This window comes from Tuber melanosporum (assembly GCF_000151645.1).
Source record: "Tuber melanosporum whole genome shotgun sequence assembly, scaffold_50, strain Mel28".
Classification (NCBI taxonomy): Eukaryota; Fungi; Ascomycota; class Pezizomycetes; order Pezizales; family Tuberaceae; genus Tuber; species Tuber melanosporum.
In genome coordinates this window covers 335356-386446 of record NW_003299096.1, presented here as the reverse complement: position 1 = coordinate 386446, position 51091 = coordinate 335356, and the positions used below count along the sequence as shown (strand labels likewise).

At 46.5% G+C, this 51091-nt stretch overlaps 8 protein-coding genes; 5 read left to right on the top strand and 3 right to left on the bottom strand.

Moving 5' to 3' along the window:
* Positions 1–18105: 18105 nt before the first annotated feature.
* GSTUM_00008961001 (uncharacterized protein) lies at positions 18106–18856 on the top strand (the record flags this gene model as incomplete). XM_002840401.2 has 3 exons in its annotated part: positions 18106–18590; positions 18658–18789; positions 18819–18856. The coding sequence occupies exons 1-3, from the start codon at positions 18536–18538 to the stop codon at positions 18854–18856; spliced, it is 225 nt and encodes a 74-aa protein (XP_002840447.1). The 5' UTR covers positions 18106–18535.
* A 31-nt stretch (positions 18857–18887) lies between these two features.
* Positions 18888–21205, top strand: GSTUM_00008960001 (uncharacterized protein; the record flags this gene model as incomplete). XM_002840400.2 is given in 2 exon segments in its annotated part: positions 18888–19925; positions 19944–21205. 2 exon segments carry the CDS (start codon positions 18888–18890, stop codon positions 20538–20540), a joined length of 1635 nt encoding a protein of 544 aa, XP_002840446.1. The 3' UTR covers positions 20541–21205.
* A 946-nt stretch (positions 21206–22151) lies between these two features.
* GSTUM_00008959001 (uncharacterized protein) lies at positions 22152–23809 on the bottom strand. XM_002840399.2 has 2 exons: positions 22888–23809; positions 22152–22825 (listed from the first exon to the last, which is right to left on the bottom strand). Exons 1-2 carry the CDS (start codon positions 23521–23523, stop codon positions 22583–22585), a joined length of 879 nt encoding a protein of 292 aa, XP_002840445.1. The 5' UTR covers positions 23524–23809; the 3' UTR covers positions 22152–22582.
* Positions 23810–24012: 203 nt separating this feature from the next.
* Positions 24013–25093, bottom strand: GSTUM_00008958001 (uncharacterized protein; the record flags this gene model as incomplete). XM_002840398.2 has 3 exons in its annotated part: positions 24013–24630; positions 24709–25009; positions 25057–25093. The coding sequence occupies 3 exons, from the start codon at positions 25091–25093 to the stop codon at positions 24120–24122; spliced, it is 849 nt and encodes a 282-aa protein (XP_002840444.1). The 3' UTR covers positions 24013–24119.
* A 299-nt stretch (positions 25094–25392) lies between these two features.
* GSTUM_00008957001 (uncharacterized protein) lies at positions 25393–28008 on the top strand (the record flags this gene model as incomplete). Its single annotated transcript, XM_002840397.1, has 4 exons — positions 25393–25878; positions 25939–27501; positions 27565–27876; positions 28003–28008. 4 exons carry the CDS (start codon positions 25393–25395, stop codon positions 28006–28008), a joined length of 2367 nt encoding a protein of 788 aa, XP_002840443.1.
* A 944-nt stretch (positions 28009–28952) lies between these two features.
* Positions 28953–30189, bottom strand: GSTUM_00008955001 (uncharacterized protein). XM_002840396.2 has 7 exons: positions 30100–30189; positions 30000–30048; positions 29878–29941; positions 29615–29825; positions 29366–29548; positions 29237–29312; positions 28953–29187 (listed from the first exon to the last, which is right to left on the bottom strand). The coding sequence occupies exons 1-7, from the start codon at positions 30123–30125 to the stop codon at positions 29107–29109; spliced, it is 690 nt and encodes a 229-aa protein (XP_002840442.1). The 5' UTR covers positions 30126–30189; the 3' UTR covers positions 28953–29106.
* A 7080-nt stretch (positions 30190–37269) lies between these two features.
* GSTUM_00008954001 (uncharacterized protein) lies at positions 37270–39209 on the top strand (the record flags this gene model as incomplete). XM_002840395.2 has 6 exons in its annotated part: positions 37270–37759; positions 37923–37943; positions 37992–38192; positions 38274–38520; positions 38579–38655; positions 38704–39209. Exons 1-6 carry the CDS (start codon positions 37321–37323, stop codon positions 39207–39209), a joined length of 1491 nt encoding a protein of 496 aa, XP_002840441.1. The 5' UTR covers positions 37270–37320.
* Positions 39210–41552: 2343 nt separating this feature from the next.
* GSTUM_00008953001 (uncharacterized protein) lies at positions 41553–42772 on the top strand (the record flags this gene model as incomplete). XM_002840394.2 has 1 exon in its annotated part: positions 41553–42772. The coding sequence occupies one exon, from the start codon at positions 41553–41555 to the stop codon at positions 42432–42434; it is 882 nt and encodes a 293-aa protein (XP_002840440.1). The 3' UTR covers positions 42435–42772.
* Between the last annotated feature and the right edge of the window lie 8319 nt (positions 42773–51091).

Here is a 51091-nt window from a genome sequence, read left to right as displayed (position 1 = left end):
CAGAACGCCACTAAGATAGATCAGTGTAATAATGTGCAGGCCCCATAAGGGAGCCAGAGGATGGTATTAGAGATTAGAGATTCCAATTCTGAGTGGGATTACCCTACTTAAGGTGGTTTCTAGGTATCAGATCCTGATACTCCTAACACTAGCATAAATGAAACTAATTAAAGATATCAAATGATACTCTTTAGTAAAACAACTTAAGTATCAAGTGATACTCAAAATATAATATAGAATAAACTAAGTATCAAATGATACTTAAAACAAACTAAGTACCAAAATGATACTTGAAATAAAACATAAAACAAACTAAGTATTAAAACAATACTTAAAACAAAATATAAAACAAAACAGTAACGTGTTCGCAAGGTGCTAGTCACGTTATCGGTAAAGATACGATAGTTGGCAGGTGGCCTTCTCTACCAGAAAGGAGGTGAGAGCTGAAAACTACAGGAGATTTCGAAGGTGTACTGAGGAACAAAGAAGTAACCGTTCAACCAAGTATATTGAAATACTGTCTGTCAAAGTCTGCCTTTTCCATCGTGGAATCAGGTGGTCTTTAAATACACAAATCTGTTCATGTCTCGCATAAACAAAACTAATCAAAAGCATCAATCAATACACTTTGGTAAAACTAATTTAAGTATCAAAGCGATACTTAAAACAAAATATAAAACAAAACCAAGTATCAAAGCGATACTTAAAACAAAATATAAAACAAAATCAAGTATCAAACAATACTTAAAACAAACCAAGTATCAAAGCGATACTTAAAACAAAACATAAAACAAAACCAAGTATCAAACGATACTTAAAACAAACTAAGTATCAAAGCGATACTTAAAACAAAACATAAAACAAAACCAAGTATCAAACGATACTTAAAACAAACTAAGTACTAAAGCGATACTTAAAACAAAATATAAAACAAAACCAAGTATCAAACGATACTTAAAACAAGCCAAGTATCAAAGCGATACTTAAAACAAAACATAAAACAAAACCAAGTATCAAACGATACTTAAAACAAACCAAGTATCAAAGCAATACTTAAAATAAAACATAAAACAAAACCAAGTATCAAACGATACTTAAAACAAACCAATAACCAAGTACCCATACCGGTTACAAAAACCAAGTATCAAAAACAATACTTAAAACAAAACCTTTAACCAAGTACTACCTGTACCAGTTACACTCCATATTCTGGCACGAAGATTCAATTAAATTAAGATCTGGTAACTGTAAGTACCAAGGAAAATGCTCTACTTTTTTTTTTAACCTCAACTTAGTAGCATGTTTCTTCTAACGTAAAGCACAGTGATGTGACACAGCACTATGATGTGATACTCACCTTGGCGTCATGTGAGACCTGGTATTATCTGAACATCAATCCCGCTTCTGCGCATGAAAATAGTGAAATCGATAACACAACCATCAACTATGGGGAAAGTGACAGCAAGGAAGACTTCTAAATATGAAGAAAGACTCCAGAGAGTGATCAAGGCTACAAAGCGACTGCAAAACCCAATTCCAGTATCTAAGGGAGCAGAAGAATTCCAAGTAAACAAGCGAACCCTCTACCAATGAATGAAGAGCACTCATCGGAGCCGCATTGAGTCACACGAGAATCAACAACGCCTCTCAAACTCAGAAGAGGTTGCCATTGTCCGCTGGTGTCAGCGATAAGATGATAATGGCTTTCTACCACTGCTTGATATAGTGAAAGATATGGCAATTTTCTTGAAGCGGAAGTGGACAGGTGTGGAGCCATTACTGGTGGGGCAGAATTGGATCAATCGCTTTCTGACCCAGAATCCATCCTTAGCAGCCAAGCTAAGTACACGGCTAGAGCGTCAGCGATCGTATGCAAAGGACCCTGCCCTTTTGCAAGATTATTTCACCAAGTTAGGCCACCTGATACGAGTCCACAATTTGAAAGCCTGTCAAATTTTCAACATGGATGAAAAAGGCTTTGTGATGGGACTGGCAATACAGGCAAAGGTGCTGTGTCGAAGAGGCCATAGGAACCCTCATGTGACTCATGATAACAAGCGGGAACTTATCACAGTAATTGAGACTGTGTGTGCGAGTGGAGCTGCACTTGCTTCATTTGTTATCAATAAGGGCAAAGATCATTACCTAGGCTGGTACTGCAATCTCACCAACAGGGAACGAGGATATCACTTTAGCTACTCGCCTAAAGGTTGGACTGACAATCTCCTTGCATTGGAGTAGCTGGAGGATTTGTTTGACCCAGAGTCAAGTAGTATAGCAGGTATTGGAGAAACCCGGCTCTTAATTTTTGATGGACATGGGTCCCACATTACCTTCCTGTTTATTCAGTTTTGTGTCAAGCATGACATTCTTCTCCTTTGCCTACCCTCACATTCTACACATTTATTACAGCCTCTCGATATAGGGCTCTTTTCACCATACCAACATTTCTATGGACTGGCCGTGGATAAACACCTTCACTCTGACCAGAGTTTGGAAGGAATCAAAAAGGCTGCTTTTATTCCTTTTTTGAACAAGGCATGCGATCATACCATGAGGCCTACAACAATCTAAAGAGCCTTTAGTACAACTGGGATCTGGCCTCTTAATCCCTGTCGTGTATTACAAAAGGTCGCCCCAGAAAGGCCGAAGCGGTGAGATACGCTTGGACTTGTCAAGAATCCAAGAAATGCTCAGGATATCCAAAATAAGGTTAAGATGGGGAAGAGTATACTTGATCTTGGACTTTTAACTTTAGAGGATAAAACACGGTGGAAAGGGTGGGCATTAGGGATCAGGTGGTAGGACTTTTATATAATCTCGAACATCAGCTGGAAGTTGAAATCGCTGAAAAAGATCTCTACCTAGAGACCAACCAATGTCTTCAGGGTACAGCGAGCCTCTACAACACTACCGATAAACAACAGTGGTCCGTTGCCCGGGTTCTAGATGGAGCTGAGCTCATCCGCCTTCGTGATACAAGTAATGAAAAGGACGATAAAAAAAAATTAAAAAAAAGTTGCCCCAACCTACCAAGCTAGACACAAAGTTTCTACCAAACTACCTCAGAAATCAAAAACCACACAACCACAGTATTCCTCTCCTCTTACCCCAGATCGGCTGGTTCGAAACGTGGTTATTGCAAATACCCCTATGGTGATGTTCATCGATTCTGAGATGGAAGAAAGTAAGGAAGAAATCTTGAGTGATAGCAATTAGAACTCTCCACTCAGAACTCAGCAAAGACATCCTTCGACCAGCCCATTCCGTGCTTAAAAGAGTACTAAACCTGACCGACCCTTACACATATCCCTCCGCTCTCAGAGATCATAGTATTTATATTTTTCTTCCTTGTACCTTCTCATAGTACTATGTTCTCCCTCCCCTCCCACTGCCCCTATTTTTTTTTTTTGAAGTTCTAATTTTCCTCCCTTGGGCCTTTTTCTTTCATAGTTACATTCTCCTTTCATTTCTCATTCTAAATCTGGTCTTTTCTTCTTAATTGGACTTATATTTCTTGAGATACAAAGTAATTAAATTGGCTCATGCATCAGGACTACCTGTGAAACCCGTGTGTCAGTTCACGGACCTATGTCATATCACAATGCCATACATTACCCTAGAGCGCCATCTTCTACTACCTGTATCCAGCCATACTCTTCATAGGTTTTATACCAGAATGGAATCATATATGGATCAAGTATCTGAATTGCATAAATTCAGAGTTGATTATAGCTTTTCTATCCACAAAAACCAAGTCACTCTTCAAGTGTCCGGAGAATCCACTCTAAACTATGACTCCAGTTGATTCCCAGGCTCAGTTCCATACCTCATCCAACCATTCAAGATAATATTCCCCCTCAGCATCTCTAATAACTGGTAGATAGCTGTTAAAACCAGATGTAGAGAAAAATGACTCATCATACCAAATAGTCCTAAGTCAGTCATCATAGCTCCAACTAAGCTTATCCTGATACCACTGTATTTACTTTTCTTGATTTTCAACTCTTATTTCCCACTTGTGACAAGGAATATATTTTTCATCTTCATGTAATGTAAGGATATACTGAATTTGACTAGGATAACATGAGAGACCAAGGTTGTCTCTAATTTCCTCTCAAGGCATCTGCTGGGTATTGCAGTCATGGGTGGTATAGAAGATAATTCTCTAAATATTATTCTCCTTGGGAGAAGAAGGTTGTAACTTGTTCGTAAGGTACTAGTTACGTTATCTGTGATAGGTACGATAGTTGGCAGGTAGCTTGCTCTACCAGAGAGGAGGCAAGAGCTGAGAACTAAAGGAGGCTTCGAGAGTGTACTGAGAAACAAAGAAGTAACCGTTCAATTAAGTATATTAAAATACTGTCTGTCAAAGTCTGCCTTTTCCATCGTGGAATTAGGCAATCTTTAAATACACAAATCTGTTTATGTCTAGTATGAACAAAACTACTCGAAGGTATCAAATGATATACTTTGGTAAAACAACTTAAGTATTAAAATGATGTTTAAAACAAAACATAAAACAAAATCAAGTATCAAACGATACTTAAAACTAACCAAGTATCAAAGCGATACTTAAAACAAAGCATAAAACAAAACCAAGTATCATAGCGATACTTAAAACAAAACATAAAACAAAACCAAGTATCAACCGGTACCTAAAACAAACCAAGTAACAAAGCGATACTTAAAACAAAATATAAAACAAAATTCTTAACTGAGTACCTGTACCAGTTACAAGTACCAACAGCAGAATTAGACCAATACTGTCAATAAAGCTTCTATATCAGAATCAAAAGCAAAATCAGGGACAACAGTTGGGCCTGATACCAGCTCAAAAATACAAGTTTTGTTGTTTACGCCAAAAATACCTGAAATTGAAGCTTTCAAGTTCCAGTTTTACAGCTCTTGCTGAATGTTCTCATAGGTCTAATAGCTAATGCATGGCAGTTCAGAGCCTTTCCAATCACCTGAAGAATTAGAAACAAATAGTTGTCAATAGTCCTCTAAGTGGTAAGCAGGACCTAGTAGTATTTGTTACTTTGTTGAAATTGCAACTTCGTACCTAAAATATTGGTAAACTAATAGCTTAAATTCTTACAGGCCCAGGTGCAAATAAGCAAAATAATCATGCATCATGTTATCCAATATTCAAATCCCTTTTATCTCTCTGGATTGATGCTGCTGAGATTACCTCTGTTTCTGTAATAGATGAGGTTATTTTTGCTCAATCAAGAGTAATAATTCAACAATTTATGGGGTGGAAAGTAGATGAAGGCTATGAGTACTTTGATTTCTCTTCAGAATGGCTTCATCAATCTAAATCTCACTTTCAGATTGGGCGCCTTACATGACAGGGCCATCCAGGAGATGTAGATGAAAGTGAACTCCCACATGACCGTGCCTCTTTGGCCCAGCAGCTTGCCTAGTTCAGTCGCTACAATATTTACAATCCAGATAAAAGTGGTCTTATTTATAATAAACAACCAACTTCATTTAATATAAAACTTACACCAAACAAGACACTCAAGGGAGAAAGGATCAGAAAACCAGAATTACAACTTTCTATATTGTCAATCAAGACAGAACAGATAAGAGAAAAATAAGGATAATTGGAAGAGCTCAGACACGTAAGGCCTTTCAAGAAAATTGTGTCAATGCTGTCAATCTTCCGGTTACTTATCAATTTAACAAGAGAGCTTGGATGCTTAGCAGGTTGTGGTATGAGTTTCTCAGGTCTCTGAATGATGAGATACATATTCAGAATCATTCTATTGCACTTATCTCCAATAACTGTCCCTCTCATCCACCTCCTGAGAAACCACCTATCAATTACACTGGTCCTCCTCCTCTCATCCTTACTCATATAACTCTTATTTATCTTCCACCATGTGAAATAGCATATTTACAGCCATTAGATTTGGGAATTATCAAATTCTTTAAAGCAGCATACCAGCACCAATATGCAGATTGTATGGTACAGAAGTTTAACCAACATGGTGAAACACAAGAAAAATCGATATCTTTAAGGCAATTTATCTCATATCTACAGCATGCAATAGTATAACACCAGAGACAATACCGAACTGTTGGAAAAAGGCCCATATCACGGGCTCGACGGGCACCACTGAACCTGAAATGCCAAGTATAGCAGAAGACTTTGTTACCACACAACATTTGGCCTGCTTACAGATCTCTTGACAGTTACGGGAACTGGGCGATACCGATTACCAAAATTGTGATAAGTATTTTGATATCTTCTTCACAGATGAAAATTCCTCTATGAGCTTTGAATATCCCTTACCAGCTTCCCTTCCCAATTCATCAAGCCTAATTGAAAAGGAAATTGCCAATAGCCTACTTGAGCAATCAAATATCGGACCTCGCTGGAATCGCCTCCACTCTGGATATTGTTGAAAATTTCTTGAACGGGGAAAATTCAACTCCTCAAACCCCAGTTCCTTTACCTCCACCCCCTATCACCACTGAGATTGCAATTCAATATATTAATGAGCTTCAACACTTTTACCAAGCTCTTCCCGTTACACATTTACTAAATCCTAATTCCAAGATACCTAAGCTAGTAGTTTCAAAACTTGTCCATCAGACAGAAAAAATTGAGAAATGCCTTCTTCTGAGAAATTCTCCCTTATTCCACTATTTTACTCTTGCATTTCTAATTTTACTTTAGATACCTAAGAAACCGGCCCACGAAGCAATCAACTCTTACAATACTTTCACCCTCGTCCGATTACTCGCTCACAAGCACTTCTCTCTGAGCCCTTAAGCCTACAACATTCTCAGAGCGAAACTGCCTTGGCTCAGTAACCTGGGGGACCTGTGGAGGATGATTGGGAGTATGATCAGAAGGAGGATGAGCATTTTACCTGTGTTCCTACAAGATGGACTACCCGTGATATTAACCACGCTTTTAAGCAGCTGTAATGTTAGATTTTGGGCTGAAATAGGGTAAAAATCTGGGACAGTGAATACAATTTCTGTGAGCAGGGGTCAGAGACTTTAGAATTTCCATCCGATCCAAAACTACACAATATCCAGGACAGTGAAGTCTTTTTCTATGTATCGTGAACCAATCTGCAAAAATTGTCCTGGACAGGGAATAAACCGGGAGAATGAGGTCCGGGGCAACTGGGGGCGAATGTACCTCCATGCCGCAAATGCTCATTATCCCTTACAACAACCCCGCCCCCCAGCCAGTTTTGTCCATCCCCAACACCAGGAATAGAATTAAAAAAAAAAAAAAAAAAAAATTGGAACTCAAACCAAGACCAAGACCCGCCAGCACAACCCCACGGTCCTGGCAAACTTAATTTCCCAGGTTCCCAAGTTCAATTCCCCCTGGGGACAACAACCAGTTAGTTAATTCCTCCACACGCAATATCATAAAAAAATCACTGGCCCCTGGACGGGAAAAATGGGGTGGTGAGGGCGGAGGAGGAAGTAGGGCTTGGTGCAAGGAGTCGGGTGTTGGGTCCTTGACCCTGCCCCGCCCTCCCTACGAACGTGTGGTAGCCCTGAAGAAGGATGCAGCGCGGAGACGCGAGAGTCTTATTCCTGGCGGTTGTTGGAAACCTTTCGAAAAGCCAGAGTAGTGCCTGGGAGATGTGCCCTCGGCCCCGATCAACCTGATTGATACGCCGAGTCCCTAACAAATAGGGATGAGGCATGCGAAAACATGACGGCTTAAGAGTCATGATGCGTGAACATCGTTACAACTCAACCTGACTATCTCAGTGGCATATGGATTCCTCCAGCTCTTCCCTACTGCCATAATATTCCTGTCCCTAATATTCCTGTCGGCTCAATTTCTCCGGGACCAAGGACGGAGTGCATAAATAAACCAGTTATTGGCACATATATATGCATACTTCCCCCCAGGTTATGCTTGATCCTCATTCGATAGAGAATAGATGTTGGCAAAACAGTGCTGAAGATTAATAAAGTGCATCGCACGATACCGTCAGTAACATAGCATGGATCCCACATGGGTGCATCTTTGCACTCCCTCGGAAAGATGGTATGTGCAAACTAGGGAACATAAATCCTCCCATGAGGACTAGTGCTGAATTAAGGCCTCCTCTGGAACAAGTCCCACGCCAACACTTGATACGATTGCCCCCCTACATACCTAGATCCCAACACCACCGAAATGAACAGTGCTTAACATGAATCACATCCTTTTTATTGGGAATCGAGCACATGTTCCTGACAGTATCTCCAATACTGTCAAGCTCTCGCACTCAGAAGCGCAAATATGAAACGTCACCTACCATTAATAAAGGGCTGAAAGTGAATGATCACAACCCATCACTCGACAACCCCGACCTGGACGATCGTCAATGGGAAGAAAACAGGACCCAACTGAGGAAAAAGGGGAAAAAGGAAAAAGAAATCGCAACATGTGTCTCCTCGCAAAACCCCTCACTTTGTCTCAGAATCGGGGAGACCGTGAGCGGAGGTTTTACAGGGTGATGGGGCGCCCAGGTTTCCACAACGCGGCACCACTCCCCAGCGCTCCAGCACGGTGGGGGAGCTGCGATGACGTGGTGTATCGTATTTCATCCCGGATCACCTGGATACCGGCAGTATACAGTTCCCAAGTGTTGCACATTGACCCCTAGCGCAGAATTCCCGCAGGTGTTTATCGTCGGCATTTGCAGTAAGTTATCAGCACAGGGCTCTGTAGCACCGGAGAGGATGTGTGTTCTCCTGATCAGCTCAACTCACTCATAGGATATGGCGAATGCTGGTAGCGGGCACTTGGTGACGAAGGAGGAATAGCACTTGTGTAGACGTGAGAGTGGATGTGTTCGACAAGTATGATACAGAAAGAGAAAACATACATTATTGTCATCCGGGTCCTCATCATGGGAAAAGCGCACACAACTACAGTCACAACCCTTCCAAATAAACGACACAATACCCCCCATCTAACCCCTATACTTACGTCCTACTAACCACAAGTTAGGATTACATATCCATGAATAGGATTTATTTTCACAAAGAGCTCCGCCCACTAGAAGTTATCTCGAAGAGATATCCTAAAACAGTATTTCTGTGCCTATCATTTTGTGTCTGTCAGACTACTTCCAACGTGCCCCACAATATAATATCATCGACACAACCGCCTTTTCGGAGAGCGGCTGATACATGATTTGAAACCAGACAAGCACTTCGACAAGTATGTCACCGATTCCCCACCCTTATCCCCTTGTCAAGACAAACATCTCCCAGCCTCAGCAACAGCTGCGGAATCGCCCCATCGAGTTGACAAGCAGCCAGATGAAGCGCCGCTTGCTCGGATGGGCCCTAGACATCTTCGTCCACTCATTCACCCTCCAAGAAAATCCGGGCTGTAGTTTTGCGTCCCCGATAGATCGCAGCTGGTAAGGGCGTCTTGAATTCCTCGCCGGAGTTGAAATCTATCCTTCCATCGCTGAGAAAACCCCTCACAACCCCTCCACATCCCGTTCTTGTAGTGTAATAAAGCACCGTCCTGTCCGATGTCGTGTGTGAGTTGGCGTTATCCTACCGATTCACGAGTATTCGCGCAATCCCCACCAGCCCATTCGAGGCCGCCCACGATAGTGGTGTCGGACGTAACGAGTCTTAAGTTTCCAGGCGGACGCCGCAATCCGGAAGCGTGTGGGCGGCAGTCTCGCCCTGCGCTACCACGGCATCATTGATGAGTCTGCCCTCCCCCACAAAGTCAAGAACCCTCCCGTTCTAGAAGCTTTTTGGCCAAGAGCTTGTCCCCCCCGACTAGCGGCGAAGCAAAGCGCCTCCCCCCAGTCACCTCAGAGCGGTATCTGAACAAGTTTTCTATGAGAGAATTGGAGAGAAGGTGAGAGACGGCGGCTGATTCCTAGGAGAGAATTCAAGTCGGATAGTCAGAGGTCTCCCGAAACTCGAAGCTCAATCTCATCGGGAAGGCCATGCGAGGCCATACTATCTCTAAGCTGTTTCTGGTAGAACCCTGATATGAACTTATGGGAAGCGTGGGTGAAGCGGGGCGTAGATTCTTTGCGAGGAAGTGGTGGCTAGTATCTATATGCCACAATAGCGTACCAAGGCTATCGCTCAGTCCGTCGTGTACATGATTGCTTTTATAAAATGTACTGCGCCAGAAAATCTTGCTCATGAGAATATCAAGATGGTGAAATATTTCCTCCCTGATTGACAACAAACTACTAGTTTCGAACGAGGCCTTATCCCACCAACCTCTTAAACGAAGTGACATACTAAGTGATAAGTATTGACCGAGAGTACTTTTGAATCCTCAGATGCCTTGACCGCTATCACGGACCCAGTGCGGGGTTGAAATCTTCAAGGTTACATCCAGAACCAACACACTGAGAGCTTACAGCACAGTGTAGCAGATTCGAAAATAGCGCTGCACCTACACTTTACCCCTCGTGATACCGGTATATCGCGCGCTTTGGATAAGAAACTCCAAAGAAGTCTCAGTCTAGTCTATTTCAATTGGGGGAGGTAGAAAATCGCGGAATTTAGTCGTTACCTAGACTTGAGCTGAGACCCATTCCCGATCTATATGAGCACATCAAGTAAGCTATTATTAACTGGGTTATCAAAGAGTGCCTAGTGCCGTGAAGTCAGGAATATCCTATGGTAATGGCCAGACACGAAGGTTGGTTTGCCCACAGACGAAACGACAAACCACCCGGACACACACCCCCCCCCTACTTGGACAGATGATTGGCTGATTTTCTATGAGGAATTCACAAGCTGGCCTCTTCTGTTGCAACATCTCATCAAGTTTACCAAGCTTACCACAGGAAAATTTCCTGTTCAAGTGTAGCCATCCGAGTGAAGGGTGTCCGAGTGGCTTGTGGTTTCGTCTGCCCTAAAGGGGCGGATGGACGATCTTTATCGGGACCGGGGTACTACGATATATAGTATCATACGGTGCTCGTGCTCTACACTCCCGCATTAGTCTCGTGTAAGCGCGCGTCCATCTAGCGCCGTGATCACAACAACCCATTCGCCCAGTAATCCCGCCCCCCCCAGCAGCTGAGATATTGGTCTCTCCCCAGCGTGTTTGATCTGTTTCTATAAACTGGCCCAATAATTAATATACAAGCTACACAGCACATTTCCGGAAATACCACAAGGCCTATCGAATTCTATACCTAGTATACTGTATAGGCCCTTCTCCCCACCCACTGTCCATTATATATCTCGCAAGAAGGTTGAGTTGGCACGAGTTTTTGTTCCCGGCAAGTACATGATCTGATGGAGTCCTATCAATCGCAGAAGAGCAACGTAAGTCGTGAGAGGCACGTAAGTCGTAAAAGTCGTTTAACTGAATCCCCGGTGCCACTGCATAAATCCCCCAGATCGATATCATACCCTCTCACGGGAGAAATGTCCAACCACCGCACCCTCTATCCAGCCGGCCGCCAAAACATTTACAGCGTCTCACCGCAGTAGCTCCCCCAACCCAGAGCCAACTCCGCTATCGTCTAGGAGATGCAACATCGCCTTTTGATATCACCGGTCGTCCATCGTGTATAATACTGGCCCCCGTAGACTTCCCTTAATTCGTCATCAAGCTTATCATCCTCTAAGAGAATCCGCATCGTCGTTCTATGTCCACCAGCAGCCGCCGAATGTAACGCAGTCCACCCAAAGTTGTCTTTTGCGTTAATGTCCACCCTCTCGTCGTCCAACAATGTCTTCACCACCATCTCGTATCCCCGACTCGCTGCGACCTGAAGCGGTGTCCAACTTTCCCTGTCCCGGGCATTGGCATCGGTTCTTGTATCGCTTAACAAAACCTCCACTACCAAATGGTGTCCGCGACTTGCCGCCAGATGCAATGGCGTCCAATCTTCCTCAGTGCGAAAGTTGCGCTCGGTTCTGCCGTCACTGAGTAAAACCTGCGCCACCTCATGGTGCCCGCGAGACGCCGCATAACAAAGGGCCGTTTTCCTGTCTAGGACGTCTTGCGAGTTGACATCAACATTATCGCGACCGACGAATAGTTGGACCATATTTGCTTGCCCCGATTCAGCCGCCTCGACCAACGGTGTTCTCTTACCCCCAGCCTCTGGATCGACGCCACACTCTAATAACACACGAATGACTGTTTCGTTCTCAGTCTTTATCGCCGCGTTAAGCAAACCCGACCGTCCGATGAAATCGAGAATCCCCTTGTCTAGAAGCTTTTTGACCATGGCCTTGTCCTCGCGTCCCGCTGCCGAGTATAACGCTTTCCTACCGAACATGTCATAGCGGAACAGGAATACTCTGTCGATGAGAGCATCGGGTAAAAGGGCTGCGAGACGACGATTCGTTCTCAAGAGAGAATATTGATCTCGTAGGCAAAGGACTTCGGCTATGTGGAAAATAATTTCGTTTGGTAGGTCAAGGAAGGGCATGCTGGTTCGCCGTATCGCAAGATAAGAGATGGGATGTTGGGAACAGTAGTGGGTGGTTCGCTTGTGTTGGAGTTATAACTAGAGCCAAGTCGGTAGCACAAAGCGCTTTTCGCCATATCACGTGAAAACTAGGGTAGGTCATGGTATCTCACTCGTAAAATGAGAAACCCGGAACGCTGGAACCCCTATGATACCATGCATTTAGGGGGGAAAGGAAAGAGTTGTATACCTGATAAGTAAGGTAGCTTCGCTCCTTAGACATCCCACACAGCAAACAGGGCAAATGCTATCATACAAATTGAAGCATTATCGACATAGCAATAAGGAAAACGGTTGTCTCAAAACAACCGCAGGCAAACCCCACAAAACCATCCAAATATGTATGCTCCAGGTCCTGAAGTTATGGATTTCTTCCCCAAAAGTTCCAGAAATGATCTCCGGGCTGGGTGCTGGATCTGAGGTTTTGGAAAAAATACTTACATGACTCACGGTTTGAGAAACGGGCGTTTTAGCGTCGACAGGTTTCCCGGGGTTTCCCTTGGGATCATAGTCAAGAATTGGTGGCTACCGTACCTACAAATTCATGACCCTTCCAGGGGGCATAAGCGAAGTGTCCAGAGACCCCAGCCTCTGTACTACGAAGGACCCAAAAAAACGGGCAGAAAAAAGTGCAAGAGAAGATCTCTGAGTACCAAGGGGTACCTGGCAATACTGTAGGTGTGAAGGGGTCTAAACACTCTTCGAGTAGCGGGGTCATGGGAAAATATGATATAAAACTCAAATATGTTACACCAGAATGGTTTCCCCAGGCAACAATTACATTATTACGTAATTACTTCCTAGTTTTGCAATGGGATTTGCACATGGGAATCGCTATCTTTGCAGGTGTGATGTTTCAAGTGATCAGTGAAAATACAAGTATTGAGAATCACCCTGTTTCCGAGATACTGTAGAGGAAGACATTAAAATTTTATTCCAAATTTTCATTGAGACCTATTAAACTCGGCTGGCTCGAGAGGCACAATTTTTTGTATGGGTTACTTGTACCTCTACCATGTTAACCAGCAGACTGAACTGCCTCCAAAGTGCTTGGGTACCGTAAGGGAACGTTGAAGAGGGAACTACTAGAACATTAAAACGGTTCCCTTCTCTCAACGACAATAACACAGCGGTGCACGCGAGGGGCTGCTCGTATATCAGAACAAACTGGTTCTTGTGTATTCAGTATGATACCTCAAAAGCGGGGTTATCAAAGCGGATTCTAGTTTCAACGCTAGATTAGACTACCCAAGCTGCTCATGCTTCTCAGCCGAGATTTGCCTTTCCCATTTGTAGTAGCGAGCGCGGGCCAGCTCTTTCCCACCAATGAGGTACCCGGGTATACTCGAGCGGCGCATTAGCAGTGTGCAACTACTCGAGCAGTGTATTGGTAGTGGGCAACTAGTGTGCAACTAGTGTGCAGCTACGGTGATATTGGAAACTATTAAGTTTGCTTAAATTGGTGGCAAGAAAGCTCAAGATCATCAAATTCAATCTATGAAAGAGCCTTTCCAATTCAACTAAAGGAGCCACCATCGTGTTCTACCATAGTTTAAAGAAACTTGCAAGCCAGTGCTCATTGTTCCAGGTGCTCACAGTGTAGGTCGTGGTACTTGTACATCGGGTTCAAAGTTTATGATAAACCGGCAGCTTCGTACTTATACATATCTACAATTCCCCAGATAGTTAGACCCCTGCGGGCCGTGCACTACTCATGCACTATTCCTTCCGCGGAAAAAACTTACCAATATTCACTATTCGTACAAATGGGGAAGGCAAATCTTGGCTGAGAAGCACAATAGGTGGAATGGTATCTACCGTACTGTTGTGCTCTCCACCCATTTATTCTTGCTATGTCAATTAATCACCCCCAGATCAACTTTGCTCATAGCTCCTAACAAAGCCAATCTGATCCAGGCCAAACCTCTGACGCCACTCACTCAGTGCCCGAGCACACCAGCAGGCATCACCAATGGCCTATCAGGCGATGTTCATAAATATAGAAGGCATCAGCTCCCTGTAGTGCGAGTTTGAGAATGAGATAAACACATGCCTCTGCTAATACCGGTGGGTAAATTAATCCTCAGCTAACATTACTGCGCTGTACCGGTGTGTGGTTCATCATCCGGGGCATCGGGTATTGGCTAAAAACAGGCTTGGGGAAGACTAGTGTCACAATGTCACAATAGATTTTAGCTTCCGCGGTTTATCCCACTTTTGCCCGTAGAAAACTTCTAACTTAAGACAAAATTTGCCCGGGCGTCAATTAGCTTCAGATTCTATTAACAGAGCTCGTACTCCCAAGCAAAGGGGGAACCCATAAAAATACAAATCTCTGTACTGTATTATGGTTATGGTCGTCACGATAGTTGAACATTCCTAGGCAAAGTGCTCGCATCTCCTGTTTCACGATTCAATCTCGCCACGAGTACAGTACAGTACTCGAATACCGGTAGATGATAGCAGTTATCATTTCCTTTGGCTCTAGTCTCATTGGCTACTGGACAAATAGTGCTGGCATGCCAAGGGCGGGCCTTAATTCACTTCCCTTTGGTGAATCGGAAGTTTTCAGCAAAAAGGAAGGTTTACCGGCGGACCCAAAATGCTTTATCACAATAAGTTAAGCCATCTTTGAGCACACTACCGATATCTCACTCTTGGCAGGCCGTGGGGGCAAGTGAACATGGTTCCGGGTTCTGTGCAAACAATCCAGCATGCCATTTACAAATCCGTCACCACAAAAGCCTGGAAGAACGCCTACGGTACTATGAAATCGCAGGGCCACTACAGGCCCACAGCTGTCTGGACAGATCTCGGAACCTTCCGCCAAGATTGAATAGAGAAAAACGTGCTACGGGGCTAACATCAAATTGCCGGTTGAAGTGCTTCTAGCAATGTAAAGCAAGCAAGCATCAACTTTTGTCCGACTCGGGCTTTAGCATTACCAATGTCGTAAGCTCCTGTCAACTTCAGACCGCAAATATGTAGGTGTATCAAACGAATTTTGCCAACACGAGTCTCTAGCTTCGTGGATAAAAACCATTGGAGGGGATACTTCACAGGAGCTGACAACTAAGTTCAGCCTTTGAGTCCACGATACGGTGCTCTCCTTGCTGGAATACTACCTCTCAAAACTGTCAGCGTGTGGTGCGCTTTTATGCAAGCCATCAGATTCCCGGACTCCCTGCGGACGCAGCCACTGTAGACTAACTAATGAGAATAACGTAACAGAAATTCATGATAAACCAGCCATCTGTGAGAAGGAAACTAGCACTATGCTATGCTCAAAATATCACAAGATTGTGCTGGGAAAAGCTCTAGCCCGAAGCATTTTATTTTTTAACTTGGCGGTAGCTGGAGTATTATACAAATAGTTCCAACTTGCAATCTCGCCATTACCCTGGCGAGTGACATATTGTGAGAATCGGATACTAGCGAACGCGCAAAAGCCAAATTGGAGCGGAGAACCGAGCCGAGTATCCCTCCCCACTGGGCCAGAGTTGGTAAAGTATTTTGATATTTTGGTCCCGAGATCTTTGGCCCGGTTCCCACGGTACCGGTACGTACTAGATACATCCAGCTCTAGGGTCGATGAAGCGTTTTTCGAGTGCCTAGCGGGCGTCGGATAGGTTTAGCTAGGAAATTTTTATGGTATAAAGAGTGGGTCGGCCAGATTGTGTAAATAAAGGACGTTACACGTACCAAAGTCCTTGAGCTCGAAAACTTGCATAAACGTTTTCCAACCCTGGGGCTGAATTCCTCCAAGTTAGCGCTCCGTTGCTGCACCGGCGCTAGTACGTACAGTACTCGGCGGTTGAGCTCCCCATATCGTTAAACTTTGATCGAACCGAGGCAGCATGTTTTGCGTGTTTTGAAGCACTTCAGTTGACTATTGGCCATCGCATGGTCGAGCATATCAAACTTGAACCAATCACGACCTAGCACAATGTCGTAACCATGGGATCTGGGCGGGGTTGAAAAAGCTCCGTGGGCAGAAGCTCGATCTCGGTATATCTCGGATATGCCAAAGGGCTGAAGGCCACGCGCTTGCCGAGAGTCGTCAGGTGAGAAGGCCTAAGAGCCCCACCATTTCGGGCTTTTTTATGATGCGGGCTCTGTTCGTACTTGTAAGGGTATTGTATCATCGACAGCTGATAGCAATGTCGTAGTACGGCATGCTCGGACACTCAAAATAGTGAATGGAGCCGGAGCTCGATCTGAGTAAGGTGATGATGTACCTGTACAGTACTCGTACTCTTAGAAGTGGCAAGTGTAATGAGGTCATCCAGCCATGACGCTGTTAACCTTCTTCCTTCCCAGAACAGAACAGGCTACCGGTATTCCGTCTGACTGGATCGTCCCTGAAACAGTCGTTTTAACTAGACGCTAAGTTAGATTCTTGCACAAATACGAGTACTTGTACTCGAGTGTATCTTCTATCGATACCGGATGTAGAATGGCTTGCTGAGGGAAGATCTGTTGTTGCAAGAAGGGTGAGGCTGAGTCCTTGGGCCAACGGCTCGTGTCAGGGATGATCTGTCTCATATGCCATTGAGGGCTGCGCCTCGAATGAGCGGATATTTTGAATATGATACCTGCATGAGCTTACGAGAAGCAGGACTATTTAACACGCAGCGAAGAATACCGGTAGGTTATGAGTTTGTTGAAAATTTGAATGGTGAAGGGTCAACAGTATTACCGGCACTGTGTTCTGCATCTTGTAACAGAATGGGCGATTGGGTAACTTGGGATAGCAATAAGGTATCCTACCGGTATGATATCATACAGTAGTTTAGTACTTTTTGAGTGGGGGCCAGAGGGTGCAGTGTCGTGGAGAGGTAGTATTGTGCCCTAACACAGTACTTGTAAAAAATGAACCCGGCACCGTGAATACACTAGTGCTACAGAGTATATACGGGGCCAACTCTTTTCTCCAGGATTGACGACCTCCCGGAGTGTTCGAGTAGAATAAAGGACGCATGTTAAGGGAGAGACGGGGAAGGGGAATCAAGATGGCGGATAGCGACTCAAGATCTTGTGCGAGGTCGAACATGTACCGGTATTATACTCGAGTATTGGGGGGTCGCCGAAACATGGATGGCTTGTCTGGGCTAGAACGGTAATCACGTTAAGGTACTGTACAGTACCGTACTCCCCGGTCGGAGCAACGACGGCGCAGGTAACACAGCACTTGAAGTGCCCTCCACGCTCGCACAAGGATTCACTCCCCAGACAATGGTTAAGGTGAGCCATGACACTGAAAATCCTAAGATAATTTCATGTTTGATGGATGGTTCAGTTGGCCCCTCAAAGGTGCTTCATAGGGTGGTCATCGGTAGCATACCGGTACGTACCGTACTCTCGTTAGTCTACGATGCAATGGGAAAGGGTTGCAACGGAGGTAGAACCTACTTGTATGAGTACTGTACTGTACTATACATGTGCCAGTAGTGTAAATGGGCACTAGAACGGATAAACGGCTGGCAGTCTTGTGATAATATTGCAGTGTCTGTGTACTTGTACAGTATGATACAACTAGTTCTGGACCCGTGCCCTCAGCTCATCTCCCTCCTCGCCCTCCTCTTCTTCCTTCCCTTCTCGTGCTCTGCCCTCGGCCCCTCTCTACTTGTACCCCCCCCTCTCCCGCAAACTTTATTCACCTATTTTTGCGAACACTAGCCTCACCTCAGCGCCCGTGTGTGGCTACATGGTTGGGCTTTTGTTTTTGCCGGCATTTATATATTACCCATCTCCCCGCTCTCTCCTTCCGATGGTACGTTGCACTTTTTTTCCCTTTTTCTTTTTTCCCATTTCCCTTTCTGCACATTGTGTTGTGCAGCCAACTTAATCGTGTGGCTCTCGCACTTGAGACACAGTTCGTTGTTTTCTGTCTGCCAGCCAGCCTTCGCCGTTTTTGCCTCCCTTATTTCGGCCAGGCACGCTCGAGATAAGAGAGAATTAATATCCCCCTTCTTCGTGTTCTGCCCCCGAATTACCACAAAGTTGGGGGGGGGCACATCGTCTCTTGGCTCAATCTTCTCATCTTGCACCTTTTTTCCTTGAATAACTTCACTATGCGGTTGCCGACAAGTTCTCAAGTTTTTCTCACAGCGATTTCGGTCCTGTCAGGTATTACTTCAATAGACCGCTCTGCTTTGGACCCGATAAACTTTAAGCTAACCGGTTGGAAATATAGGCGTACAAGCTGTCCCAGGCCCGATCCCCCCCCTCACAGAAATCAATGGTCTAGTTACACGCGCTTTCTCGGATTCTCCCACAGGCGGGTATGCTCCTGGGAGAGCGAGCTGCCCGTCCGACTCATTGATCCGTAGCGCGAACGACATCTCACCTGGGGAGAAGGACTTCCTCAAGAAGCGACAACCTATAACGGATAAAGCTTTAATTGACTTTCTAAACCGTGCGTCGATGGTGGATTTCGATGTAGGGGCGTTCATGAGCAGCTATTCGCCCACTATCGGCATCGCATTCTCCGGCGGAGGTTATAGGGCAATGCTGTCGGGTGCTGGGGAATTCAAAGCGATGGATAGTCGAACTCCGGGGTCAACTGCCGTGGGAAACATTGGTGGACTGTTGCAGAGTGCGAAATATATTGCGGGTTTGTCAGGCGGAAGTTGGCTGTTGGGAAGTGTGGTGATTAACAACTTCACCACCATCGCCAAGTTACAGGCGGCGGGGAACGTGTGGGATTTTGAGAACAGCATCCTAGCTCCGGAAGGGGCATTGCATATTGTGGACACTACTCTCTACTACAACGACCTTAACCGGGAAGTGCAGGACAAGGACAATGCTGGGTTTGATGTCAGTTTGACCGACTACTGGTCGCGCGCGCTTTCTCGCCAGTTTGTCAATTACACTGATGGAGGTCCGGGAATAACTTACTCCTCGATAGCGAAGACAGATCGGTACAAGAACGCTGAAATGCCGTTCCCCATCATTGTTGCGGATGGCAGGAATCCTGGGGAGACGATCATCTCTAGCAATGCCACAGTCTACGAGTACAACCCCTTGGAGTTTGGATCCTTCGATCCTACTCTATATGCCTTTACCCCCATGGGATATATAGGATCGAACGTCACCAACGGTGTTCCGAATGAGAGTGGTGTATGCGCTCGGGGTTTCGACAATGTTGGATTTGTGATGGGAACATCTTCATCCTTGTTTAACGTCTTGATTACTGAACTTTCCTCCACCGGCTTGCCCGGTGTTCTGAGGAAGCTCATCGAGACTACCCTGAACTCAATCTCCGCTGCTGATAACGACATTGCAGACTATTCACCGAATCCGTTCTTCGCTGTCAACCCTGACATCAACCCCTCCGCGAAGACTAGAGATCTGACACTTGTTGATGGTGGCCTGGATGGCCAAAACATCCCTCTCCACCCACTTATCCAACCAATCCGCAAGGTCGATGTTATCTTTGCAATGGATAACTCTGCCGACACCGTTAGAAAGAATGGGCAGAGATCCAACTGGCCCAATGGCACAGCCCTCATCGCTACATATGAGCGTTCGATCAAAGGTTCCCAAAGCAACGGAACCCTTTTCCCTTCCGTCCCAGACGTCAATACTTTCATCAACCTCGGCCTTAACAACCGCCCAACATTCTTCGGCTGCGATGGCCGAAACATCACCTCAGACACGAACAAGTTCCCTCCATTGGTAGTTTACATCCCCAACTCACCCTACACCTTCAATTCCAACATCAGCACCAACCAGATGGCATACACAGCGTCCGAGCGTGACCTGATGATCGAAAACGGGTACAATATCGCGACCCGCGGCAACGCCTCCTTTGACGAGAACTGGCCCGCCTGCGTCGGTTGCGCCATCGTTCACCGTGAGCAGGAGCGCAAGGGACAGACACAGACAGCGCAGTGCCAAAAGTGCTTCAAGGACTACTGCTGGGACGGGACGCGCAATAGCGCTGTACCCAACGATTACGAGCCCACGGCACTCGTCTCGGCCAAGAGCGCTGGCACAAAGAATGGAGCGAAGAGCTGGGGAACAGTCATTATCGCGGTGTTATCCGGGTTGGTGAGTGCTGTGTTGCTTTTGTAACGAATCGATCCACAAGTTATATGCTCCTCTTTCTCCAATCGACCGATCCACCGGCCTGGCCTGGCTCTTTCTCTCCCCTCTCACCTGGAAACTGCCGGATCGAGGAGTTTGTCCGGGGCTTGAGGGGGGGGATGCGTTGCTTTGTCTTTTTCTTCGCACTTGGAAGCCTGCATTTTTGGGCGGAGAAGGAATCTTGGGTCATTCACGCAATGTTCCAATTCTTACCTTTCCCGTCTTCCTTCATTCTAGTCTGGCCATTGACCGCCGCGCCTCCGCTCTACCTACCTACCCTTCCTAAAACCTTTCTTTTCTCGAACGGGGCTAGGACCGGGACAAGCGGACGCTGGTAGTCATTTTGTCTCCTGTAAAATGTCTTTTTGTATACCTTCTCTTCACCGGGTTTCTCAGCGAAGGGTTACTTCCTTTTCTTTTCCTTTCTTTTTCCTTTCTTTTTTTACATATTATTTTATTTTCTATTACATACCCTCATTTGGCCTTTGTGTTTTCCTGTCTCTTTTGGGGAGGGAGTGTTTGTGGGGTTGGATTCAGGTGTTTTCTCTTTTGCAATATGATACTTTAAGTGAGGGGGGAAGAGGAGGAGGAAGATAGGATTGAATTATCACTTGAAAGGAGAGGACAAATAAATGCATGTATACAGTACACTACTTCTAGGACATATGATAACTCATCGTTGGTCGCCTAACGTACAGTGCAGTATCATACCTCGTCGCAAGAGCAAAGCCGCACCGAAGTGGTGAAAAAAAAAAGCGAACAAGTCGTTCCTATAAAACTACAATACCGATATACCGGTACCACCATCCTTACTGCAAAGAAGTGATCGCGCTTACCCCCCCACAGTATTCCCGAACACGACCCAATCTTTGACCACCCCTACCGATACAGTACAGTACCACACCGACTTATGGGTACGGCGGGCATCCCCACACATTGCCGATTGCTCGCTACTACGAGTTAGGCCCCCACTTCAACCATACTCGGGGGTGTAGGTAAATGATGGGATGGACCGGGGTTGGAGATGTCAAAGCTTTTTGCCCTCTCTGGTATTGGACCTAGCAAATTAAATCATTTCTTGCCTCTTACGAGTACAGTAACGAGCACGGGGACCTCAAACCCCTGTCCATCCCATCACTAACGTACTAGTACACCCCCGAGTATGGTACTCGAGTACTCACGGTTACCATGGTTCCTGAACCCATGTGGCCCGTGCGGACTTCGAGTTACGGAGAGGCTTTGCGGCGGGGTTCATTGCAGATATTGTGCTGTTTTGTGAGGGAGCATCGTATTATCATTGCGGTCCGGATTGTGTATGTACTAGCACAAGTGCATGTTTTACCTACTCTAGAGAGTGGGATAATTGGGGTGATGACCGTCTGGGGTAAGTGCGTTATAGACATGGGTCGATTAAAAGAACTTGCGGCCTGGAATTGGCGAGTGATTGTTTGTGAATTCGCACCCTTGCTTGATTACTGGTTGGGGTGGGATTGCTGGTCTACGTCGTGTTATACAGTAGTATGATGCAATATGGAAGTCGGTGCTTATGATGTACGAATGTGATAGCTTGAGGTTCGGTTATGCATATCGTGTAATAAGAACATTCATAAAGCAAGGTATTAGGAGGCAATCATAGGTGCGTATTCTAGGATGAAGTGATGATATCCCCCACCCCACCATGTGTATAGTTCCTGCATGTTCGTCTCCCGTGCCATTGAATTGAACCATTTCATCTCCCTAAAATGACGCTCATATCCGGATCAACCGAGCTTACGAAGCCATCGCCACTCACATTTCGATGTCAGGAGAACCCTACTCAATAACTTAAAATCGCAGGTATCGTAGCTCTAAGCCCACAGCTTTTGTCGCGGTGAATTGCGAAGCGTAAAAGAGAATATAAAGCAAACAAAGAAATAACCCCAAACCGAGAAGCCTTCCATTTCGCCCCCGCCACCTCCAGGTTCTCCAAACTTTCTTCAAAAAAAAAAAGAAGACAAGGAAAATCAGTATGGTATGAATGTGAACATGATCTATGACCGCTTCTTGGGGTCACCCTTGGGCTTCGGGCTCTTCCCACCAGCATAGAACTTCTTGCTGGGAGTGTTCGGGCTCTTTCCACCCTTCTTGCCAGAGTTCCAGTAGTACACCATCTGTGCAGCAAGGACTGTGTTGAGAGCGGCACCGCCGAGGAATCCCCAGAGGATGAGAGGGTCGTTGACCTCCGAGAGCGTGGTGAATACTCTAGCAAGGGAGCCAAAGAGGTAGTTGAAGATCTGTGGTTTCCGTTTATCAGTTTAGAATCCTCGCAACAAGTGACATGTAGGGAAGAACATACAGCGAAAGCGGACAACTGTCCGGTACTCTTCTGTCTCGCAACCTCAATAATCTGTGGCACCTTACTGGCCAACCCCAACGGGATCGTGGCAGCCTGAAGATATACCATGATATCCGGACTTACAATCCCCTCATTGAACAAGGCATACCCCGCCGCCGCCAGGGCTGCTACCCAAACAGCACCCCATCCACCCTTCCCGGAGTACTGCAGAATGAGCGTTGAGATGAGAACGTTCTGCACGGCTATCATGGCAATCTCTCCATAAGTTGAGAACGGATTCCCGGAACGGAAGTTGTATGCTAGTGTGCAGAGGAACGCCGTCGTCTCTAGAAGGTATGAGAGGAAGGAGAGACCCTTGGATGATTGTGACGAGAGGAGTTTTATTAATTGCGGGACTTTAACGATTGTTGAGAGCGTGACGATGCCTAGGCCGATTGCTTTGGAGATAGCGTACTGTACGCATTGTGGGTTTGACGCTGGATCGAAGTCACGGATCAAGTTATTGTAGCAAATCGGTGTGAGTAGGTTTAAGAGTGGCTTTTGGATAGATGGTGGGAGGGTGGAGGTGTAGGGGGTGATGTAGGGACGTATTGTGGAGAAGACAGGCCCTTCAAGGGATTGGAGAATAGAGTCCATGGTTGCGATCGCAGTAGTTTTAAGTGGGGAGGGTGGTAAAGGGGAGGAAAGAATGGGAAGGAGATGGGTTGAGGGTGGCGGCGATGATAGAATGGGAAGGGGGTGACATTTGTGGTGAAATGTGTTCAGAAGGATTGGAAAATTCTCCCTTGGCTCGTTTAGGTTACTAAGCCTCAAGACACCAGAATTTAGGAAGCTTGGCGTGGACCGTGCGCGCCAGCTGATCATGGGAGTATCGTATCTAGCGAGTTGGTGATAACGGTGTTGGATTCGCGGTCAACCCTTGTTGGATACTAAGAGTTGGTGAATTATCATAGTTGGAAGTTTTATCATGAGCAAGGGTTTCTCCGTTTAGGTTCCGTTGTGGGTCTCGAGATCACCATGGCAAAGTCCACTTCTTTTGCCCCTAGAAGACACAGGCACTCTCCCTGATGAACGCCGTCCTCCTCATTGTGTGGGTGTGGTAGAATATAAGGACGTGTACCGTTGTTTATCGTAACAGATTTTTTAGAAGCTAATAAACGCCGACATTACTGTACAATACGAGAAATCCTTGGATAGAGCCTCCATGTCCGAAGCAGAGCCTGTCAATCCCATCACCTCTTCATCGGGCCAGTGCCAGGCATAGCAGCCATAGGTAGTGCCGGCTGATCTGCTGGCACAACGCCTGTCTCCATGAACCTCAGAATAGCCTCCAACTTCAAGCCCGGTATAGCCTCCTCTTTTTCCTGCTTTTCTTCACTGACCCCGGTTTCAATTCCCTCAGTGCCGGCTTCCTGCTCTTCCAGGCTGTAGATATCATCGTACCAGTTCCTCTCTTCCTGTTGCTCCTGAACGATTTCCCTTGCCCTATCCCACAGATCGTCGTTATTAACGGTCGGGGCGTTGAGGGCCCTGAGGGCCCAATCTTGGACTATTGGATTGAGCTTTTTGTTGAGAAGCGTGGATATGGATAGTTGGATTTGACTGTTTGCAGGGAAGCTCGGTAGTGGGTAAGAGACCAGCGCGGAGGTGTTTATTTGAGGCGGGGGGAACTGTTGGTTGAGCGTGTGTGAAAGGGAATCTAGTATTGAGAATAGGACGTTGAAGTGGGGCTGAAGAGTTTGCCTGCATGCATGATAATGTCAATAGTCAAAGGTTAGCCCTTTGATGAAACGATGAGCGATGATGTGGAGGGGTTCTCACCAAGGAGGGAGCTGTTCAGGGGTTCCAGTGCGAAGGGCGCTGTCGAAGGCAGTGAGCGCAGAGACTAATCGATTAAAGCGAGCACGTGTAGACTCTAGCGATCTCTGTGGGTTCTCCATCACACCGTAATGGGCTGGAAAGGAGTATATTTTACCAATGCGGAGGGGGGGGGTTGGAAGAGCTAAAGCAAGGGTTGGGGGGAAGTGATGGTGATGGTGGTGAGAGCGAAGATGGGGATGAAGGCAATGGTGAAATTGAATGGATGAAGAATGGGCCACCTCGGGTATGATAATATGCAAATCTACTGCTCCGGACTAACTTTTATCATACCAAAGCCCGGCAACTCACATGCCCGCTTGCTGGCTTCACCCAGGTCCCTAAACATTGTGTCAATGTCTTGCTGTAGCAAGTTCCCTATTTTTCTCAACCAAGGCTCAAAACCTAATCTGACCTGACGGGGGTCAATACTCGAGTAGAGTCTTTACTGTATCGTAACTCTATCATACCTCTATCATACATGATACATTACTTCACTTCCCTCTTCCCTCGTCACTATTGGTCTGTTGGGTACAATAAAAACTGCCCATTGGACCCGGCTGACCAGCAAGCCTCACTCGCACATACGCGCATACACAAACACCCTCGCTCCTCTACGACCGTCCCGCCACCTTCACACCACGACAAATGACCTCAAAAGAGCCCTCAACCTCGGCCCCAGACATCGATATTCTTCCACCGAACCTACAAATACACCCACCACTAGTTCCAGAACAACAACTTCCGAGTCCGAACTCCTCTGAGGAATCGCGAAACCTGATCACTGCGAACTTTACGCACTTCCGAGATGACCCTTTCTCATTCCTTCGTGAGATCTCCCTTCATTATAGCGGTACAGGATGGCGTGCATACGACGAACCGATTGGCCAGAAGATATTCTACAAGGGATTCAGCGATGAGATGAAAGCGCGTGTGCTGGATAGCAGGATGTTGAAGGCTAAGCTGCAAGAGTTAGCAGGTCGGAGGGTCGTGATAGAGGATGAAATGGGGTTGTTCGGCGAGGAGAAGAGGCGGCAGAAGAGGCTACAGGAGGTAGAGAAGCAATTAAATGAGGTTGCGGAGGAAATAGTCGAAGGGATGATTTGCAAGTTTGAGAGTAAAAGGTTTATTAGGGTACGGTCCCCGGGCTCAATTGGCATTATTACATTGCTCGATTAACGTGATATGCTTTAGGGAGCATACTTCATTTGCGTCCAACTCCTAGCAAGGACCTACCACCGTGGAATCCACGTCTCGACACTAGAAATCCAAAACCTGCGAGAAACTGCCAAATTAGCTGCGGCGCGCAAGCAATCGCTCATCTTCCTCCCATGTCATCGCTCCCACATAGACTACGTCTCGCTGCAGGTGATCTGTTATCGGCTCGGTCTGACCCTTCCAGTAGTGGTGGCAGGGGACAACCTTAATTTTCCCCTTGTTGGTCCATTCCTCCAACACGCAGGGGCAATGTTCATAAGGCGCTCATTCAGTGGCGACGAGGTGTACACCGCTATTGTTCAAGCATATGTCGATGCACTACTATCTGGCGGGTACAACTTTGAATGCTTTATTGAAGGCGGTCGTTCAAGGACTGGCAAGTTGCTCGCGCCAAAATTCGGCATACTCAGTTTCATCTTGGACTCAATTCTCAGCGGCAGGGTTCAGGATGCTTGGTTTATTCCCGTCTCAACACAATACGACAAAGTCATTGAGACAGAGGCCTACGTTAGTGAACTACTGGGAATCCCAAAAGTCAAAGAAAACCTCTGGGACTTCCTCAGCAGCAGCAAGTTCCTCAACCTCAACATGGGTAGGGTGGACGTCCGTTTCCACGAACCCTGGAGCCTGCGTACCTTCGTCGAGAGCCAGATAGACAAGATCCGGGCTGAGGGCGCAATAGGCATAAGCCTAACCCCCCGACTAATCAACCCGGCGGATGCAAACGTTGGTCAGGACACTGTAGACAGAGCTGACCCCGAAGTCCGCCTCAAGGTCCTACGAAGTCTGGGGTATAGAGTCCTTGGCGACATAAACCGCGTATCTGTTGTCATGCCCACTTCCCTGATCGGCACAATCCTGCTAACCCTGCGCGGTCGGGGAGTTGGAAAATCTGAACTAGTCCGACGGATGGAATGGCTGCGCACAAGAATCCGAGCTAAGGGCGGCAGAGTTGCTCATTTCGGCATTGCGGAGACCGAAACCGTTGTTGAGCGTGGTTTGGAGGTTCTCGGAGAACTGGTTGGTCGAGTAGACGGTCTCGCGGAAGAAACTTTCTTCGCCGTGGACCGGTTTCAGTTAAGCTTCTACAGGAACATGGTTATTCACCTCTTCATCAGCGAGACCATCGTCGCAGCAGCAATGTATACGAGGATCAAACAAGGTGGCGGGCCAGCCAACCAGCGGGTGGAATACCAAACCTTACTAGACCAGGTTTCCTTCCTATCGCAGCTATTCCGCGGGGAATTTGTCTTCCCCACCGAAGGTCTCATAACGAATCTTAGCAAAACCCTTACAGGCCTGTCGGCGGACAATGTGATCACAGTGACCAGCAATTCCGATAGTAAAATCGGATACGTCGAGCTCTCGGATGCGGAACGCAAATGCGGTCGCGAGAACTTTGACTTTTACTGCTTTCTCATATGGCCATTCATTGAGGGCAGTTGGCTCGCGGGAGTCGCGATAATGGGCCTTATCCCGCCGAAGGGGATGGAAGAAGTATGGGTGGACCTACGCGAAGCTCAGGACATGGCACAACTAGTACTTCCCTCTGCCCCCTTCTCTCACCCTCCCCCTTTGTTCCTCGTAACTAACTCCCCAAAGATGGGAAAAACACTCTACCACCAAGGCGATATCTCCTACTTCGAAGCTGTCAACAAGGAAACGCTCAAGAATGCCTTCCAGCGCTTCCAGGAGGAAGGCATAATCACAATCCGGAAATCCAAATCCGGCCGCACCCCGCCACTAATGCGCGTCTCACCGGACTGGATCGCGAATGATCGGCTCTGGGAATTCGTTGAAAAGATCGCCATATCCCGGCGCGAGGGCAAGAACCGGCGCGATAACGAGAGCGTCAGCTCCCGCGTCCTGAAGCTGGCGGAGAGGTGCGGGCGCGAGCTTTTCGAGAGGGGTGGCGTCAGGGATGGGGTCGGGGGTGTGGAGGGGAAGGTGGAGGTTGAGGAGATGGAGATCAGCAAGCCAAGGAGGAGGGGTGGGAGGAGCGGGAACACGAGGGCAAAGCTATAGAGATGGGCATAGTAGATTTGATACCTCTGGGGGGGGGGTTTTTTTTTGGGGGGGGGTGTTTCGACGAGAGAGGAGGGAGGGGGAGAAGGGGATTTCCCGGCTCTTTAAGATCTAATATTACGAGTGCGATAGCTTATGTATTATATGTATACACACACTGTCACTCGCGAGACAGGTTTAGACATACTCGAGCACAGCACGGTACCGTAAACCATTTTTCGAGTGAGAACCCGTGTGTTTCCTTTTAATATGTTGACACCTACTGTACTTGTTCGGTAATTAGCTTACTTAATACAGGACTCAACCTAATCCTGGTACGGATACCGGTACTCGAGCACAGTAACACGCCACCGGTAGACTATTGCGCTTGTGATTGAACGACCTTTGTGAGCACAACTGCTATTGCATACCCTAAAAGCCAACCTTTTATTATTATTATTATTACGAGTGGATCTTAGGTGATGGCATGGTGGTGTTCGCAAAAAGTGTCATACCGCACCAGAGGGCGGCCTGTCACATCTTTCTACTCATCACCTTCGCGGATGACTTCAGGGTTCGGTTGCTTCTGCATGCATACTGCATACTGCGGATGAGCCATCTCTCATCAATTATGTGATATCACAGATTTTTCCTTGAAGCACATTGATAGGAATTGCTGTTATAGTAACGTGATTGTAAGAGCCATTGAAATTATTATCGCTCCGTCGTCCATTCCTCTTTTCCTTTACCTGTAGCGCGCGGGTCCACATTTTAAAGGAAATTTGGGAGTTTCGAGGGTACTGTCGCGGGTGCAACCACCCGTGCTCGATTATCAACTCACGGAATTCCTGTGTGATTTTTTTATGCTTCAGGATTGGTTTATCTAACGTCTATGTTACATACGCAGCATATTCACAGACCTGAGCTTACCTTTTCGGGTAAAGTGTCATTGGACGGTCGTTAAAACAGATCGCTCGAGCTTACCGTTTCATGTACTCGTGTGAATGTATTTACAAGTACAATGTTATTGCGCTCGAAATGACAGTAAATGAAACGGAGACCATGAAATTGACCAGGAAAACAGACCCCTTTTAATTTACTGCAGCTTACATCTGGAATCCCACCATTACTTTTTAGGGGTTAAGCAGCGGTGGTCTTCTCCTTGGGAAGAGGCGTGAACCGCAAGTACGGTTTAACGATGCGGAAGTCAGGGAAGAGGGTCTGGGGGTTGTCAGCAACCACTTGTCTCGAGTAAAGTATCGGGACATACCTTGGCCTCCTCGTTGGTGACAGAAGGGTGGACAATAACATCATCTCCAGGGACCCAGTTGATAGGAGTGGTGATACTGTTTCCATTAGCAGGTTTCTTCCCGGAAGTGACGGGTGAAGGAGTAATTACCGGTGCTTATCGCCAGTCTGTAGAGAGTCGACGACACGGAGTACCTCAGCTGCGTTACGCCCAGTAGAGGCGGGGTAAGACATGATAAGACGGATAGTCTTCTTTGGGTCGATAACAAAGACAGAGCGGATGGTAAAAGCGATTCCCTTGGAGTCAACATTGGTAGTGTCTTGGTAATCAATCCTGCCGAGATCGGGTTTAGCTTTTTAACCTTGTTGACTCTCAGGCTCATTTCACTGGGGAACAAACATGTCGTAAGCGTATGCAACCTTCCTCTCCTTGTCTCCAATAATAGGGAATTTGAGGCTGCATTGGTTGACCTCATCGATGTCTTTGATCCACTCTCCATGAGACTCGATGGTGTTTGCGGAAAGACCAATGAGCTTGACACCACGCCTGGTGAATTCGGGCTCGAGCTTAGCGAAGGCTCCCAACTCGGTGGTGCAAACGGGAGTGAAATCTTTGGTGATCAGCGGTGAGATAAAATATAAAGCGGAAAAGTGTGTTTGTACCCTCGGGGTGCGAGAAGAGAACGACCCAGTTGTCTCCGATGAACTCGTGGAACTTGATGGGGCCCTGGAAATGGTTAGTGAAAGCCACAATGGGGGAGGTTCCTTGGAATATGGAGACAAACGTTGGTGGTCACAGCTTCAAAGTCGGGAGCAGTGCTTCCGAGGCGGAGGCTAGCTTGGGGTTAGCATATGTTTCTGTCTGATCAATCCAATGATACTCACGTTCCAGCTGGAGTCTGAGCAGCCATTGTATACTAACGTGTGGATGGTTTCTGGTGAGGGGAGTTATGTATTGTCGAGCAGTTTGCTGAGACCGGCAAGAAAAGAGGAAGGGAAGAGAAGTCTGGTGTAAATAAAGGGCGGGATGTCGTGACCATGGAAAAGAGGGGCAATGCGACCCACCATCCTATTGCAAGACAAGCCAAACCCATCTCACGCAATCGAACCTAAGCATTATCGTCGTGGAGGGGAAAGGCTGGATGATGCCATCAGGAGGTCTATCTATTGGTCAGTTCTTTATCTGTAGCACCACCCGTTTTCAGAGGAGTGTAGAGTTATCTGTCAATGACATGCGAAAACCTCTTTAGGGATTTGCACTTTTATAACCGGGAGCGATCACAAATCCAATCCTGAATAGAGGACAGGACATTGTCCTCAACACCGAAGCAAGCGGAGGAATCAAGGAAAATAATATGTTACAAGAAATTTCTTTCTAACTCAATTACAAGTACTTGTACAAGTACCGGCATTGAAGAGTTAAAATATTTTTGATGCGCTGCCCCATTTGGGATATTAGTGTGTATTATCATACTATCCCTTGGTCTCTCTGAAACAGGCGAATTCGTACAAGCACAAGTATAAATCGACTAAATTTTGTCCTAACGTACTTGTACTTGAACGAATCCAGGCACGCTAAGCTGGTCCTGGAATAATCGGAGTTTTGTGATTTGCTGAGAATATTATACCGCCAAGAGTGCTGAGACCGTTTGAGCTGAAAAGACTCAAAATCCGATTTTCTGTCTAGGTTCTGTTAACCATTTGCCAAGTCTAGCCATAGCGCCCCTAGATACGAACTTGAATTTTGCGGAGAGACTGGAGGATACTCTCGCGCGCTCACAAAGCGTAGTGATCCCCGTGACGATGCGGTAAATGGACATCACCAGAGTGCTAGGGCGAGAGATTTGCTTTTTCTACCTGCATATACTCGTACAGTATCCTAGGAGGTAGTAAGTAGTTGCACATGGGGCCAAACAGGCAATCGTGAGAACTTGGGAAACTCTTCCCCAGGCTGTGGATGACCAAAAGTCTTAAGCACTTGATGGTATTCCTTGAAGAGTGACTCCATAATGGAAAGATAGTTTCGATGGGATAGATTCCAGGTTATATGAGTACGGTATGTGGTAGTTTTCCAGGCCATGAGCTGTAAAAGAACGGCTTAGAGTAGGTGATGCTGTTTTGTGCTGTTTTGTTTTGTATCATAATAATATTATTGAGTGATTTCCCACTGTCTCGCTATAGGCTCGTTATTGGTCCCGCTACCACTGCCCCATGGGTGTCCAACTTCGACTCGGCGGGGGCGGGTATGGGACCGGTTGGTCAGTAGCTTTTGTTGATCTTGGCATATCCCCCGCATCAAGATCAATGATGACAAAGAAGGGACAAGTTATCTGAAACATACTTTTTAGTGAGCAAACGCTGCGGAAATGTGACATTTTCCAATGTTACAGATTCAGCTAAGGCTTTTTCGCTGTGGGAGAGAAAGGTTCCCGCTAACTTTTTAACTTCTTTCCACAATTTGTAACTGTTTAACATGTTTTCAACGGGGGAGATGTGTTGGTGCGGGCGGGGTCAAAGTTTCTGTTGGCGGTAGGGAGCGAGTGGTACGGCTGCACTCCGTTGTCCTGGATGGCCAAGATCCTGAGTGGGCCATTCGGGACAGGGGAGGGCATCCGGGAGAGTGAAGCGGTGGACAGAACCTTTTTTTTGGGGGGGTAAGAGGCAAGGAGGGAAGTAACAATACTCGAGCAGTGATAACTAGGGACTATTCCATAGAAGGTCTAAGTGTGGAGTAGAGAAGTAAAAGATATGATACAAGGAACGGGCTGAAATTTTCAATAAATAGCTCGGCGGTGCTCAATATTTGGCTTTCCCTTTTTAGTCCTGGGTCTTCATGGTACCCCCTGCAAAGTTCTCATATGGACGACATCCTTTCCTGGGTCCACAACGTCCACTGGTGCAATTAGGAATTGACTGGAATCTGGACCCGGTATGTGCTGAAGACTCTACTAAGGGTGAGGGGGGGCTATTGGAAGGAGGGATGTCCTTGAACAGGTGTGGTGCCGCGTTTTATCATAAAATTGAATAAGCCGGAAACCCGGGCCAGATATATTTCTATCTGAGCGGGATAGAAATTTTTAAATTTCAATCCGGTCCTAAAAAACTCAAAGTTCGGAACCTTGGGGTATACTGTATTTATTTGTGCCAGTGTCTTGGAGGTGTTTGTAAGGTATTTGGAATATCTGGGCATTATTGTTCGTGCTCTTCCCAAGGTGTGCCCAAGGGAGGAAAAGATGTTCTGTAGCTGTGCTGTTTTTTCCTTTTATAAAGACAACTATACAAAAGCAGGGTCAAGCGTTTGATGAAATTAGGGCTTTATACATGTACCAGGAAAAATGGACCCGAGCACGAGTGGCAAAAGTTTGTACTATACAGTATATGGTAGATTGTCTGTGCACATCTGAGCTTCCATGTAAAAAATTCGGACGTGAAATGTTCTGGTTTGTTCTTCCTGGAGCAGGTGGAAAGATTTGGCGATCAAAATATTTGGTCGTGGTATATAATACATAGATGATAATCAAAGGTCTACATGTATCATACAATAATGATTTATTGAGTATCATGCGAGTAGGTTATGTTAGCATTAGTTAATGATTAGGCCTGGTGACCTGGTTCCTTGATCCCACCCTGTTGATATCATATGTAACGGGCCTGAAATTGGCTCTGGAGCTGAGGATCCTGGATGCCGACTTCGCTTTTACTTTTCTCCCTTCATGATGGTATGATTTGAAGGCGTGCTCCGGAAGCATAATTTTAGCTGGGGTGGTTTCAAGATATTCGAGAAAGGGTCAGAATATGACCTTTTGATTGAATTGAGTAAGAAGCCCGAGATTTGTGGGGCTTTCTGTCTTCCTGGCGCAATTATCATAACAACTTCTGGTAGTATGATAATATTGGTAACTCTAACCGGATATACTTTATAGACACTCTACTGGTTTTTAGGGCATAAGTCAATTTTATTTTGAATTGAGGGATGTTGGAATGATAGTAGCTAGAGTTTGGCAATTGGAGTCATAAAAATCCTGGGCCTCTCTATGCACAGCTTGGCCATGAAGTGAAAGATAACTCGGGTGAGTGCGATACCAGTACCGGTATTAGTATTGGAGCTTTGCTGTACTTAATCAAATCGTGAAGAGCTATGTCTAGCCTGTTACGGGGATATCATATAACTTATAGCGGAAGTCAAGCCGTTAGTGTTGGAGTGACTAATGGGCATGCGGTTAGGCTGATATGTGGTGTGCGGGAGGATATGTAACATAGTTTTGATTGACGTTTGTTGCCATTGCACATCAGGTATCGGGTATTTGGCTCTATGATTCTTTCACACCATGATATACATATGATATGCCATTCGGCACTGGTAGCTGGCATAGACTCTAGGGTTCAGGGAGGATCATGAGATATCAGGATGGTTCCAGATTATTGGAGATCGCAGAGGATCTTGATTGGTCAGGTTGGTGTGTTTCTTGAGGGTTCATTTGGCTTTCTTGAAGTTCTGGAGTTGGGGAGATATATATCCCCCAGTATGTTCTTAGCCAGCATGATGGATAGCGCATCCTTCTTTCCCCTTTTTTCCCATATATTTTTGGTCTGCTTCATCCAGGGTGACTTTAGACCTACCGCTGCGTTTCTGAGTTGTCTGTTGGGTTAGGCCACTCTATGGCCTTTGAACACTTCCTTTGCCCGTACTGCCCGCAATACAGGTGCCTGCTCTACCGGTATGATGCTTGTACTTATCAACCAAAATCTAGCACCCCATTTATACTAGTGGGTCGAGCAGGTCCGTCCTAGCTGAAGTGGTCTAGTCTATTGCCAGCGCGCAACGAGTATGGAAGCCTAACTATTTGGGGAGGATTTGGTAAATAGAGTTGCTACAAGTTTACCGGAACTTCTAGATTTCTGCCTTGCGGCATATGCTATTATAATATGAAGAGTTTGGCTCCCATGGAAGCTACATGTACCCATTCCTGGTGAGCTATCCCTTTAGCGGAACGGAGTTTGTGCCATCCGCCAGGATAAATGGGGTGCCGGATCTTGGCCGAGAAGTGGGAGCACTCGCGTCTTTGCCGAGGATACCGCCGGGTATTCTTCGCAGGGACGGGCGAGTAAGATCTTGCAGCTAGAGCGGTGGATTTAGGAGATTGAAGTTTCCTTCATTAAAGGGATCTTAGGACATACCAGAGGGTGTTTGCCATGTATTTTACCGTATGGCGCCAGAGGATTGTGATTAGCGATCTGGCCATGTTTCCAAAATGCTGAGTGATGGCTCATGATGACATATGTGCGGTCATGTCCAAAATGCTTTCATAACCCTGGATAATGTATCTCAATAGTCAACATTTGTCTTAATAAATATACTAATTAGATGTTTGATAAAATTGGCTTTAAACCTAAGATATCATACTTAGAAAAGCAGTCTTTTATTCTAACTTAAGGTAAAAAGGATAAAATCAAGAGGGAGTTTTTATTAGAATAAGAGAAATTAGATAGGAATTTAGAAGTAAGCAGTTTTTATTAATAAAGCTACCAAATTATTAGATATGAAATAAATCTTGCAGAATGAACAGTCAGCCATAGAGCTGGCATGATAAGAAGTTGGAAAGAGAAAGTTTAAAAACATAATATTTAAGTTTGGAAGGATTAATATTAGATTTATGCTGTAATTATATATGATAAAAGGCTGAGTTAATTCTGATCAGGATGAGGACTAAAAAGGAATGGGGAGTAAAAGGAATAGACTTAGTCTTAATATGTACCTATATAATACCAAGATCTACTATTTTTATCATATTTTCTTCCTAGAGGTACTAAACAAAGCCCCTTGAACTATATTTATTACTGCTGATAATGATACTTTATAGCATAGTAGATTAGAAAATATCATAGAAAGTTATAAGAGTATATAATATAATAAATATTTTATAATTTCTTTAACATTTAGGCTTTCAGCCTACTAGACCTCAATCTTATTCAAATTGAGAACACCTGGGCACTTTTCAATAAAGTTTTTGGAATGCAACTCCCCAAGTTAGAATGAAGGCCTCAAGGTGCTGCTGAATTATCTTAAGCAGTGGGGGGAGGAAGGTGTGATCTTACACTACAAAAGACTATTAATCAATAAATTACAGGATATTTAAAACACTTTAGGTTGTGCTAGATGGAAATTGAAGCCATACAAAATATTAGTATTTTGAAATTGTTACTTTTATTTCTACTTTATCTTTCTTCTAATTGAAATAATATTCTTAAGTGGTAGTTGTAAAATCTACTGTTCAGTTTGGTTGTATTATTGCTTTAGGGCCTACAGAATCTCATCAGACAGAACTGTACTTGTACTTTATAAATAGAGTGGAAAAGTACGTCGTGGAATCTTGAGTACTGTACTTGTACACTAAGAATTATTCAGATAAAGGGAGGAGGTTAAGTTATTGGTCTCTTTTGGCTTTTACAGTCACGTTTATAGAGTTTCCATACACACTCCCAAGTGCAACTACTGGGACTTGGAAATTCTGAGTTAGTACCCTCTTTCTACTACTTAGTAAAACAAATTATAATAAAGGTTTACAACCTTCCTAAAAGCATATCTATAAACAGTTATCTGAAAGGCTCTTGCTACTCTCCCGCTACTAATAGGTAGAGAGGTAGGGGGCAGGCTTTTTTTTCAGCCAGTCCATCGTGTTCCCCTCGCAATAGAGTAGTTGATAACTTGCACAATTCCTAGATCGGATGGTACATAATTATGTGGGTTTGCTTGTCCTGCATATTAGATGTATAGATAAAATCCATAATTTAATTGAAGGAAGAGATCCCTAGGATATACACTCGCACTCTAAGCGAGACATAACTTCCTCCTAATACTTATAATTCTTTTGATGGTATGAATTTGGGATCCATCCTAACGAGGGATGATTGAGCAAGGAAAATTACCATTTTGACTTAATGTGCTATTGATACACCGGCAGTGCGCATAGCTGTTTGATTGGGGGTTGAAGTCCGCTCGCCCCGCAAAGGCACTCGCCCCATCTAGCTTATGCTGTCGATCTCTCTGATACTTGCAGACCCCAAACCTAATAAAACTCTGGGGTGCTATCGGGCAGTGTGCTTGACGTGTGGCATTATATAATGAGCTCACACTTTTGGCACTTCGCACCGGAAAAATCGCCTTTGATATCCTGATCCAGGGTTGACAGAAAGCTCTCTCGCTCGGAAAAATACCTCTGCATTATTCTCCTTCGCTCTCTACCTGGTCAATGTTTTTTCATATTTTCTTTCAACCAATTTGAAATTCTCAATTGCCACACTCTCAACCCAGCCCCATCTAAAAGTGCGGGGCACGTTTTGGAGAACAAACCATTCCCGGGGTCTTTCCAGAGTCGGTGTCCTCGGAGGCCACGCGGATGAAACAGGGCAACTACCGGTACTATCTCCGGTGCGGCGGTTTGCCGGCCTCCGACCTTAAAAGGGATTCGGCTTGGCTAAGGTATAGACGACAAGCGAAGCGCTTGATTTTTCAGCCTTCCAAAACTGGCTTCATGACTTATCACCTAATTTATTATCCTTGACCAGGTGTAGATCCACTGCGCCAAGTCCCTAGGAAGGATCATAGATCACTCAAATATCCTCCACGATATCTCCTATTGCTAATTCTGGAAACATGTTACTACTATAGTGGCTTATCAGTATATAAACCTGCCCCAACCAGATTCCCTTGCCAAATATGCGTGTATCCCGAGATATGCTTGTGTCCGTTTAGAAGGGGCTGCGTTATTTCTCCTTCCTTGTTCCTTTGGGCCCCCGGCCTTCTATTCGGCCACTTGGGTCGGTCATATGTTTTCAACCAAGGGTTGTCGATATTAGATGCTGCGGCGGTATGATGCGGTGATTAAGTTATATTGACAAGGTCTTGCCTGGGGCTCTAAAGGTGGGTGGGGCAGGTGGATCACATTATTTTGGGGGGGGTTTGGGTCCGAAATACAAAATTTGTTCCTATAAAACCAACCGGTCCCGGCAAGCGACCAATGCTTTCTTTACCGTTCCTCTTCAATTAAGTTTGATCTTGGGTTTTGGTACCAGCTTTGAATTGAGTGAGTTGCTACCTCAGAAGCAATGCCGCGGCCACGAGCGCCCCAAGAGGGACCCGAAATAATCAAACACGTTCTTCCAACTGTTTTCGACCTTGAGAAAATTACCATCGTAGACGATTCGCCAGCGCCACCATATGCGGAAAAGCTGCCATCCGGATTCAGTTATCTAGAATGGAACACGCCTCCAGAAGCCCTCTTTGCGGACCCAGAGCAACTACCCAGCACAGTAACGTGCTATACAGATCCATTTACCTGGCCGAGAGCGCAGAAGAACGCGATACTGATTTTAACGTCTCTTTCTACTGCTATGGGTGCATATTCGGCTGGTGCTTATACAAGTGGGATTGACGAGATGATGGAGGAATGGCATGTTAGCAGAATAGTCATGTTGCTTGGAATCACGACATTTACAATTGGCTTTGCGGTGCCGCCTTTGGTGCTGGGACCTCTGTCTGAGGTATGTTTTTGTGGTTTTTTTATCTGGGGTTGGGGGTAAGTTTGGGCCTCGAGAGTGGGAATATGTGCTTGTTATTGCCGAGAATACCGGTATGGATCTTGTAGGTTGGGGTAGTGGTGCTGATCTGATGAGTCGTTAGGTGTATGGGCGACGAGATCCTTACTTAGTTACTTTTGGGCTGTTCAATGGTTTGTCTGGCCAATGTTTCTTGAGTTCCATAACTTACCTATTCTTAGTCTGCCATATGCTCTCGGCTCTCTCTCACTCGGCCACTGGGATGATTGTCACTCGCTTCTTTTTGGGTGTTGGCGGAAGCACCTTCGGTGCTATGATCGGTGGCATCATATCAGATATCTTTCACGCACCAGACCGCGGTTTGCCAATGGCACTATTCTCAATGGCTGGGATGGCTTTCACCGGTCTTGGACCGCTCGTGAGTGGGGCCATTGTGGAGAATCTATCTTGGCGGTGGATCCATTGGGTCCAATTGATATTCAATGGGGTATTGATGGCAATAGCGTTTCCTATTCTCAAAGAAACTAGAGGAAGTGTGCTACTGAGCCGTAAGGCTAAGGCCTTAAACAAGTTTCTAGATGAAAGAGAAGATCGAGGGGTAAGATGGAAAGTGAAGGCCGATGAGGAAAGGGAGAGCATTTCCCTGATGGTCAGGGTGGCGTTGACTAGGCCGTTCAGGTTCCTTGTCACCGAGTCTGTTGTGTTCTGGTTCAGCTGCTGGTTAACCTTTGCGTGGGGGATTCTGTATATGTGGGTCAACAACTACCTAAGCGTATTGAAGGGCCACTTCTAATACGGCTTCATACAGGTTCTTAGAAGCCATTCCCCTAGTGTTCGTCGAAAATCACGGGTTTACTGTTGCCCAAGTTGGCTATGTATTCGCAGGTATTAACACTCTCAGCCCTACTCGTCATCTCTACTAACGCCGCATAGCAATGCCTATTGGTAGCGTAGCAGCTCTTTGCTGCAACTCCCTGGTAGAAATGAGCACCGAGAAATACTTGTCAAGCTCAACTCCAAACCCCGAAGCCCGCCTCTACTCTGCCTGCACAATCGGCTGCCTCCTACCAATTGGCTTGTTCTGGTTTGGTTGGACTTCCTTCCCATCTCAGCACTGGATACTCCCGACTGTGGCCGTGGGCTGCGTAACAATGGGGATCTACTCCATTTACCTCGCTGCGTTCAACTATCTCGCCGACACGTACCACCGGTACGCAAGCTCTGCACTCGCCGCCCAAAGCTTCTGCCGGAACTTTTTCGCTGGTGGGTTTCCGCTCATAGCGGACATGATGTACCACCGTCTGGGTTTTGCTGGGGCTTCGAGTCTTCTCGGGTGCGTAGGGGCGCTATTGACCATTGTGCCCTGGGTTTTGATGTTTTATGGAACAAATATTAGAGCTAGGAGCAAGTTTGCTAAGGTATTCCAAACCGTGCTCTAATCCTTGTTGTGGAATCGGGACTAATTTTTTGGCGTAGGAAATCATGAACACTTGAGGAACCTTTTCCTTGTTGGTTTCCGCAAGCATAATGTCATATAGTCATAAAATATTCTCATACTTGTTGTTTTTCTACTGATTTTACTGTTTTATTCAATGGCGTACACATACATACATACATAAATACATGCATGATGGTTGGGTATAGCGCATCATCGTCATATCTTATACAACCTCCTAGAGAGTGTTGGTGTGGTGGGTGATACGATGTTTAATTTGTTGGTTATTTAACGCGGGACGAACTCAAGGATCTTGGACAAAGGACCCGCCCAGGTGAGTATAGATGGTAGTTCTGATCGCTAGCCACGATATCCTTCCAAGCATACGGGAGTGCCTGCCACCTTCTTTGGACTCTCCCGATGTTTCAAAGCTTGCGGGACCCAATAGGGTGGAGGTAGCACTAGAACACTGCACCCGAGGCTGAGCATGCACTCAGTAAGGAATCTCAACGCTGCTAGATCCACAAAGGCTCTTTCCCGCGATGGCTTGCACCATCTCTGTGAGGTATCATGTCAGTGCACGTCGATCAAATTGGAAAACCATTTCTGCTGGCTGACCCCTCATAAACCTCTCTGAAGACAAGGCTTATGTCTTTCGATTCTTACGGATAAAACCCGGGCAAATATGGAGCACACTAGTGACCGAACTCTTGTAAATTGTACTGGTACAAGCGGACGGTTATATTTGTCACGTGCTTTATCTTGGTACAGTACACTGGGACAAGAAGGTTCACCGAATTTCTCTTATCAGACACACGTGACTAATTCATCTACCGGCCCCAGCCGTAATTTCTGTGAGACTGTGAGACAAGGATCCTTCCTCCCTCTCTGCTCGAGGACAAGTACAGTACAGTAGACTCACGGCGCCGACAGTGGTACTGTACCCCTGCCTCCCCTCTCAAACCCAAACACACACGACGTTGTTAACCTGGTGATAGGAGCACCCAAGCATGGAAAACAGAGCGGAACCGTAAACCGCTTTAGCAGTCTAACGTGAGTGCGGTGCGGTCTGTACCCGGTTTGCGATGGAAGTTTGCATAAGGAGCTGGGAGAGGGGGTAGTGTGTAGTCTATTGATAGGCTAAAACCCGTACGGATCAACAACGTAGAAAATTAAATAATACTCGAGCAGACAACATTTACTACCGTATCTAAACTCTTACACACAAGTGATTAGAATTCAACCAATAGCATGTAAGCCAACACCATAACCGGTATGTTCGAGTGCCCCTAAATTTAATGCTACGATAAGTGGCGAATTTGGGCACAGTAGTAAAACATTCTCTGTCGATTCATTGGCCCTGTCATCAGCAAACTGGATCTTCCTTCACCTATTCAGGATCCGATCATCACACAATTCGAGTTGCGTCTCGGCTTCGAATCAGGAACAAACTGCTCGTAGGGATGGGGAACCCGTTAGTCTTGGCTGACGTAGCTTGACGAATATCCTCCAAAACCCTGGCCTCTCCATCCCACAATTACCCGCCCACCCGCCGCCCGTCGACCTCCCGTAACTTGCTCTGCCCGAACAACGACACCGCGAGCCATGAAAAATCTTGGATTTTGTTATGACGGCCCGGCGTGTCATACCCTGTATCACACATTGCATGTGGTAAATCTTGGTTTTCGTAGATGATGTTGTGTCTCGGTATAAATAGACTTCATATATTTCTATGCGGAAGGAAGGTTATTAACTATTTGGTGGACCGTCACTGTTCTCTTCCCCGGTTGTCTAACAAAAAACAGAGATGTCTGGCTTCCTGAGTCGTTTCCGGTTTGGTTCTTCGATGGTTACTGAGAAACATGTTCATCCGGCTACTCCTCGGGCGAGTACTACAAATCCTAATGGTCTGGGACAGATTGATACCGGGGCGGCGGCTATGGCGGGAGATATGGAGGCAGGGGAGGAGGAGTGCGAGGGCTGGATTGATCCATACGGAGGCCCACCTACATTTAATCAGTGGTTTAAGTGGTATTGGCATGATGTTCTTGCGTGAGCACCTATCACTCAAAACTCAGCTCTGATGAACAGAAAATTAACAGCGGTATAGATTCATCTTTCTGATCGCCATTTCGTTATGGCTACTCATGTGGAGTCCAATTCCCTACCGGAAGTTATTTACTGTGACAGCCAATCCAGGAAATCAAGTAGATGGGTGGGTGCCCTGTTATCTAGGTCTAACCTTCAACCAAATGTAACTCTGACAAACTAAATTAGTTCCTCCGAAATCGTAAGCTCCTTCGCCCACCCCAAGCGCAAACAAATTATTCCCATCATAGCGGACGCCATGATAGCAGTCTTCATCCCAATAATCTCCATAATCCTAATCAACACCCTAGGAATCGCAACCCACGGCCCGCACGGCAAGCGTCTACGCACGGCTGGAATGCGTGGCGGCGCCCTGCTTGGCCGTGGGTCTTTCTGGAATGTCAACAACGGCTGCATGGGGGTAATCTACTCCGTCTTGACCGGTGCTACCCTGCAAATCATTATAAAGTTAGTGATCGGAGGGCTGAGGCCGCACTTCCTCACTGTTTGCGATCCTCAAATCGACGGCGTTCAAGGAATGGGATACGGGGGGTTATATTTCGACACGAGTGTCTGTAGAGACCACACAGACCCCAAAAGACGAGACGAGATCGCCAACGCGATGCAGAGCTTCCCATCCGGCCACTCCATCGCCGCCTGGGCCGGCCTCTTGTACCTAAGCCTGTACTTCAACGCGCACCTAAAGATATTCTCAAACTACCACCCCTCGTACTGGAAACTCCTCCTCTTCATTACGCCCATGCTCGCAGCCACACTAATCGTTGGCTCACTGTCGCTGGACATGAGCCACAATTGGTACGACACAGTTGTCGGTTCGGTAATGGGCGTTGTCATGGCCATTCTCTCATACAGGATGTGCTTTGCTGCGGTTTGGGACTTCCGTTTTAATCACATCCCGCTCGCCCGGGATCCACGGATCCCCGGATTCGGTTACAGCATCGAGGAGCTGGAGGATTGGAGTGGGGGATGTGCCACCAGAAGGGGTGGCTGGGGCGTTGCGAGACGGTACACGACTTTCAACCACAGGTGGGGTGCCCCGGGGGATTGCGCATTTCAGAGTGCCGGGGTGAGTAGCGGGTTGGGGGGTGTCGATTCTATGGACGGGCAGAGGCGCCATTGACACGACCATGAATACCCGAGTGGAACGTATGAGTACGGTACTCGAGTACCGTACTCGAACACAGCGAGAAGTGGGCTGATGGGGTTGGCTGTGCTAAATGGAGCCGGGGGGCCCCCGTTTAATCCCAAAACTAAAAACAGAATACAATATGTCATTTCCTTTAATTTCACCTTCCTTTTCCTGCCTTCTAACTCCATTCCACCGGGCAGCAAATGATACCTTTCCATTCACCACCTTCCTATATTTTCATTTCCATATACCCCCTACATCCCCCACCAATCACCCACCTGTCCTGTACCTTAATACCAAGTAAAATATCATACCACAAATTAACAATCATCACAATTACAATTTACCAAATACGGTCCTCATCTCCGTAATAGACGTTTAACAGACGTGGGGGAATAACAGCGCAAGCGTTCTCCTACACAATTGAAGAAGGAAAACCTCCACACACCACACTAGACACTCGCCCGAACACCCGATGCAAAACCCAGCGCGGATAAAGCTCCATTTATCATGTCGGCCATACGGATTCCGACGCTTAGCCAAGTAGGTCATGCGATGTCACTCGTTTCTGAGATCTGGAGGGGCGAGGAGTGAGGGTCACGAGAGGGCAAGTAGTAAGTAAGTAAGTAAGTACCGATCGGGGTAGGTGCGCATTGCAGCCTTGTACGAGTACAGCTAACCTGCGCCTGTCCGATGAGAGGCGGATGGGTGGGATAGCGGATCCTCCGTGACAAAAAATGTGGGGCCGGCCCTCCCTGCAGTAGACTTTCGCGGAAAAAGGTGCATTCTTGGGATCCTGGATGTCGGGAAACTTGGGGGTTCGGGGGGGGGGGTGCAGTATGGAGGGGTATGGGCTCCGAAGGGGGCACGTCGGAGCAATTTTTCCGACGAGGACATTTGTTGATCCCTCCCCTACCCCTCAATCCGTGCGCAGATCCCCCAGCTTTTTGGTACGGTTAATGGACCCGGGTTAGCCTAAAAGTCTTTACCGAAAGGCGGTGCGGTCTGGCAGCTCTTGCTGCGATGGGGCCCGTAGAGAAACAGCTGTAACGATCACCACACTTGAACCTTCCCCCCCCGCAGCCCGCTCGATAGAAATGTTCGTGAAACGTGTCTCCCGTTGTTCATGTATCCTCGAGGAAAGGGATAGCTGATAAGTTGAAGTTGAACTTAGGCTGGTGCCAAATAATTTCTTTTTCTTTTCTTTTCTTTCTTCCTCTCGAGTTGCGTGCAATACCGCATGCACCATTACACCTGCCTTTTCCATCCTATGGCTAATCAACCCGGCGCTGTCGAATAGCTTATACGCCTGGGGGGAGAGGCCCTCCGGGGAATCCAATTGTGAAGAATGATGAATACTAAGGAAGGAATCATCATTACACTATTCACTAGATGTCAGCTTACAGTGCCCAGGAATTCCTCTCTCAGGATGACGATGCACCAGTCTGCAAAGATCACAATGTTATCAACTGGTTGGAAGCCAAGCAATATTATTATTATTATAGTAGAACACCACCATCCTTATTCCATTACAAGTGCGGCCGATCGATAGATTAGCCGCTTGGGTTTTGATAAGGAAATTTTAGAACCCTCTTTGCTGCGATATGCGTGACGGCCCTCGGGGGGGGGGACTCTTTGTGAATCGGTGCTCAATAGAAGGACTTGCTGTTCTAGTAGCGGATGAAGGTTATACCGAGCATGGAGATATCAGCTCACATCTTCCTTGTTCTCATATTATTAAATTTCAGCCTATGCCCATTTTTTTCTTTCTCTTGTCCATTCTCGTTGGCTGTGGACGTTGTCCATGGGGAGGCACCGCATTCGTATAATCTCTTGAAATCAACTATCAGATTGTCAGCGGAACTCAGCCCGTCAATCCACGATAGGTCTAGTTTGACAGGTTAAGGGGATTGCGAATGCCAGTTAACAAGATCCATCCGACACGTCTGGTCTTATACCGCGTCGCGAGAACGCTAGTCCTTCCCGGGAGCTTTTGACCCAGAACCCGGAGATTACAGGGCTTCCGGAGATAGTGGATTCAAAGGGATTACCGGTCTACGGTAGTGATGGAACGAACCCCCACTGCCGGTGCTCCTCGTTGGCTGATTGCGCAGTCGCAATTAACCAATGTTTTATTTAGATCACGAACGCTTCTGTCGAGTCTGTGTAATCTCCGAATCTTCTACCGCACTTGTATGATAGGCAACGTAACGAAAGTGTGACAGATATATAGACTAGTAGACTCGGCTGCTTCCTCGCGCCCAAAGCACCAGTGCCGGTACCAGTAAGCCCCCATTCCCTAGTCTGATTCGTGTTTCTCATTTCTCATAGGCGAGCTATTATTTCCAATGATCTTGCTTGTACAACTATCGTTGCGCATAAATATTCGCAGCTGTAGCTCGTGACGTGCTCCTAGTGTAATTACATGATTCAGCAGCAGTACCCTGGTACTGGTACTAGTACTAGTACAGCGAGTTTCCCAGCAATCGCGCCAAGGCAACTGGGCAGGGGTGAAGATCAAACCAGAATAAAACAAAAAAAAGACTTAGAGAGCAAAAAGATCCGACAACGACAGGATTTGAACCTGTGCTCGCGAACGAAACAGATAACTAGAATTTTTGGGGATTCGAGTCTGTCGCCTTAACCACTCGGCCACGTTGTCTTGTCGACTACTTCTGACTTTGTGAATATATATAGCAAACTCTACCTGTGTTTATCGACAGTTTTTTATCTTGGGCTTTGCTTTGCTTCACAAAAACCACATGTGACTTTACTGCTCTAACCACCCAATAGTAGTTCTAAATTTAGGTTCTTACCAGCCTTAACTCACCCTCATCCCCGCCAAGTCACCCTTCATCCGCTCGTCCTTCTATCATACCTGTTGTTTGGTTTCATTCCAAGAAATATCAGAAAAAGCGGGTTACCCTACCATCGATGACGTCGATTAGACACTGTTTCAACAACGTTTCCCCCAAACCCAACAGCCATGGGAACCAAAGCTTCAAGACTACTAGGTGCCTCAAGCACTCGAAAATACCCCACTCGAGAACCGCAAGTCGCAGAACCACCTTCCTGCCACCCGCAGGACCCGGTGCAGGCCAGTTACAACAAAACTCAAGGTATGTGTGACACGGCACCGACTCAAAAGCAGTGTCCATTGATTCTTGGAGTTGCTCTTGTTGGTTGTGCTTAGGAGACGGAAGGAGAAAACATGGCTAATTTGTGAGCTGTAGATATTTTACGCGATGCCCAGGACCCAGGCTACCAGAGCATGCTGAAGAGGGTGGGAGTCGCCGAGATATTGGATCCTGCGAGAAACATAGCTGTAAACGAAAAGGTGAGTGAGCGGGTTAGGCTGTATTAATTGCTAAGGGTGGTGATGGGGGTACTTTACTTTTGCTTTTGTTTTTATTTTTCGTTGTGATTATTGGTGGAGAGTTCGAGCGATGTTTTTGTTGTTGAATTGTTGAACTGAGTGACTGACAGTGATGGACGGAATGGGGCAATTGCAGAGCTCGAATTCACTTCATACAATCTCCCGTCGCCAGATTCTCTATGACCAGCAGCAGATGGAATCTTCGAGTAAGCAGGGCCGAGACAGGCGTACGTGGGTTGACACGTCGACTATATTTGAGATTCTGAAGCTTAGGGATGAGAAAAAATGGGAGGCCGAGCGCATCGAGAAAAAGTTGGGATTGGCACCTGGCTTGGTCGGTAGGTTGGGGGATAGGATTGGGAAACCATGAGTATAGATGGGAAGCAATACAATGCAAAAATGGTCAGTCACGGCTGTGAGTTCAGCAGAAAAAAAAGAAAAAAAAGCTTTGCATGATATTTCTGCGACTTATCAATGTGCTCGGTATGATACCCGGAATTGTTTGCGAGCGCGACTGCTATTGCATGCCGCCAAAATTCGACCTTTTTACTTAGATCTCTGTCATGCAATAGCGGTCGTATCCGCAAACGTCGTTGAATTACGCTTATGTCGTCGGTCCAGGGCAGCGGCTAACCGACCCTCTTGGTGTGTAGCTTAATTGCCGCGCAAAAGAAAAGTTATCATGTGCCCTTGTTAATTCGGGAGCCGGTTCTTTCTTTTCTAAAGCCTTGAAAGCAGGGGAGCGACTAGTTGGAGCACGTTCCGCGTGTCCATATTTCGGTAGGACCTTGAAGAAAGAAGAAAAAAAGAAAAAAGAGGATGTGATGTTATATTTTGGGGTACGAGTGCTGTACGAGTACTCGTACGGGTCGGTCGTGGGTAGGGGGGAGGGTGTGGGGTGCTCCCTCCGGGGAATGGCCCAGCCCAGACAGGGAATCTAGTATCGTAGAATCTCAAATAATTGAGTAGTGTGCTGTGTCGTTGGAGTCGTCTCCTCTGGTGAAGACTAGTATTTTTTGTTTTTATATCTTTCAGACGCGCTGAACAGCTCACCTCTTGCTGTGTTTTTCGTCCCTTTTCCAGAGAAGGAAATTTTGGACTACCTAACACACAGTCCAATTATCCGCTATCCTTGGGTAACTCGGTAGAGAACCTCGAAAAATTTCTTGTTCGGTTGGATCAGTTAAGACGCTTGTGCCACCCACATCTAAAGTCACGGGATTTTCAAGCTTGGGGGCATATGCTGATCTATGCACTTAAAAGGTGGTAGTAGGGCGCCGGTATGATAAGGTATTTCACATTCAAGAGCTCAGGTTAGCCCCCACGACCAGCAAAACAAGATGAGTGCTCATTCACGTCTTACATGCAGTTGGTGGTACCCGATACCCGTTGTATTGGTTCAGCCCTTACCCTTTTTTCCCCTGCGATGTGGGAGTTCCATCTGATGCGGTCATGGGCTAACCTCGGGCATTGGCTCGAGTGACATTCTGGGTTTTGAAACTTGAGCTATCGGGGGCCGAGATACTAGACTTGCGTTGTTGTCTCCGACCACCCACTCGCACTCTTTATGCAAGCCAGCACGCACACACTTTACTGTTGGCAAAACCTGATCGCCATTTTAAGCCCCCTCAATTCTGTGCACCTGAGAAAATTTGGGTATTCGGCTAAGGAGCTGAGGTTCCCCCACTTGTGCACGGGCGTGGATGATCCCTCAATCAGGGATTCTGGGGGCCTGGTTGCTGCGGGTACTCAACTACTCGGAGGAAGAAATGGAGCCACTGCAGGTGTGGAAATCGCTCAAGCAAGTAAGGAGCTTTGAAACCTCCTAATACCTAAGCGTCCACACTTTGGTACATCCTTCCTTTCTCCCCCGGTTTAACACTACGTCTCCAACGATGGGGCACTCAACACTTGATAATGGGCAGCTAAAATCTGGGGAAATTGGGAAGAAGAAAAGAACTCATCCCATTTCGCACCCATTCAATTGCTGACCAAGGGATTGGTTTCGTCCGATTTCTTCAAAGCCCTTCTCAACGACTCTGTAGCGGTTGGGAATTGAGGCCGCGTAGGGGAAACCTTCGATATCCCATGGATTCAACCCGTCGCCGAATACGGTACACTTCACCGTATCCGAGATTCCCGGAAGAGCAGCTTAAGCTTGTCGCTGATAGGACTTCTTCTGGTGAGTATTCATGTAGTTGATGTCTTTCCGGGCACAGCATGTCAAATGCACATCATGACTCATGCAGAATTAGAATATCGTATGATATATCTCTGCCGGCTGCCGGAGAGGAGGTCACGCCGTGATAGCCTTTACGCGGTGCTTCAATCACTTTGCGAATACGCTACCTCCCTGCTCTTCTTTTCAAGAACAACCAATGTACGGTATTCACCGACTAGGGGGAGCCTGGGAGAGATGGGGAGTACGGGCCGGTAGGGGGAACGGAAGGAAAAGAAAGAGCGCTTGAACACGGCATAATGTACTGTAACTTACTATGGTATGATAGACACTCTTAGGGCAAGTCAGCCCCTGCCTGCAGGTTGGTTGAGAGCTTGTCCCTGCCAGCGTCCTGGCCAATCCCGCCAGTACCTAACTTACCATCTTAAGTATCGTAAGAACTCTTGTAATTCGCTTTCTCCGATATGATTTTAATATCTAGATTCAGAAGCAAAAAGCCCCTGAGAAGGATTGGCACTTTCCTGGCATGGTGGTATAACTTATGCCTTTGGGATGTGTTGGATCTCATGAACTGGTGCTCGCAACCCTGCTAACCTGTCGAACCAAGCATATCGTGGACTAGTGCGGTGATCTCCGCCGACACAGTAATCTGACAGCAGATTCCGAGAGTTTTTACGGTACCGGAAAAAGTTTAGGTCCAAAAGAAAGGGAAAAAAAAAACAAAGATAAAAAAGATCTTGCCAAGCAAAATCTCTACCAGATATCACTTCCGCACGCAAGATTGCGCTGCTAGCTCCTTGGGGGCCTGGGATGGATAACTAATTGCCGGTACCGTGCTGAGTACCGCACTGACCCGTCTCATGTTCCAGACTCAATTTATCGCTGGAGCGGCAGATTGCGGCGCTGTAACAATCTTGTAGGGAGTGCACGAGCAATCCAGTTGATATGATGTGCTGATGTGCTGACTTCAAGTACTAGTACAGTTATGGTACCATAATATTATGATTCGGGAGAACATGTATATCTTAGGATGCTCACCTCTGCGGACCCCACTCGGGAAACAATTCGGGATTCTTTTTTCCCCTCCCTCTCTCTCTCAATTACTTTTCCTTCCTTCTTCCTCGGCGCCGGGGTCGCATATTATGTGGGCGCGGCGACGGCTCGAAAATCAGGCTTCGACTCCTCTCTCCCCTCCGCGCCGCGCCGGAAGTATTTTGTGATACGATACACCCGGAAGCAAATGCCACTGCTTAGGCATGGGGATGGCGCTCTACTTTCCGGGGCGGACGGGGAAACCGGGGGGGGTGAAAAAGAAAAAAATATGATACCGTATTACCTACCATATGTGCGCTCGGAGCGAGCACAATTTTGCCTTAGACGGGAAGTTAGTTTGTCTACTGTGCGTACGATGCAATACCACGACTCCTAGTCGGATGGGCAGACAGAGTTCCGATGTGAGAGAAGGAGTAACATGAATTCCAATTAAGTTAGGTCGATGTTTTGGCTGTCCTCCCACGTCGACAGACGCAGAGAGATATAATATGTAGTCACGGAGCAATTGTCAAACCAGGTGAATACTCACTTATGGTCAAAAAAGAAGTGCCGGTACTACAATAGGTGCGGTATGGAAGCATGCAGTAACTAGTATCATAGTAATCAATATGTTTTCCTCTATCTCTTCTTATCTCCATTTCTCTCTTGTGTCCTTACCCTCAGGGCCTGACTCCCATCGGCGGGTACACTACATTGCACTGTGACAATGCTCTACACTTCTTCCGTGACCCGGTAGCCAAAGTGCAGAATTCCAGCAAGGGCGAGCGACAAAACAAGAGGAGGAATGAAAGTACTGTACGTTAAACCAGCGATTGAACTGAATTGGGGAAGAAGAAAAAAAGTGCTCGCATATGATAGTGACTAAACTCCATCGGGAAGTGCTTTAAACGCGCATCATCGTTCGTGAGTTGTAGCATGATCAGGAATTATGTGGGGTTTCTTTCCCTTCAGCTGCTTCGGGTACGGTACGATACTAGATAAGTTACCAGTGCCAGTGAAATTAATTTCCTTGCGGCAAGAGCGTTGAACGGAATGGCCATGTATCATAGACGGAACAAGGAAGGGGGGTGGGAAGAAGCAAGCAAGCAAGCAAAGCGATAGGAGGGAAGTGAGGGGGGGGGGAGAAGGGATGGAGGGGAAGGGCGCTTCCAACCACACAACATGACACAGTTAACTTCTCTGTGTTGCGATACCGGCAATTCTTTTTTTTTCCTTTCCTTTTTTTATCTTTATTTTACTCTTCTCTCTCAATGGACGTATGCACATCGGTCTATGAATTACCTACCTTGGGATCAGGTACCCGATGCGATACACCCATGATGCACTGTGGGTTTATTTCATTATTGTACCTTATGTCGCGCAAGGTCTGCCAGGAGCGTGGGTGGGACCGGTACTGTACAGTACTAGTACAAGTAGGGCAACTCGTGATACGATCTGTATTGTTCGCCTCATTTTTTTATAGTTAATATATCGCAGCGCATTACAAAGCAGGAGGAGGAGGAGGAGGGGGATGCACCATGCAATGAGCGTCCGCTCGAGTAGATCTTCGTCTGCGGATGTCCATCACCTATCATACCTACATACCCATATTCCTAATCATGTAGCAGTTGGTGATAAGTTACCGGTATCAGAGGATTTGCGCACTCTGACCGAACCTGGAGCTATCAATAGTGTGGCCAGATACTGTCGCCTCATTAGGAGTCCGTGGAACCCCTGACAAATGTCATTCTTCCCAGACCGTGTCCCTTCAAGAGCTTATGGTAGCCAATTCTCCTGAGTCTTGAAGCCCATTACTCAAAGTGCACGGCTACAAAATGGTACCCTCGTGAAGGCATAAAAGCATGTTTAGATCTAGCGTTTAGGACTTCCAATTCCAGGTCCAACTCCATGCTTTTTTCCACCCCCATCATGTGAGAATAAAGGAAGGGGCGGGCAAGCCTTGTCACAAACTTGTTTTAACACCACCTACTCAAGTACTGTAGGTCTCCCTGCGCAAACCGTCATCCGGGGGGATTGTGTTTACAGTGAATGCACAACTTA

Bases quoted from the DNA above. Each gene is read 5' to 3' on its own strand.
- GSTUM_00008959001 (XM_002840399.2), bottom strand. From the start codon at position 23,523: ATGGACTCTATTCTCCAATCCCTTGAAGGGCCTGTCTTCTCCACAATA. The intron at 22,826-22,887 runs GTATGTTCTTCC...CGGAAACCACAG, and splicing joins GACAGTTGTCCGCTTTCGCT to ATCTTCAACTACCTCTTTGG.
- GSTUM_00008955001 (XM_002840396.2), bottom strand. From the start codon at position 30,125: ATGGCTGCTCAGACTCCAGCTGGAAC. The intron at 29,549-29,614 runs GTTTGTTCCCCA...CGATCTCGGCAG, and splicing joins GTTGCATACGCTTACGACAT to GATTGATTACCAAGACACTA. The intron at 29,313-29,365 runs GTAATTACTCCT...TAATGGAAACAG, and splicing joins CAGACTGGCGATAAGCACCG to TATCACCACTCCTATCAACT.